The sequence below is a fragment of the Cricetulus griseus genome, chromosome 6 (genome assembly GCF_003668045.3).
Source record: "Cricetulus griseus strain 17A/GY chromosome 6, alternate assembly CriGri-PICRH-1.0, whole genome shotgun sequence".
Taxonomy (NCBI): domain Eukaryota; kingdom Metazoa; phylum Chordata; class Mammalia; order Rodentia; family Cricetidae; genus Cricetulus; species Cricetulus griseus.
The window spans coordinates 84240821-84295376 of NC_048599.1; the positions used below are offsets into that span (position 1 = coordinate 84240821).

The 54556-nt window shown below is 47.3% G+C and overlaps 1 protein-coding gene and 1 long non-coding RNA gene across 2 annotated transcripts; one reads left to right on the plus strand and one right to left on the minus strand.

Moving 5' to 3' along the window:
• Positions 1 to 24328: 24328 nt before the first annotated feature.
• Positions 24329 to 25180, minus strand: LOC118238330. Its single transcript, XR_004770489.1, has 2 exons — positions 25046 to 25180; positions 24329 to 24555 (listed from the first exon to the last, which is right to left on the minus strand). It is a non-coding gene; the product is annotated as an uncharacterized LOC118238330 (long non-coding RNA).
• A 12105-nt stretch (positions 25181 to 37285) lies between these two features.
• Positions 37286 to 41179, plus strand: Slc35c1 (solute carrier family 35 member C1). The gene is given in 2 exon segments (NM_001246808.1): positions 37286 to 37823; positions 40620 to 41179. Coding segments are annotated over 2 exon segments (1098 nt in total).
• Positions 41180 to 54556: the final 13377 nt, after the last annotated feature.

Sequence of the window (54556 nt, forward strand, 5' to 3'; positions counted from 1 at the left end):
AGCGAGCAATGTTCCCAGGGCTGGGGGTCTTTACTATTTACAGCAGTAAAGGATGAGATAGAACTTTCATGCCAGGCCTGCTAAGTCAGCTCTGTGGGTGAGGATGATTGCTGTGCAAGCATGAGGGCCTGAATTCGAATCCTCAGCACCCAAGTGAAAAGGTTAGGTGTGCTTGGGGGAAGGGGTAGAGACAGGAGGATTGCTGGCTTGCTGGCTGCCAGTCTAGCTCTAGATTCTGTGAGACACTCAAAGGCACAAGACAGAGAATGACAATCTCCACCTCCAATCTCCACACAAAAGAACTCGGAAGCTTAAGCCTACACACATCTGTTGGTGGCGCACACCTTTAATCCCAGCACTCAGGAGGCAGAGGCAGGCAGATGTCTGTGAGTTCGAGACCAGCCTGGTCTACAAGAGCTAGTTCCAGGACAACCTCCAAAGCCACAGAGAAATCCTGTCTTGAAAAACAAACAAACAAGCAAACAAAAAAAGCCTACACACACGTGCATATACTACCCCGAACTCATACAGGGGGAGAGAGGAAAGAGACCAGGTAAACAAACATCAGTGTAACTGAGTACATTAATCAAACAAATGCAAGTGGGCAGAGGAAGGCCAGGTGGCGGCAGACTCCCCAGGAGCCATGGCACTGGCCAATGGAGTCAAGGATGGACATGTGTGTGGTTACTTCTGAACTGTTCAGACAGATCACAGAGTGTTTTTGCACTTAGGATTTAAAACTGGGAGAGAAGTAGGCTAATGGACATAGAGGAGATGTGGGGGTGACATACCAGCCTTAGCTGGTTCTAATATGATGCAGAGGAATTCAGCAGACATGCATGGGCCAGGAGTTCTAAGGGCCCCTAGCCATCCCCCCTCCACTCCCCAGGCAGGGTAAGGCCCTCAAAAGTGGCTCCCCAAAGTCTACCACATCATCCTGGGCCAGGCCTAGGCCCTTCCCCATGTGGGACCTGGACCTTTTTGCAACCCCAACTGAGCTGGAGGCAAAACTGAGGCTGCTGCCTGGAGCCCCTTGGGGAAGAAGAGAGAGGAGAAGAAGAAGGTGCCTTTGATGGCTAGAAAACCAGGACCACTCTCAGAACTCACTGTCTACTTAAGGCAAGCACTCCAGGCTGGGGACAGAACTGGACACTGAGAGAGGTGACTGGGGGTGGCTTGGTCCCCTTCAGAGCTGCTCCAAGAAATAACCTGCCTTTCTGGTGTCTTACACAACCCCAGCTATCCAGGCAGTACTGGGACAGTCAGAGATCCCGGGCACAAGAGCTAGAGCCCTGGTATCTTCCTTTCCTGCAGCTCCACGAGCTGACCTTGAACTTGTTGTGTAGCTGTCAGAGTTCTGTGGATCCAAGAGACCTGGGACACACGGGGGTGTGCTGCTTGGCACAGTGCATCTTCCTACAAAAAAAATAACTGGGGGGTGGGGACATGAGGGCCAGGCTATCCTGTCTGCTGTCTGCATCTATCAGGTAAGTTAGAACTGGGGGATGGGGACATGAGGGACAGGCCATCCTGTCTGCTGACTGTATCTATCAGGTAAGTTAGAACTGGGGGGTGGGGACATGAGGGACAGGCCATCCTGTCTGCTGTCTGCATCTATCTATTGGGTTAGTTAGAACCTGGGGATGGGGAGGTCTGTCTGCATCTATCTGGTAAGTTCAAGGAAGGACATTCAGCTGTGTGGACACTGATCTGAAGGAGATACCTAGTGGGAAAAAGTTATTGGTTAGACCAGCTCTGGGGACCCCTGAAAGTTGTTCTTTCTCCTAGATGAACTACCCTGTCTATTTACGTGTTAGAGGCTCCAAGAAGCCCTGCAGTGCTACTGCTTGCTGCACTTCCCAAACATACAAACACAGCACCCACCCCCTTTCCCGAAAGCTTGTTAACAACCTGCAGAAAGTGGGTTCCATAGAACATACCTTGGCAGGAACTGACCTGATTCATAGGAACAGAGAACTAAGGCTAGGGATTTAGCTAGGTGGTAAAATGTTTACCTGGTACGCACAGAACATAACCCTGGGTTCATGTCTAGCATGGCAGAGGGGAAAGGAAGGGGAGGGGAGGGAGAAGGGAAGGGAAAGAGACAGGATGAAAGGAAGAGGAAGGAATAAAAAAAGAGAAAGGGAGGCAGCCCTTTAAGTGGGCACTCGGACAGTTCACGGCAGAAGCAACTGCTCGCTCCCAGGCCTGGCTCACAGTTAGCTGGTGAGGCTTTTACAGGACTCAGAGCAGCAGCAGCCTCATTGCCAAGCCAAAGCTTGGCTGTGGCAGAGCCTGCTGTGGCTCAGGGACCAAAGGCTTCCAGGTGGGCGGTGGGGTCAGGCATCTGGAGCAGCCGCCACACAGATGTCCCAGCCGCTCTTGGATCCCTGCCTGCCTCCCGCTTTCCCTAATTCCAATATTTGGCTGCTTCTCTTGCCTAATTCATATTCCAATGTCAACACTGCATAATCTCCCCCAAACACTGCAGCCCTGAGGCTGGGAAAGGGGAAGGGGCAGGAAAGCAGGGACACTGAGACTTGAGGAGGGGAGGAAAAGGGGAGGGAGGCACAGGCCAGAGACAGGAAGCCCCATACCCCTAGCAGAAAGTGCTTCCTGTAAGACCCCCTCCCCCCAAGTATCCCCAGAGGGACAGATCTGTGGATCCAAGGACACCAGTCGGTGCCATAGACACACTATGTTCCACAAGGATAACACTCCAACGTATCCAGAAAAGGGGACCCAGAGACTCCCCACAGTGATCAAACTAGGGGCTCAAGTTCTATGATCTACAGGAAAGGTGGTGGGACCCCCAGTCCAGACACCTAGGTCATTGTCTCCAGTTTAGCCTCTAGATGGTTGTGTGGCCTTAGGCAAGTCTCCCAACCTCCCTGGCCTCCAGTTCTTTGACTAAATGACACCACCACCACCATCCCGAGCCACTGGGGAGAAGAAAGAGCAGCCTCCTGGGAAGCAGCCAGGTCCCAGAAGCACTGGTTCCTGGGATCTCAATGGCAGCTAGGCTCAGGGAGGTGGCTACTGGCTACACAGGGAAGCAGAAAGAATGGGGTTCTCCAGGGTGTAAGCTGGGCATGGAAGGGGTGGAGCCACCAGAGTGGCCAGACCCTTGATGTGCCTCATCAAACATAGTCCTTCCAGGAGGGACTGTAATGAAACCCATTTTACAATGCGGAACTGAGGCTCAGGAGTTAGTTACCCCAGGGAATTAGCACAGGACAGAAACAAAGGGAGCCAAGCTGGCCATCCAAGCTACAGGAACAACTAAGGAGTGGCCAGCTCTTACAGCCTGGTGGTGGAGGCAGATAGTGCTGGCCCCTGGTGGCAGGAGGCTCCTACAGGCTCCTGGAGGCCCTCCTGCCTGCACCCACTCTCCTCTCTAATCACCTGCCCTACCTAGTCCTCTCTTCCCACCCCTCAGCATCCCAGGCACCAGTCCTCCCTGGCTGACAATGACCTCCACCCAGACCATCCCCCAGGGCTGCATCTATTCAGACTTCCTGAGGAAAACTGCTAATAAAGCTGTGATTTGCATGTAATTTGCATACATGCCTAAAGACCTGGGAGGCGATTTTAAGTTAAAGCCTTAGCCAAGGCTGCTTATCTCTTGGTCCTTTGTATGCCTTTGAAGCCTCCTGGCCCTGCTCATTGCAGGGAGGAGAAAGACTTTAAAAAGTAATGCCATTTCTTGAATACCTACTGTGTGCCAGGCCCTGCACAGTAACTACCAAAGGGGTGACTGTTTGAATGGAACTAGGACAAGGTACCTTTCTTTCTAGCTCAGGGGAGAGATTGAATGGGGTTCACAGGGATGAATTTTCCATTTTAAATATATTACTGATGAGACTCTTGGGGTCTGTAGTTCCTGATCCTGAATCCTAGAAACCCATCTCCAGGCTGCTGGATACCCTGTCCCAATCCAGCCTCACCTAGTAGAGGCAGGGCCTCAGCTGCTAATATCAGGTCCAGAGATACATGAGGAGTGGGTATGAATGCAGCTCAGAGAGTTCTCACCATCTGCTCACAAGGCCATGGCTTTCTGGCCTTGGGCTATGACTCCAGGTGTGGTACATATGGAGGAGTAGCTTAGCCCTAGGCTTGCCAGCTGCATGCCACCCTGGGCCCTGGGAAATGGCAGGCCAAGAGTGCCTGTTAGCTCGGCAGTGGTGCTGCATACCTTTAATCCCAGCCCTCAGGAGGCAGAGGGAGGCGGCTCTTTGAGTTCAAGACCAGCCTAGTCTACAGAGTAAATTCCAGGACATCCAGGGCTACACAGAGAAACCCTGTCTGTGGGAGGAGGTGGGGGAGGAATAGTGTGCCTGTAATAGATGTTTCCCCCTAGGTGGAAGGACATCCCAGGGATAGGTGATATGTGGCCCTTGTTATGCCCAGTTCACAGGACCCCAAAAAGACCACCACCAAGGAGGCAACTCAACAAATGCAAAAACAAAGGTTTCCTTTATTAGCAAGCTGCAGCAATGATTTCACCCACTTGGGAGCAAACAGAATATGGCTTACAGCTAAGGGGGGTAAAGGGAAAGATCATAAGGCTAAAGGCCTTGAGAATACAAATTTCCATGGTTACATAAAGTAAAGCAATAACCATATATTTAAGTAAGACACAATTGAGCAGAATATGGCAGGGGATATAGGTTTGTTAATTATCTCTGGTGCCAGGGATCTTTACAACTGTGAGTTGATGGTTATCTGGTTTTCTTTAGGACAAAGGAATGCTGACACGGCTGAGGGTGTGTTATCTGGTCTTAGGCCTCTAGTCACATAGACCTTTGTTTAGCCTTATCTGTTGGGCTGCCTTTGGGAGCTCAGAGGGGCTTAAAATTTTTCTTTTTCCTATATGGGCTTTGTAGTCTAAGTTTTTAGACTTTTATTAATTTTTCCTATTTCAGCCTCTATTTCACAGGGATCACCTGACTCCTCTAAGTCCATAACCACAAAATGCCAGAAGTTGACACTGGAGCCCAGGGCTTCCCCTCTCCAGAAACTGGCTTCCCATCCCCACAGTTACCCTCAACAAGAATTACCCAATCAAGGGAAAGGGACAAAGAGAGTATGTGGATGAGAGGACCTGGGGTAGGGGGGCAGGGGCAGCGTCTCACAGCCAGCCCAGGGATGACCTCAGACCCAGGAGTGTGAAGGACCACACTGTCATGTATCCACACAGCAGAATAGTCTAAGGGATGGAATGAACTGGGGCAAACTGAGCAAGTTCAGTCCCAGCTCAATGTGAGCCTGTCTTGGGTATGTAATGACATATGCCCAGGGCCACCAGATCTGCTGCCCTTTCCAGGATTCCAGAAACCAAATTACCACACAGAATCTCCCTATTTGTACATGTTGGCTCAGTATTTACGAAAAAGGACAAACATTCAGACAAACAGAATGTCACTGCTCCTGGGCTGGCCCCCTGGCCACAGTCACAGCCTCTAACAATCCAATCCCCTCAGCTCACAGAAGCTCACTGGAGTGTGAGCTCCAAAGCTCTAAGACTGACCATGTTTCCATGTCTGGTGGTGCCAGGGCTGGCACAGATGTGTATTGTCAGACTCTGGGAACGTGGGAATGCAAACTGGTTCCCAGACAGCAAGCATAGACCCTGGCTCCCACTTCTGTGTCCCAACCCTGCTCATAATCTTGCTCACTGGTGTCTGGTGCTGTATACAGTTTCCAGGGCTACAGAGATGGGTCAGTAAAATGCTTACTATGCAAGCATGAGGACCTGAGTTCAGATCTCCAGCAACCATGTGTGGTGGCTTGTCCATAAGGCAAGCTGGGTGGTCAGATGGGCCCTGGAGTTCATTGGCCAGCTAACCTAGATGAACAGAGAAAGGGATTCCAGGTTCCATGAGAGAAGCTGCCTCAAAAGAAGAGGTACAATGACTGAGGAAGACACCCTACCTCTACCTCCACATGAGCATATACAGACAATGCAGTTTGCCAATAGGCATGCTCATGTACACAATAATCCCACACCTATAATATGAGGAGGCAGAAACAGGAAGGTGGAGAGTTTATAGCCATCCTGGTCTATCTAGCAAGTTGGAGATTAGGCTAGGCTATAATGTCTCAAAAAAGATGTTTCCTGTACTGCGTGGGTACATTCCATGTACCCATGGAGCCCAAATCCTAGCAGACAGAGATTAGAAACCTGTAGTATTTTTATGTGTATGGATATTTTGCCTGAATATTTGTTCATGTGCATGCATTAGCCACAGAGGCCAGAAGAGGGCATCAGATCCTCTGAGACTGTAATTACAGATGGTTGTGACCTCCACATGGGTAATGGGAACTGAACCCAGGTCCTCTAAAAGAGCAGCCAGTGCTCTTAATCACTAAGCCTTCTCTCCAGCCCCAGAAATCTATACTTTCAGTAATTTTGAAACTCCATGTGTCAGTCCCTTCAGAAGATAAACTTAAAGGGCCTCTAGGAGCCAGAATTATGCAAAATCTATGAGAAATTAAAAGATTTGGTACGTGAAGGGTGACTGACTCAAATGTCCATTGGGTGGTGCATGGAGAAACAGTGTGCCTCAGTCCCCCACTGGATTGTGTGGCTTTTAAAAAGGAATAAGGCAAAGTAATTTGTGTTACCATATAGACAAACCTTGATTTTTAAAGGTTCATACAAGAAAGAAGCCACTCACCCAGGGCATGTGATTCCATTTGGTGGCATTTCCAGAATGAGTGCTTGGAGCACTTACCACTGCCCAGAGAAGGGGACAAGAAAAGATAGATGCTGGGAGGGGTGGAGGTTCTTGTAATAAAAACATTCTGGAACCAAATATGGTGATGGCTGTGCAAGCTTGACATATACTAAATTCTATGTTGTCAACTGTATGTAGAATATATTAAAAATAGACCATTCTCCAGTGTCTTACCAGTGGAGTGTTTCCATGCTAAAGAAGATGAGTCAATAAAGAAAAAGACACCAGAAGGGAAGAGCTAAGAGCAAAGCAGCTGTAGAGTGGCAGAGGTACTTCTTCAGACTGGCAGAGGTACTTCTTCAGGCTGGGGGTCTGCTCTCAGGGACCTGGGGGTCTGCTCTCTGCTGCCCAGGGATCTGCTCTCCAGAGCCTGGGGGTCTGCTCTCAGGGACCTAGGGGTCTGCTCTCTGCTGCCCAGGGATCTGCTCTCCACTACCTGGGGGTCTGAGCTGTGGCAGGTGAGTGGGAGGAATGTGTAGATGCTAATGAATTAATTATAGACTCTGCTGTTGCCTGGGTTATCAGAGGAGAAATCAAATGCTCATATCCATCACCTTGGACTTTTCATTCTGAGGCCCACAGTCTGAAGCATCCTCCCATGACTCTGGAGATTGGCTGAATGGGAAGAGCTCACACAGCTTGTACAGAGTTGTGGGTTCCAGCCTCAACACCACACAAGCAGGTACAGTGGTGGACACCTGTAACCCCAGCACTTTGTGGGTAGAGATAAGAGGGACCCGAGCTGAAGGTCATCCTCAGCTATGTAAAGAGTTCAAGGTCAGCTTGTGATGTGTGAGACCTGATCTAAAAAGAAATTAAAGTAAATAAAATAACCTCCCAGAAGACAGTAGCGGTAAAATGCAGGCACAGTCCTTGCTATGTTGTTTATAATTGGGGGAAAGCAGATAACTAGGAGCCTGGGGAGATGGCTCATGGGGACCTGAGTTCATCATCTATGTAAAAAAAAGGCAGGTGTGGTGATGCATGCCTTTGATCCCAGCAGAAGCAGGCAGATTTGGGGGTTTGTGCCAGCCTGGTCTACATAGTGAATTCCAGACCAGTCAGGGCTACATAACAAAAACCCCATCTCAAAAAGAAAAAAAAAAAAAGCTGAATGTGGCTGTGCACCTGTTACTCCAGTGCTGTGCAAAGGCAGAGGCAGGATTGAGGGGTGATGATGGTTTGAATGAGTTGGCCCCCATGGGCGCACATGTTTGAATGCTTGGCCCATAGGGAGTGGTACTATTAGGATGTGTGGCCTTGTTGGAGTGGGTGTGGCTTTGTTGGAGGAGGTGTGTCACTTTGAGGGTGGGCTCTGAGGTCTCATATATGCTCAAGCTACCCCCAGTACTCAGTCTCCTTCTGCTACCTGCAGATCAAGATGTGGAACTCTCTCAGCTCCTTCTCCAGCACCATGTCTGCCTGCATGCCACCATGTCCAGCCACGATGATAATGGACTGAACCTCTAAAAGTGTAAGTCACCCAATTAACTTTTTTCCTTTATAAGAGTTGTCATGGTCATGGTGTCTCTTCACAGCAGTAGAACCCCTGACTAAGACAGGTGGCTTGCTGCCCATCTAGCTCCAGGCTCAGCGAGACTGTGTCTCAGGGAATAAAAAGGTAGAGAGTTATAGAGCAGGACACATGGCATTGCCTCCATGCACACACATAGACACACACCCACACATACACTGCACACACAGACACACAAAATAAAATCAGATAAATAATAACAATGAAAGTGGCAAGCACATAGCTGCTGAGAAGTTTTATGTCATAGTCATGATATGGCCACAGTGGGGAGCACAGGACAGAGTGAAGTTTCTATACTTAGTGGGGAGTGGGGGAGCTGTAAAGACCACGTGAGGTGTGGGACACTTAGCTTTGTGAGGATAAGACATCCAGCTGACAAAACTGCATCACTGAGAGACCTCCTCTGGTGTAGGGGGCCGTTTCCTGCATGCTCCATTACAATGATGGTGCCTAAAGACACCAAGATGTAAATTACTTCACAGGCGCTGGGTAATCTCCATTCCTTTGATCTCTGCCTATCCCGTGGCTCATTTGGCCTGAGGAGTTGAAGCCATTCATAGGGTAACACGTCCCAGGCGGCTGGCCAGCCTTTATTAGGGATGGGTTTTCTTGGTTCAGTGTCTCCGCTCAGTCTCCGCTCTGGTAAGCTGATGCATTAAAGCTTGTCTGCAGAAGGATCCGAGTGTCCTGCGTGTATTTCTTGCTGGCGAGAAAATACAGCACGCGCGGGACACTCTGGCCCACTCATTCACATGGACTGAGGATGGAACCCCTGACATCTGTATCACTGCAGAGAGAAAGATAGACAAATGACAGTGAGGCCCAGAAGGTGCTTCCCCACCCCAATGGTCAGCATCTCCAAGATGGATCCCACATATCTCACAGAAGCTGTTCCCCTTTGGAGATCAGCATCCATACCTAACACACATGCTCTCAACCTGGTGGTGAAGAAACAGTCGCCAACCCACACAGGAATCCTTCATAAAATAAATCCATCATTAGAATCTCATGATGTTTGAAACCTATGAATTGAATATTTCTAGGATATTTCACTTGGTATTTTTGGATTGCATTTGGCTGTAGATAACTGAAATCTCCAAAAGCAAAGCCATGGGTAAGATGAGCCACTGTAAAACAATTTGGAGTGCTGGAAACAACTGAAGTATATTCTTCCAGTCTGGAAGCCAGAAAAGTAATATCCAGGTGAGGGGCTTCTTTGTTGCAGTTTCCCAGCAGGAACTGGTCAGTGCCTCTCCCTAACATCTGTGGGCTGCTGGAAACACTCAGTGTTTCTTAGTTTATAAACACATCACTTAGATCTCTGTTGACATTGTCTCAGGGGTCTCTGTGTGTGTTCTCAGGTCTTCTTGCAAAGACACCAGTCATCAGGTCCCACTCTATGCAGTCTGACAATACCTGAATTATACCTGAAAAGATCTGCATTCCTTTTCCAGACCCAGTTACAGGCTGAGGTTGCAGAGGGAAAACACTGACTACTCAGTCTCGTACTGGTCAACAGAAGAGCCCAACAGATTGTAAGAATCCCGTATTTAAAAACGCAAAACAAATGTCATAGAATGAGTTGATTTTTCATAGGATCTGTTGATTTAAATAGTTTTAAACACAGAGGAAAGACACTGAGATCCTAGATCAAGACTCACCTGAAACTCTCATCACTTCTGGGATTTTTTGCATTTTCTGCTCCCTGAGACTGAAAGAGCCCTGGCTGACTCAGCTAAAGCTGGATGCACAGAGACAAAGGCCATCAACAGGTTTAGGCTTATCACCATATCTCAGCTCTGTTTCTATGTTGCTTTCACTCTTGGGCAGGCTCTACTTTCCTACCTAGAGATAACACCTGAAAGTCCAAATTCAGCTTAGCCACTTCCATGGGAAGAACACAGTTTTTTACCTGTCAACTTCTGTCACAAGCATTTCCAGAAAGCTCAGTCACTTGCTACAATCTTTTTTCCATACTCATAAATATGGGATTATGCTGGACTCCAGGCTTCAGTTGGGTTCATTGAACTCTCCCTCCTGGAACCCCCAGAGGAAGCTGCCATGGCCAGCTGGGCATATCTTCTCAAAGTGGCAGTCAGGGGCAAACACACCTCAAGCTTCCTTCAGCCTGACTTGAGACTGTTGACTTGTCACTGCTGGACAGCTTCCATAGACAGAAGCAAGACAGGTAGCTGAGCCCATGGTGAACCAGAGAGAAAGACTATTCTCCCACAGCAAGAATGGCAGGGATGACAGGGACCTTTGTCAACAAATAGCTTTGTCTTCCTCAAGAACCTCCTTGAGCTGAGTCCCTCACCTGACTCAGGGTGACTACCCTCCCCATTGTGCCTTGGCCAGGGGCATGGGGTAGGGAGTTTCTTGGGGGCACTGTAACCATCATCAAGGCTACAGGCTAATCAGTCAGTCAATGAGAAGATAAACTGCTTAGACCAGCACTCCATGACTCTCAAAGTATATATCCTTCTCCTGGGAAATTTATGAGAAGCAAGGATTCCCTTTTGATGGGTCCAGGCAGAGCCTGGGAGTCATAGCTACAAGGATCCACTGGATGCCTAAAGATCAACAACAACACTGGAGTGTTGTTGGACTGTTGGAGTCTCAGCCTTCAAATGCTACTTTTGAATTTATGAAATTGCTGTCCCACCTGCCATGCAGACTTACTTGGCAGGGCCCCGAGGTGAGTGTAGTGCATGGCATCCCTATTACCCCTCATTCACCCTAAACAACCCACCTCCCTGCCTCCAGGGAAGAGCTCGGCCTGAAGTCAGAAGCAAGTATCACTGCACTTCCCATTAACTGCCCTAAAATTCCCTGTAATTCCATTGATGCAATCCCCAAGACTCAATTACGGTTATCAGGCAATTAGGCACACCACAGCGAGGTGATTGCAAAATTAATGCTGGCCCCGTCCAATGTCTTTGGATCCTCCCAGGGAGCATGACTCCACTCTCCCACATCTGGGAGACAAATAGCAGCTGATCTTCCCTGGGGCTCTAAAAAAAAATGTTCTTAGGAGAGGACCCTGGGGCCACTGGGGAGGGGACAGCTGATTCAGTATCTGCAGAGAGCTCTGAGCAGTCTGTAGCCTGCAGAGCAGGTGCAAAGTCAGGTAAAGTCACGCAGAAAAATGTAAAAGAAAATCACATCTTGGCTACCCTGACAGCTGGGCAGTGGTCAGTGCTGCTAAAGGCTGATATCATCGCCTTTTAAAGAGAAACAAACCCTCCCTACCTTCAGATTGTTAAGGAGATAAGGAGTTTGTGCATTGCTTCACTGGGTCCCCATGGGCTCCTGTCTGAGGCACTATGTCCCCAGCTATAAAACAGGGGTAGTAACTCATGCCTAGCCTATGGACTGGACAAGAGGACAGTATGGAAGTGATTTTGGAGCCTCCTGTGGACAATGCCATTGCTAGTGACATGTGCCTCTTTTCTGCTGCACCCTCAGGAGGACTTTTGCACAAGTCCCAGGTCTCCATGCTTGGGAGACCATTATACAAAGGGCAGAGGATGTTAGCCCATTCACAAGAGAGAAGTTTGCCATTATCTAGATGTGGAGAAAGAAGGGTCAATTTCTGAATGTGATCTTTGGCTTTTAAATGAGCTTTTACCCATACCATTATAATGAAGTGGCACAGTGGGGACCCCAGGAAACACAGATGGGTGGTGGTGAGGGACAAAGGAAGTCAGCTTCCAGAGGAATGGGGGAGCCTTGGTGACTGGGCGTCTCACTCATGGTCTTGCCATCTGTTTCTGTAGCACACATCCACCTGGACATGTGCACTTCATTCTCACACAGACCTGCATTAGAAGACACAGTCAAAGGCACAGTCCCACAGCAACACATATGAGCACATGCCTAGAAGCTAGAGAAAGTAGCGTGCAGGGAAAGACACAGACCAAGAGCAATATGCACCTCCAATAGAAGTACACACAGATATATACAGAGATACCCACTCACGGAGACAAAGACACATGAGCAGATGCATGTATGCATGCACAAACAAATAAAGCATACACTCATACAAATATGATCACTCCTGACACCTTAAATCCAATGCCCTGGCCTCCAGGCTCAGCCCCACAGCATCCTTTGTAGTTGAGCCTGTAACTCCACAACTGTCCACTAGACGGCGCTCCTGCTCTAGAAGTCCCGAGGCCCTAGCGCATTGATATTCAGAACAGGAAGCCAAGGCTTGGTTGTCAAGACTCCCTGCCCTTTCCAAAGTGAGAAAACGTGGCTGTGGAGGGAAGGGGGAGTGTTCTAGCTTCTACGTGGTGACCCCTGCCCTATTTCTTACCGGGGGGATTATGGTCTGAAACGGGGAATCCAGGAGAACCTTTAGTCACCATCCTGTTTAGAGGGAAAAGATAAAAGAAGCCACGGTTATGAAAAAGGGAGTTCTCAGGTTTGTCAGCACAGTCCCTAAGTCACTGACTCTGTGACCATGGGTGAATTATTTGGCTTGCTCTTCCTCTGCTTCCTCATGACAGGCCTTCCCAGTTCCTATGCAAACCCACTTCCGCAATCACATGTGTCTATATATTCAGATCACTGACTGTTCTCCCAAACCAGGTCTCATCTCAGCAGCACTACGCGCACACACACACACGCACGCACGCACGCACGCACGCACGCACACACACACAGGTCTCATCTCAGCAGCACCACACACACACACACACACACACACACACACACACACACGCACGCACACACACACAGGTCTCATCTCAGCAGCACTACACACACACACACACACACACGCACGCACGCACGCACGCACGCACACGTGCGCGCACACACACACATGCACACACACACACACTGTTCTCCCAATCCAGGTCTCATCTCAGAGGCACTACACACACTCACGCACGCACATGCTCACACACACTCACACCCATACACATACAACAAAGCCTCCCTGACCCTCTCGGCTAATACTTCTTGCAGCTTGAAACTTCGACATTGTTTCAAAGTTGTTTAGTCTCCTTCTGGCTGATGTTCCCTTGAAAGCAAGACCTCATCCTTATAGGGCCGCAAGCATAATGCCTTGTGGGACCCAAGGCCCAGGCAACCTCTCGGGACGCCGGCGGCCTCAGCTCTGTGCTGGTGCTGCCCTCCAGTGGCGCTGGGATCATAACGGCTGCTTTTTCTGGTGCTCAGCTCCTCTAGGGTCCACCATCCACCACCCGGCAGCCCCTATGACACATTTCTGTGGGGCGTGGTGGAGAAGAAAGGACCTTGTCTTCCAATGATCTTCCCACCTAGGTTTGAATAACCAGCCCCTGCGAAAAATAAGCTTAATATCAGAAGACAGCGGACGTGATATGGTGTCTGTCTCCACAAAGTTCTGGCTAGGGACAAGCCAGTCTGACTCTGTTTTATTCATGTGACCGCTAAGACTCAGCTGCACGAATGGTAAAATTGTCTGGCCTGGAACTAGAGAGATAGCCCAGCGGTGAAGAGCGCTTGCTGATTTTGCAAAGGACCCAAATTCGGTTCTCATCAGGACCCAACTCCCTCTCCTGGCCTCTACAAACACTCACACACACGGTATACACAGAAATTAAAAAAAAAAAAATCAATTGCCTGACCTAAGGTACCTGAAAACCCACCCCTCCATCCCCTATTTTGCCTGAGCACAAGGCAGCCGCACCTTGCAAAATGCGCGCTTGCAAGTGGAAAACCGCGCCGCATAAACCCGCTCGCTCTTGGTGTGGTATGTTTCTGCCCTGAGGCCACATTTTCTTTTCCTGACATTGTCGCTAATATTTCACTGATGCTCTGCTGGAAATCAGCATCTCTGTTCCCTGCGCCAGGGGGGCAGTCTTCATCATGTCTGGTAGCATCTCGATTCCTTCCGGGAGTTACTGATTTTTGGGGGCTCCTGCTTCAGCACCACTACTTACAGAGCTCTCGAATGACATCGTTATGAAACAGATAAGAGTGACAGTGAACAGTGGTAAACTGGTGGCCGGGTTCGCTCACAGGATTTACAAACTGCAACATGCGTAAACGAGAACGCATGCACTGAAGAAGGCACTTGTCCAGGTTTAAAGATCCTCGGCCACTGTGCCTGTGGCGGGTTTGCAGTCACAAACTAATAACCCACTTAGTGCCTCCAACTCCAGGAACTTGGGTAATGCTTGGGAGGCTGTTTTCGATGGTTTTGTTTTAACATGGTGGTTTGGGGGGGGGGGTCGCATTGTGATCAACCTCACACAAACAACTGAGACCTTGCCAAAGCCAGGTAGAGTAGCATCGATTCTCGGGAAGGTCTTCCTGGTTGTGCGTTTACCACCAATAACCGGAGAAGGTGGGTTATGGGAGCACACTCAGCAACAGAAGAGGAACCTGGCGAATTCCAGCCGATGCCAGGCCATGTGGAGGTTGGCTGCTACTGAAGTCCCTTGCATATAATTTGGCTGGCCTAGCTCTGCCAGGACAGCTGCTGCTGCTGCTGCTGCAAACTGAAGAAGGGGGTCCACCATCCTGCTGTTGAGCCAGAAGGGGCGTTAGATACGTGTTGGGTGGGGGAGGATAGAAAGAGGCCATACACAGGATTAGGTACCGTCTGAGTTTGAAGTATGTGAAAGGTTATCTACATTTCCACATTGCCAAAAGGTGCTTCTCAGCCCAGCAGCCCGGGCCGCTTCTCCCTTTGACCTTCCAGGCCTACTATTGCCCCACCTGAGGAAAGAGAGGGGAGGAGCAGCTAGGCTGAGCTCTAAACCAACTTGTTTTGCTTGCATATAACCTCGAGCAAATCCCTCTGGTTTCCCTGAGCCTCAGTTTCTACCTCTAGAGAATAATGTCCGGTGAATCACAAGGACCGCCCTACTGAGGGAGGGCAGGACTTTTCATCCTCTGGCTCTGAGCTGGGTCTTGCCTGAAGGGGAGGTGGACCAGCTCAGGAGGCCTCTTCACTCCCAGCTGCCCCAATCAAGCCTGCTGCTCCCTGCTGCCCGGCTCCCAATACAACAGCGGATAAACCAGATAAGCCGGTGCACTGGGTGAGTACAGAAGGCTAGGTGATGGCCAGGCACTATAATCCCAGTGCTGGGATTATGTCTTTAATCCCAGCACTCTGGATGCAGAGGCAGGTGGATCTCTGTGAGTTCAAGGCCAGCCTGGTCTACAGAGGGAGTTCCAAGACAGCCTCCAAAGCTACAGAGAAACCCTGTCTCAAAAAACGGAGGAAGAGGAGGAGGAGGAGGAGGAGGAGGAGGAGGAGGAGGAGGAGGTAGGGGACGCTGAGGGCCACACTTGTCTAGTCCCTCATTAATGAACTAGGAGTTTCTGCCTCGAGGAGAGGGGCCTTACTTCCCTTCCAAACCCCAGCTCCCCAGAGCTTTAAGATTACAGTGTGGCAAGCCCTGTTCTCTAGACCCCATCTTGCCTGCTGACAAATGGGTGTCTTCATGCTCCTGTCTCCTGTGGAGAAGGGTCCCGAGGGCAGGGTTGCTTGCATCACAATCCCCCTCCCCAGCACCTGTTTCCTGACTGAAAAGGTGTAGGCTCAAGCAGTGTGCAGGAGCCACTGACACAGACTTCCCAGCTGCTGATTAGGTCCAGTTTGGAAGGAAGGTTTTCTGAGAAATGACTGCCTTAAAGGCTCTGTCTGCCCATCCCCTCCTCCCTGGACCGCCAAGCTTGTATCCATACTTGACCTGAAAAACCAGCAATTTTTCACTCAGCCTGAGGAGCAGGGGCTTTGGGCTAGAAGAACAGAAGGAAGTGGCAATCCCGCCATGGTGGTCAGGGTTCCAGGAAGTATCTAAAAGCCCTGTGGAGGACTGGAGAGATGGCTCAGTGGTTAAGAGCATTGACTCTTCTTGCAGAAGATCCAGGTTCAATTCCCAACAACCACGTGGTGGCTCATAACAATTTGTAACTCCAGACCCAGGGTGCTCTACACCCTTTTCTGCCCTCCAAAAGCACGAAGTGTGTGTGCAGTGCACAGACATACATGCAGGCAAAATCTCCATACATATAAAATATTTTTTTAAAAAAATAAGCAAAAATCATGGGAGTTTCTCCACAGTGAAATTCACATACCTGTGTGATTTCACATGAGTATCTGACAAGGGTCCATGTCCTTCCCGTGTTGAGTTGAATTTCTGAAGACTTTCATCACTAGAGGTTGGAGGACACATTAGGTTCTGAAAAGGAGTCCATGGGGAAGACAAGTACCCAGAAAAGAGAAACAAACACTGCCCCAGTAACTGAGAAAAGTTCAGATACTGGAATCCCATATTCCAACACCAGCCCAAGCCCTCTGAGAAAGTCAAGCATAGGGAATAACTTAGCCACCTGGGACTCTGCTTGGCTTAGGCTATGGACACACCCCTGTAACATGAACAGTAAAAACCCAGAGAGAAGCCGGGCATTGGTGGCACACACCTTTAATCCCAGCACTCGGGAGGCAAAGGCAAGCGGATCTCTGTGAGTTCGAGGCCAGCCTGGTCTCCAGAGCAAATGCCAGGATAGGCTCCAAAGCTACACAGAGAAACCCTGTCTTGAAAAACAATAAAAAAACAAAAACAAAAACAAAAGCAAAAAAAACAGAGAGATATTGGTATTCAAGCTAAAGATCAGAAAAGTGAAATAGCCAAGCCAGTAGCTCTTACCTCTACCAAGCTGAAATGGCAATCCACAAATCCTCAGAGGCAAATGCCCCGAGTTCCTGTCTCCTCCTGCCTTACTCCTTTCTCTGCCCAGTCACATCACTCTTGTCCCCACCTCCCTAGTGCTGGGATTAAAGGCATGAGCTCTGTTACTCTTTTGGACTGATTTACTCTTGTGTAGCTCAGGGTGGTCCATCTGTGTTTCTCTTGAGTTCTGGGATTAAACATATGTACCACCAGTGCCTGGCCTCTATGGTTTGTGACTGGCTTTGCATCCTGAACCCTCAAGCAAGCTTTATCAAATCATAAATAATATACCACCACACACCTGTCTCTGAACAATGTGCCCAGCAACCTATTGGCAACCTCAGACCCCCACCTGCATCAAGCTGCAGGTGCACTGCTTCAAACAATGGAAATAGATTGTTCCCCCTTGGCCACACCTTGCTAACACCTGTTCCAATTAGTTATACTCTGCAACACAATCTGGGAACTAAGAATAATGGGCCAATCCAGGCTGCACTGGTTTGGGGTGTGTGGTGGTTTGAATGAGAATGGCCTACACAGGCTCATATATTTGAATTATTGGTCACCAGTCATGGAGCTTTTTGAGAAGAGCTAGAGGATGTGGACTTGTTGGAAGAGGTGTGTCACTGGGGTGAGCTTTGAGGTTTCAAAAGTCCATGCCAGGCCGCCTTGCCCTCTCTCTGCCTGTTACTTGGGGATCAGATGTGAGCTCTTAGTACTACTCCAATGCCATACCTGCCTGCTGCCATCCTCTCCATTGTGATATTCATGGACCAGTCCTCTAAAACAGTAAGCAAGCCTCCAACTTAATGATTTATTTTATAAGGTGCCTAGTTTGTGGTATCTTCTCACAGCAATAGAACAGTAACTAAGACAGGGTACGTGCCCAGTAAGGGAAAACCATGCGGATCTCTGTGAGTTCGAGGCCAGCCTGGTCTCCAGAGCAAATGCCAGGATAGGCTCCAAAGCTACACAGAGAAACCCTGTCTTGAAAAACAATAATGAAAAAACAACAATGTGAACTTTTAAGGAGAATTCCCTATTTACATAGACTATATCTATGCACAGTTGAACAGACATAGGCTTAAATTCAGATGCATTATGGGAAGGGACATGAGCAGTAAGGAAAGGCTCATGTAATTCAAGCCTGTCAATCAGAATAGAGAACCACTCAAACCACAGCCCTAGTAGCCAAATTCTTCCTCTTGCAGCCATAAATGGAAATCCTAAACAATTACTGTTGTCCTTGAGTGTCCTCAATCATGCAGCTTGTTGTCAATCTCGGCAGTTTGTTTCTTTCTAAATCTGTAACCATGACTTCACTTTGGATAGTTTCCCTGCTGCTTTACAATCTGTGTGAGACTTTCAGTTCATGAGTAAGAGTTCAAGATCTTGGAAACATTCATCCCATAGTCAGACCACAGGCAAAGCCTCCTCCTCCAGGAAGCCCTTCTGGCCTAGGAGAGAAACCCTATGTGACCTAACGCAGCCTTAGAGACTTCCCAGAGTCTCCCAAACAGTCCTTCCTTCATTGAGGTGATGCCCATGTGTCAGTCCAAACCAAGTACATCATTTCTCTGGGGAAATTGACCACCTCTGAAAGGCCCCCAAGTACCCCCTACCTTGGGCTATGGCCACAGGTGCTGGAGATGATTGCTCAACCAAGGGGTGGATAGCATTGCCAGCCCTGACTATGCCCGATTGTCTTCTGGGTTGCATGCAGCCTCTGGGCCTCCTCTTCAACCATGTATACACATATGCCCTGAGGCTACATAGGCCAACCCCCTGCCTACTCTGCCATACCTTCCATGGGTCAGTGAGCACAGCCCTAGACTTATTCACAAGACATTGAAGAACTGGCCAAATGGATGAAATCAGAGCCCAGACACCAAGATCTAAAAATGAGCCAGGCTTGATGTCATAGGCCTATGATCCCAACAGTCAGGAGGATCATGAGTTGAGGCCTATCAAACAAGATTCTTTACCCAACAAACAGGTTTAAAGTCTCCTAGAAGCTATGTTCTGAGCCTCCTCAGCCCAGCTACCACTCATTCTATTTCATACAACACCACCTTAACAACCACTCCCAACCACCATTCCCCAGCACAGACTGGGAGGAAAAAAAAATATATATATATATATATATATATATATATATATATATATGCAAAAATATCTCAGGGCCTAGAAGGGTGGCTTCTCAGTTAGGATCAGTTTCGGCTCAACCTGAAGACCCGAGTTCAAATCCCAGAACCCACACAGTTGCTCACAACTATCTTTAATTCTAGTTGCAGGAGATCTGATGGCCTCTTCTGGCCTCTGTGGGCACCTGAGCAGGTATGGGCATATACCACACACACACATAAAAATAAATATTTTTTAAAGTTCCTGATACTTTTTGTTCTGTGTAATAATTATATACCAGGGAGGTGGGAATAAGGTAGAAGCATAATTAATAATGATAAATTTTTAAAACTGAATGCTAACAAAAATAGCATCTAACCTATTTCTTAAGCACTTGACACAGGCATGTTCCTGGACTCTGGGACTCTGTACATACAACCTCATTTAACCCCTGTGATAACCAGTGAGGTAGACATTTCTATCCTCAGCCCCTCTTCAGGCCTGGAAATGTGGGTTAAAGCAGTTTAATTTGTCTGTGAGGGTGGTACATTCCTGTAATGTCAGTGCTCAGGAGGTGGAGGCAAAAATTCAAGGCTTTCACTGTGGAAATCAGTATGGCAACTCCTCAAGAAAATGGGAATGAGTCTACCACAAGATCCAGCAATTCCACTCCTAGGCATATACCCAAAAGAAGCACATTCATACAACAAGGACATCTGTTCAACTATGTTCATAGCAGCACTATCTGTAATAGCCAGAAACTGGAAGCAGCCTAGGTGCTCCCTCAAGAATGGATGGAGAAAATGTGGTACATTTACACAATGGAGTACTACTCAGCAGAATGGAATCTTGAAATTTGCAGGAAAATGGATGGAACTCGAAGAAACCATTCTGAGAGAGGTAACCCAGTCACAAAAAGACAAACATGATATGTCCTCACTCACATATGGATTTTAAACAAAGAGTAAGAGATTACCAGCCTACAATCCATGCTGCCAGAGAAGGCCCTAAAAGAGACAAACTTTGTCCCCTGGAGAAGGGGAAAGGGTCACCATCCCCTGAGCAAATTTAGAACATGGGGAGAGAGGGGAGGAAGCTACAAGAGTGAGAAGGGAAGAAAAGGAAGGATGCAGAGGTCATGAGGAAACAGAAAGGTTGAGTCAGGTGTGGATTAGAAGAAAGGACATATGATAGGATTTTAGTTGGGGGGTAGCTTTCCTCAGCTACAAAGTGATTTGGGGGCTAGCCTGGACTACCTAACATGTGTCTCAAAACAACCAAAGTGGGATTGAACCTGAATTTTCTAGGGCCACATAGTGACATGGTGACAGAATCTGGGAGCTTTTATGAGTCTATTCTGCATGTATTTGTGCTGTAATTTTTTGAATGGTCTTTTCTCTGGCTCTGGGTTTTTTTGCTGTTTTGATTGAATGACCTAATCTCTTTTTCTGTCTATCCTGCCGCTCTGTTTGTTTGCCAAGGCTGGGAACTGTCAATTTTCTCTTCCCTTTAAGAGAGTAGAAATAAATATCGGTGGAGTTTGTGAAAACATAGCTAAATAGGTAGAGTGGACATGGATGACTGAAAATGAATTTTTAAAATGAAACAACCGAGAAAGCAGACAAAATTGCTTTCAAAATGCAAGGGAAATGGGCAACTCTCCCCAGGGCGCACCGACCTTATCAAGCCTTGGACTGATGGCTGTAAACATGCATTTCCAGTCAGATTCCTTTCTGCTGATGTTTGTGGAATGTAGAGAAGCTTGGAACAACTTTGCCTGGTAAATGCATAATTGCTGGGAAACTGTTTCTAAATTAAAAGTCTGACTGGAAGGCAGTAAGTAGAGAAAGAAGTAAAACCTAAAATAACGCAGGCTGCGTTGATGGTTCACAGGTTAATAGTGATATGTAAAGAAAAGAGGGCTGCTTCTCTGATAATGAGATTGATGACTACCTAGTGCCTTCAGCCAGCAGTTGATGGAAACAGAAGCAGACACCCACAGCTAACTAAACACTGATCTGAACCCTGGAACCCAGTTGCAGAGAGTGAGGAGTGATGAGCAAAGGGGTCAAGACCAGGCTGGAGAAACCCACAGAAACAGCTGACCTGAACAAGGGGTTGCTCATGGACCCCAGACTGATAGCTGGGAAATCAGCATAGGACTGTTCCAGACCCCCTGAAAGAGGATGTCAGTTTGGAGGTCTGGTTAATCTATGGGGCCTCTGTTAGTGGATCAGTATTTATCCCTAGTACATGAATGGACTTTGGGAACCCATTCCACATAGAGGGATACTCTCTCAGCCTAGATACATAGGAGAGGGCCTAGGCCCTGCTCCAAATGAGACTTTGAAGATTCCCCCCCATGGAAGGCCTCACCTTCCCTGGGGAGCAGAAAGGGGATGGGATAGGGGTTGGTGGTGGGCAGGGGAGGAGGGGAGGGTGAGGGAACTGGGATTGACATGTAAATGAAGCTTGTTTCTAATTTAAATTAAAAAAGAAAAAAGAAAAGGGGGCTGAAATTCTGTTTGAACATTGTGTGTGCACTCACACATATGTGTATTGTGTCTCAAGTGTGCATGTGTGTGCACACACGTGTGAGAGAGAGCACTCTAGCATGTATGTGTGTACATATATGAGAGAGATCACTCTAGCATATATGTGTGTGCATATATCTGGGAGGCCAAAGGTCAATGTTATGGCTTCCTCAGGAACCTTCTGCCTTGTGTTTTAAAAACAGGATCCCTCACTGGCCTGGAACTCAACAAGGCTAGGCCAGCCGACCAGTGAGAAGCAGTGTGTCTCCAGGACTGGGATTACAAGCATGCACAGCTCTTCGACATGGGTTCTAGGGATCAGACTTGAGCCTTCATTCTTGCAGGAGAACTACTTTGCCAACTGAGCCATCTCCCTGGTCCCCAACCAACATTTTTTTAAAGAAGTACTTAATTTTTAAATATATGTATGTGTGTGTATCTGTGTGGGGATATGTGTGGTGATATATTGTTTACAATTTATTAAAGCTTGCCTGAGGATTAAGAAAACAAAGCCAGCCTCAAGCTATAGAGATCAGTCAGTGGTGGTACACACCTTTAATCCCAGGACTCAGGAAAAAGGCAGATGGATCTCTGAGTCCAAGAACCCCCTGGGCTACCAGAGAGTGAATCAGAGCTCATGCCTTTAATCTCAGGATTTGAGACGTATAAAAGGTAGAGGCATTCAGTCTGAGAGTTAGTCTCTAGCCACATTGAGGAGACCTTACCAGTCTGAGTGAATCTCTGGAGCAGTGAAGTTGGGAGCAATTTGAGGATAACCCCTTTGGTCTGAGCTGAGGTAGACAGAGTTAAGAGCTAGTGGTTGGCTGCTTTGCTTTTCTGATCTTCATCTTGAAGCTTGAACCTCACTATCTGTCTCTGGGCCTTTTATTTTTTGTGCTGCAAGTATGCGCACATGAGTGCGGGTACCCTAGAAGGCCTGAGAGATAGATTCCCCTGAGCTGCAGTTACAGGTAAGCTGTTCCACTTAGGCGCTGGAAACTAAACTCTGGCCCTATGGAAGAGCAGGACCAGCCTTCACCACCGAGCCATTTCTTCACCTCCTTTCTGAAGTTCCAGCTTTACTGAAACGTAACTACATAAAGGTTCATAACTGCAGAATTGAAGTTCTGAAATTTTATTTACCCATGCAATAGCAACACAACCAAGAAGGTGACTGACATGGAAAGTGGTAAGATAGTAAACATTTTATAGTTCCAGAAAGTTCCATGGTACTTTTTGGAAATCAGCCTCAGCTACCAAAGCCAACCCAAGGTTGTATTTATCTATTCTATAATTTTGTATAAATATGTACTTTTTGGTATCTTGTTTCCTTTCCCTCGGTAAAATGTTTTGTTGTATTTTATGTGTGGATGTTTTGCCTGTATGCGTGTCTACAACACATGCATGCAGTGCCCTCTGTCCTCTTGAAGAGCAACCAGTGCTCTTAACCACTGAGGCATCTCTCCAGGCCCAGTGAGATATTTTTGAGTTCTACCCACCTCTCTATTTGAAGGAACAGTATTTCTGGTTTATTCACTGGTGTGCCTGTCAGATTATCAAACAGTGTTCAGCTGCAGGAATGTCCTGGTTATAGCACCAATGGCACTCCATCATAGGAACACACACACCACAGTGTGCTGGCCCATCTGCTTCTGCTGGGTACCAGGATTATCTCCATATTTTCTATTTGGAACAAAACACTAGGTGGTCAGCTGACAGGTCTGGGAGGCCGTCACCACTATAGTGGTAGGTGTTCACTTCTTTATGTGGTGCAGATGGAGGGGCTACACACTTGCCTTAGTCTGGGTGTCTCATAAGTTCTTGAGCTTCATTTTCTTGATATGATTTTAATATGCCCACTAGGTCTGATGTACTTGATAGGTTGATATCATCCACTTCCACTTTTAGGGATAAACTGGTTATCCATCTGTGCCACAAGGTGGTGCTAGACCAACTGTGCCTTTGATAATGCCCATCCAAGTGCACAGCCATCCTTTATCCCCAAAATGGAGTTGAATGGAGTCTCACTAAAGAGGTGTAGGGCTGAACAACAATGAGAGAGTCCAGGTGTGGCTGTTTGAATGAGAATGGCCCCCATGTACTCATATATTTGAATGCTTGGGCCACAGTTGGTGGAACTGTCTGGGAAAGATTAGGAGGTGTGGCTTTGTTGGAGGAGGTTTGGGGGTGGGCCATGTCATTTGTTATCACCCCTCCCCCTTATACTTGTTGACCAGTTGTGAGATCTCAGCTACTGCACCAGCACCATGCCTACCTGCTGCCATGCTCCTCACCATGGTCAGGAACTGTGAGCCCTAAATTAAATGCTTCCTTTTCTAAGTTGCCTTGGTCATGGTGCTTTGTCACAGCAATTTAAAAGTAACTAAGATACCAGGACACGTTAGAATGGATTAGTCCAAAAACCTGGCAACACCAAATGCTAGTGAAGACCGAAGCAGCGGGAACTCTTGGATTTTCCAGACAGGATTTCTCTGTGTAGCCCTAGCTGTCCTGAACTCACTCTGTAGACCAGACTGGCCTTGATCTCACAGAGATCTGCCTGCCTCTGCCTCCCAAGGGCTAGGATTAAAGGCATGCACCACCACTGCCCAGCTGCATGAGGAACTCTTATTCATGTGAATGAGCATGCAAAATGCAAAATAGAGAGTCCATTCAGAAAACAGATAAACACAAGATTACCATACAAGCCAGAAATCACACTCCTAAGTATTTATACCGAAATGACTTGAAAACACATTCACAGGAGGAAATGTTTACAATAGCTTGATTCTCAGTTGCTCCAAACTGGAAGCCATCAAGATGTCCTTCAAAAGATGAGTGAATTGATGAAGTGTGGAATGTCCTATCCAAGAATGGATTACTGGATTGTGCCTCTCCATACCAATCCACATGCTTAAATCTGAATCCCTCTCTTCATGTGACTGTGTAAAGATGAAGACAAAGTTATAAACATATATGTACCTAACAACAAAGCTTTAAGAGATATAAAGCAAAACTGACAGAATTCAGAGAGATCAGTTATATTCATCCATGTATTAAACTGAGGAGGCTGGAATCTTTACCATTTACAATCTTTTTATCCATGAACATCTTATGTTTATTTAGATCTTTGTCTCATTGAAAGAGACAAAGTTCAGCAATACATCTTGCACATACTTTTGTTAGCATTATCCATAACCTTTCAGGGTGGTTTTTTTTTTCCTGGTGTTTTGTTGCTTTTCATTGTTGTTTGCTATTTTAAGTGGTACATTTTAAAATCCTCAATTTTCACTTGTTTATTTCTACTTATAAAAATACAATTGATTTTTGTATTGATCATATATCCTGCAGCCTTGCTTAACTCACTTATAAATTCTCAGGACTTTTAAAAACAGCATTATTAAGATATAAATCACACAACATATCACCTACCCACTTAAAGTCCACTGTTTGTTGATTTTTAGTGTACTCCAGGCTCCAAGCACATCACCACAATGGTTTTGGGATGTTTTCGTCATCTCTGCAAAAAGCCTTCATATACCATCTGCCCATTTAGAGTATTCGAGTATATTTTCAGACATCTGCAAACATCAGCCACTTTAGAATATTTCACCACCCAGTAAAAGACCTTCATCTCCATCCCTTAGGTCATTTCTCATTTCCCCCAGCCTAGTTCTGAGGCTAAAGCTTGTGAGCCTTCTGTTTGCATAGATTGCTCTGTTCTAGATGCTATGGTAGGTTGTTGGATTAGTGATGTTCTCATGGGACCCTCATTTCCTTGAGAATGACTTGCTATAAGAGCAGCAATATTGAGTTCAATTCCCAGCACATACATGGTGGCTCCCAATTGTCTATTATGGGATCTGATGCCCTCCTCTGGTGAGCAGATGTACATGAAACAAACAAAACAAACATAAAAACATAAATAAACCTTAAAAAAAAAAAAGCCGTACAGTGGTTGTGCATGCCTTTAATCCCAGCACTTGCAGGCAGATCTCTGTAAGTTGGAGGCCAGCCTGGTCTACAGAGAGAGAGAGAGAAGATTGAACTTTAAAAAAAAATAATTTAAAAAGAAGAGGATCAATCCTTGCCCCTTCCTCATCTCTGAAGCCATTTCTTCATGCCTTCCCTTGTTCCTTCATGTTCTCACACACCACTCTGATGCCAGCAGGTGTGGCACCGGCACCAGGTGCTACACCTTGCTCCTGAGGAGTTTCCCAGGCAGTTTTGAAAACAGGACTATGGTTTCTTTCCCATTTGTGGCTGTGAGTGTCCCTCTAAGCAGAGCTCTTCTTGCATCCTATGTTTTGGCATGTCATCATTTCCTTTTAATTTACTTCAAGTATTCTACATTCACATATCATTTCTTCTTTGTCCCTTTGCTTGATCCCCAAATACTTGTGGGATTTCCAGCCTTCTTTCTGTTGTTAATTTGTAGTTTCGTTGTATTTGGGTTGGAGAATATATTCCTGTGGCCTAACACATGCTCCTTTGTGAGGTTCCCTGTTTATGTGAGAAACATGTCTATTTTGAGTTGCTGGGTGACGGTTTCCATGTAAGTCAGCCATGTGTAGTTAGTATATGGTGTTAACATATTCTGTGTCCTATGCATTTCTGAAAGCGAGATATTGAAGTCTCCAGCCATCACTGTAGGACTAATGTCACAGACTGAATCCCCGTGTTGAAGTCAACCTTACTTTCTCTTCCTATTGCTGAGGTAAATTGACCTAGACAACAGCGCCATTCCCTGCTTTGGGGGCCCCCGGCGGCACAACAGCAGAGAAAGCTAGCTAAGCACTGAGCATGCGCACATTCATTTCCCTTCCCTTGATGGCGGCTGTAGCCAGCCGTTTCAAGCTCCTGCCTCAACTTCCTTACAATGGTGGAAGAACCTGGAATCATGAGCTAAAATAACCCTCTACTCTAAGTTGCTGCTTATCAGGGTATTTTCTAACATCGACAGAAACAAAACTAGGGTTCTTTTCTTACATTCTTATTTTTTTTTTAAAGATTTATTTATTATGTATACAGTGCATGCCAGAAGAGGGCACCAGATCATATTACAGATGGTTGTGAGCCACCATGTGGTTGCTGGGAATTGAACTGAGAACCTCTGGAAGAACAGTAAGTGATCTTAAACCCTGAGCCATCTCTCCAGCCCCCTTTTCTTACATTCTTTATCATGGCTGACTGGGATTTAATTTCCCATGGATCCCATTCTATTTTAATAATCAGAATTTTTCTTCCTTATAAAAATCTTGGTGGCAAAGCAGACATTTTACTTTTAGTTAATACCACAAAATATGAATAATTCGCAAATAGACACTTTCTTGAGTGACTAGAGATCTAAATGGAATTAAATTCTCTTGTTTAATGTTAAAATACTATTCTGCCAAACAATTCTGCAAAGACAGGAAATATGAAAAGTAATTGGATCTCAATTATCTGGCCTAGTCGTCTTATTTTATATAAACATTTGCTGTTTCTAAAGAGTGAAATGTTCCTTCTAAAGTTATCTGGCTAACACACATTTTTAGTATTCACATGAACGGTCTGTCCATTTTCCCATTTATTTAAATAGTTGAAAGGTAACTATTATTTTCACACAGAAAGTAACAGCTTTCAATTACCATTAATTATTGAGCCATTTTATTCCAGCATGATAAGCGTTAGTGTGTCCACCAACCAATGGGGATAATTGCTTCAAATGAAGCACAAAAGAAAATTTCTACGCTTTTCTATGTTTAAAAAACAAATGATCAGCTATTAAGATACTTCCAAATGACCAGTTTGTATTCCTGGTGTAATTAGATTGTTCAAATAGGGTCTCCTAATTGGGCATGGTAGTGCATCTCTGTCCCACCAGCACTGGGGAGCCTGGGGCAGAAGAATCCCTGTGAGTTTGAGACCATTTGGGCTACATAGTGAGGCACTATCTTTTAAAAAAAAAAAGCAAAAACAAACAAACAAAGCAGGGCTGGCAAGATGACTCGATGAGTAAAGACAACTGCCATCAATCCTTGACTGTCCAAATTTTATCCCTAAGACCCATATGGTGGAAGGCTAGCACCAACTCCCATAAGTTGTCCTCTGGCCTTCACAGGCCCCCTACCCTCATATGTACACAAAACCAACAAGTTACATGCTATAAACCTACGTAAAAAGCAACTAAGGCTGAGTGTGGTGATGTAGACCAGCAACCTTAGTGCTCAAGGGGATCAGTCAGGATGATTATCCTGAGTTTGAAGATAGCCAATGCAACACTGAGTTCTGGGCAAGCCTGAGATGTACAGAGAGAGAGCTCCTATGTCAAAAGTGTGTGTGTGTGTGTGTGTGTGTGTGTGTGTGTGTGTGTGTGTGTGTGTGTGTTGTGTGTGTGTGTGTGTGTGTATGCATGTGTGTGTATCTGAGGTTGTATATGTATGTATAAGTGAGTATGCATTTGTGTGTATATGTGTATGTATATGTATGTGTATATACATGAGTGTGCATCTGTGTGCATATGTGAGTGTGTCTCTGTGTGTATGTGTATGTATATGTGTGTGAGAGGTTGTGTATGTGTGTATATATGAGTGTGCACCTGTGTGTGTGTGTGTGTTATGTTCCTTTCATGATCACAGGACCATTGACTGTTCCCAGTTTCAGGTATTTCACAAATGACACCACTATAGGCATTCAACTATCTGATCTCCCAATGGCTGAAACTTAGGTGCTGTGATTTGAATATGACTTGTGTTCCCAGAGTCCATTGAAATTAAACCCTGGATCCTAGGGGTGGTGCTGATGGGAGGTGGTGGATTTGTGGACATAGTAGGTCCTTAGAGCACTATAAGCCAGATGTCATTTCTGTGAAGTGCCTTGAGTTCTTGAAAGAGAATTCTTACAAAAGAAATGTTAGCCTGACCTGTTGGCACACACTTCTCCTAGCACTAAACAGGCAGAGAGAGGCATGTGGGTCACTATGAATTCCAGATCGACTTAATCTACATAAAGACCAGGGTTACATAGTGAAACCTTTCTCAAGCAAGCAAGCAAGCCTAACCCTGCTCACACCATCTCTCTGCTCCCATTTCAGGGCTACTCCTAGGATGCACCCCCACCTTGCCACTTGTTCAGTCAGCCACTAAGCCTCCATTGAACACCTTAAGGCAGACTCTATGCTAGGTACTGGGGACCCTGTGGCAAACAAACAGAGTCTCATTCCACTCTAGAACATGGAACACATCTGACTGCATGATTAACCAACCTGTGCCCATACTCTCCACCTTATAACTGTACCATCCTCCCATTTAGACTCTCGATCACCTTCAGGAATTGCTCTGGCCAGCAGAATAAGAAGCATAAGGAGGCCCAAAGCGTTAGGGAGTTTAAAAGCATACTTAGGCTCTGGGAAGCATCTAAGAGCCATGAGGGGTATATGGGAGGTTTGAAAGGAGGAAAGGGAAGGGGGTAATTACATTATAGTCTCAAAAATAAAATAAATATAATTTAAAAGACAGAATGAAAGAAAAAGGAACATTTACAGCACCTCTCTGGGTCAGAACTCAGAGAGGCAAGCAGACCCCATGGAACTTCATGGTGCCACAGCTGGCAGGGACTGCACTTGGGGGAAGAGTTTCTGGAAAAGAAAGGCGCATGATCTTAAAGTGAACCTGCCTCCCTGAGGGTACTCATCTAGCCAGTACCTTGGACTGTGCCACTGGGTTAACCCTTAAAGGAAAAAGGCAAGAAAGTGTCTACATCTAGAGATGGATTCAATTCCTCATAGCCACAGATACTACAAGAAGTAAACTACTTGGTGCAAACCTCCAGTGGAGGCCCAGGAACTGGGGAAGACAAGGGCATGCTGGGATGAGTCAGCAGGCAGGTCACTCCGGAGAACCCCAGCTGCAGGAGCAGATTGCCTTGGTGGGTGGTACTGTTGTAGTCGTTATAAAGATATGAAACTGAGTCTCAGGCAACCTGCTGCAATTTCAATTGCTTAGAAACAGAAATAGAGACAGTTTATTAAGTGGGGTATTTAAGGTTTTTATTTTTAAGTGTGGGGAGGTGCACATGAATACAGGTGCCCACATAGGCCAGAAGCTCCCTGGGTGCTGGAGTTGCAGTCTGTTGTAAACCACCAGACATGGGTGCTGGGAACCCAACTCAGGTCTTCTGCAAGAGCAGTATATGCCTGACCTGCTGAGTCCCTGGAGTTCGTTAACTTGTAGGTGGATCCCTTACACTTATCATCTACCTCCACTCTTGGGTGTCCTCTGGCATGAGTGTCACCTCTGTACCTTTGTCTCCAAACCTGCAGCACCTTATAAGGACACCAGTCATGAGATTTAGGGCCTGCCTTGAACTGGCATGTGTTCCTTTTAATTCAGTCAGCCACAGCTGTAGAAAGCCTATTTCTGCTCCCATTCCAAGGTGTGGGTAGGAATCCAGGGTTAGGTGTTATTCAGCCCTGTACACCTATGCTGTGCTAAGCAAGCTACATGCTGTAAGAGATACCAAAGCTGTGTCAGTCTGAAAATGGCATGTCTAATAGCCTTAGTATCAGTCTCACACTCATTCCAAGCACACTTACTGTGGGCCTACTGTGTACCTGGCACCGTGATAAGTGCCAAAGAACAGCAGGCTCCTGGAACTCAGCCTCATGCTCTTGGAGCAAAGGCTGGGATGCTGGCAGGACTGGGAGCAGTTGAGTAACTGAGCTCAATCTTTGTAGAAATTGCTCCTGAGAAATTCACTCATTTTGAACCCTTGCCCTTCTCTTCTTAGGGACATAGACCATCCCCAAGGTCCTGTGAAGCTCTGATGTTCCGAGAGCTTTTCCAATATGTAAAATGTTTTTTCTGGACCTGGTGATATAGGTACAATCCCAGCTGCTAGGAGGCAGAGGCAGAATGATCACAAGTTCAAAGCCATCTATGCTACAGAGCGAGTTCTCAAAATTTAAGAGGAAAAATGGGGTGTGGGTGCTATAGAGATAATGGTAGAGAACCTGCCTAACTTGCATGGGGCCCAGGGTTCAATCTCCAGCACAAAAAGAAGGATGGAAGAGAAGAAGGGAGGGGGAGGGAGAAAGGGAAGGAGAGAAGGGTGGGAGGGTAGAAGGGAAGGGGGAAATGCTGTGAAGTGCACAATGCTATACACTAGGGGAGGTGGAAGAACATTAACCATGTAGCTAGTGAATCACTGCCCAGGTTCAAACCCCAGCCCCGCCTTTTACAACCTCTCATGACTCTAGGCAGGTCATAGGTTACTTTACCTTACCTCTCTGAACCTCAGTTTCTTCTTCTTCCTCCTCCCCTCCTCCTCCTCCTCCTCTTCCTCTTCCTCTTCCTCCTCCTCTCTCCTCTCTCTCTCTCTCTCTCTCTCTCTCTCTCTCTATATATATATATATATATATATATATATATATATATATATATATTTCTCTCTCTCTTGTCTTGTGTAACCAACCCAGGCTGGCCTGGACTTGCTAAATAGCTGAAGATCTTATTCTCCTAGCTCCCCTTCACATATGCTCTGATTAGTGGTGTATATCTCTATGCCCTGTTTTATGCAGGACTGAGGATGAAATCCAGGGCCTTGCACATACAAGGCAAACTCTCTTCCAACTGAGCCACACCCCTAGTCCCTTGGTTTACCTTCTAGAAAATGAGGCAAATGAGAGTTGTTGTGTATAGTGCTGAGGCCACAGGGTAGCCTGTGAGAGTAACTGTTAGTCATCACTATCTCAGCACACTCTCTATCACCAGGGAGCTCACAGATTTGGTGGGAGATAAAACCAGTGGATGATGAAGCAGGAGGAAAAGACCGGGCAGTGGATCAGGTGTAGAGCTACCAAGTTGCCCGTAGCAGGTACCCTAAGGATTGGGACAATTGGAGCCCAGGCATATCCTTCAGTAGTAGGACAAGCAGCAGCAATGCCAGACCTGGCATGTTAATTCTTAGTTGTGATTATGAACTAAATGCCTGGTGCAGCTGCTAATAAACCTAACAAATTTCTTCACCTCACAGCTTGGTGGTTCACGGGTGTGGCACCTGTGCCTGTTGAGTTCTAGAGAGGACACTCCAGTAGGTGACATAACATGAAGAGGCCATAGCAAGAAGCACATATGGGATCATGAAGACTTTCCTGTTCCCTGCATGGAGCAGCAAGCAAGAGAGCTGAGTGGGGCCAAGCTCAAGCTTCTCTCACAAAGCACTCAGAATAACTTCCAAGGTTGGGGGGTAGGGATGAGAGCTCCAGGAAAACCACCTTAATCCCTTCTAAGGGCCCAAGAATGTCCCTTCAGGCTCCACTTCTCCAAGGCTCCACCACTTCCCATATTTTATGTCTTCTTTTTTTCTTTCCATTTGTTTGTTTGTTTTACAAGACAGAGTTTTTCTGTGTAGCCCTGTCCTCAAACTCACAGAGATCCTCCTGCTTCTGCCTCCTGAGTGCCAGGATTAAAGGTGTGCGCCACCACCCAGCTCCATATTTTCATACTAGGAAACAAATATCCAGTGCACAGACTCCTGGGGACAAAAAACATCCAAACCACAGCATCCAGTGACCTAAGAGACTAAGCAGAAAACTGAGGGTGAGAACTGGCTCCTTTCTCATCTCTATATCTTTCCAAGTCTTGCCTGAAAGATATGCTATTTGAGCTGGTACTCCTTCTGTTAACAGGCCCTCTTAACCCCAGCTCTCCTGCCCCTGACCTTGAACATCAGCCCTGCCTCTGGAGTCCTCTACCTACTTGCATCTCTGAGGATTTGGTTCATCTTTGATAACTAAACAGTCTGCATTGTTGCCCCAGGCCCAACAACCATCCAATCCTATGCCTTTCTGGGGCTTCAACATGAGTGGTTAGCAGCACAGATACACAGGAGAACTGTTTCCATAAGACCTCTGTTTGGCTAAAGAAAAGCAAAGACTAACAGCCCCACAGTGGCTTTAACTGATAGTTATTTATCTCCTACAATAAACTGAAGGCAGCTCAGAGCAAAGGAGATTTTAGGGAAAATCTGAGGGCCCCTGATTTCCCCCTACTCTGATCTGTCATTCTTGACTCTCCTCCTAATGCTATCCTTTGACTAGTGGTCACAGGAGGTGCTTTCCTTCCAGACCTCAGTTCTGAATGTAGGCAGAAAAAAAGAGCAACAAAGACAACAGTACTACTCATTATCCAAAAGGATAACACATGGTCACCTCTAGCTGCAAAAGAATCTGGAAGTATTTTAGATGGGCACACTGGATTACAAAATATGGGTAATATTAGTAAAGAAGAAAAATAAGATAATATAGGAAGAAAATTATAGCCTATGAGTCAAAGTTGGTGCACTATTTGCTTTTATAAATAAAGTTTTATTGAAATGCAGCTGTACCCATTTGTTTACAAAAGTAAAATTGTTGAGTGTTTACTAATACTAAAATTGAGTGTTTACTCAATACTCAGTGTTGAGCCAAGTAAGAGACTATCTGGTATCCAGAGGTTAAAATGTTTGCTCTCTGATCCTTTACAGAAAACTTGCAAACCCTCTTGGAGTAGAAAAGTAGTAGTATCTGACACAAGTATCAGCAAAATGCAAACTTCTCCCCATCCCCAGAAAACCATTATAAAAACCCCCATATCTTATGCCCAACTGTAGTGATATATTATTTATGATTTATTAAAACTTGCTTAAGGATTCAGAAAGCAAAGTCAGCCTTAAGCTATAGAGACCAGGCAGTCAGTGGTGGTACACACCTTTAATCCCAGGACTCAGGATTAAGAAGTAGACGGACCTCTGTTAGTTCAAGTCTACCATTACCTACACAAGAGTGAAGAGTAACCGATCTCATGCCTTTGATCCCAGCAGCTGGGATCATGTGCATTCAATCCCAGCATTCGGGAGTTATATAAGACAGGAGCAAGGTCTCAGAGCTGGCATTCATTCTCCAGCCACATTGAGGATAGGAAAACATTGAAGTGTCAGGATGCTGAGGAGAGGCAGCAGTTTGAGGTTTGGTAGAACCAGGATCACCTTTTGGTCTGAGGTAGAGTAAGAACTGTGGCTGGCTGCTTTGCTTTTCTGATCTTCAGCTTGAAGCTTGAACTCCAATATTTGTCTCTGGGTCTATTATTATCATGTTACACCTAACTTTAAAGCTGATTTACGCAAGACAGTTGTAGGTGGACCTTTCTTTCCTGCCCACCAGTTCCCAAATAACTGACACGGAGACTCAATATTAATTATAAATGATTGGTTAATAGCTCAGTCTTGTTACTGGCTAACTCTTACATTTTAAATTAACTCATTTCCATCCCTTTACTTGCTGCCATGTGGTTCATGGCTTGTTCAAGTCCTGCTTCTTCTGTCTCTGGCTGGTGATGCCTCTGGTTCTGCCCTTTATCCCAGAATTCTCCTAGTCTGGCTCTCCTGCCCAGCTATAGGCCAGTCAGCTGTTTATTAACCAATGAGAATAATACATATTTATAGTGTACAAAGATTGCTCCTCAACACCCAATTTTTTATGTGCAACCTGAGAATCTGGACTCATTGCCCTCATGCTTGCAGAGGCGGCACCCTTACCCACTAAGCCACCTTTCTAGCCCTGTTGCTTTTGTTTTTTGAGACAGGTTCCACTATGTAGCCCAGGCTGGCCTCAAACTGACCATTCTCCTGCCTAAACCTCCCGAACACTGGAATTATAGTCAAGGCCTACCTGCCCTGGCATTTTCACACTTTTATTTCCTGGCTGAGTCCATTGACTTTACATTCATCAAGGTTGAACCAGTTGGAGTTTAATTACAGTGCCAATCGCACTGAATCCCACATAATCAAACAACTTCAAGGAAGCAAAAAACCAGTTTTTCCTGAAGATCAATGTCAGCTTGCCTGATTCAGAATAGACCCCCGAAAAAAGGCAAATGCTTGATAACCAATTTCTTCTTATTGTTCAATCCCCTGCTGCTGTGTGTAAGCTCCTGAGAAAGGACAGTAAGGGGACATTCATGATCAGAGAAAGAGCCCCAACTCCCCCCCCAGCCCCACCCCCACCCTGTCCACAGTCTGTTGGTTTGGTTTCCCCCTGGCTGACACCCAGAAATCACAACATAATCACCTAGGTCACTGTAACAAGTTCCTTTCTGGAAAATGCTACAAATGATATTGGTAACATGAGTAATGAATAATGCCTGGAGTCCAACTCCCTTGTGACCCAGCAATGTTTTCCATGGGTGCTCCCTTCCCCAGCTGCAGGCCTGACATGTACCTTAAAAAGCCTCCCCTGGAGGACAGAATTTTGTGGGTACTATAGTGTTCTCACAAATACTTCCCCTAATACCCTTACTTAGTTACCATAAATAACATGCAGCCCCTGGTGAGGCACACAGGGCTCCAATGTACAGCTTCTCAGACACTGCAGGAACCTTCCTCTCCTAATGCAGCACTGGTCTCTTCAGGCTGGACAGCAGGAACCCATACCACTCCAATCCTAGTGTGGAGTAGAGCTGTCTACGAAAACCAGCAGATCTATAGCTAAATGTGTTTCAATTTTATGCTTTGACAAATTGTACTGACCCCACCCCCACCCCTTCCCCCTTGCTGTGCTGGGAATTGAACCCAGGACCTTGTGCATGCCAGGCAAGTACTCTAACACTGAGCTATAGCCCCAATCTTTCATCCAAGTCTCTATGTGTGCCCACACTCGCTTTTTATTTTGAGACAAAAGGTTCTTATTTTGAGATAAGGTCTCACTATGTTGCCTTGACTTTTTTTTTTTTTTTTTTTTTTTTTTTGAACTTTTGACCTTCCTACCTCAGCTGAGACTACAAGTCTTTTACCATCAGGCCCGGCTGATGGTAAAATAACAGTATTTGAAATAGTTTAAACACATCATCTTAATGGTCAACCACACAATCAAGTTCCGAAATGTTGCTGGCTCAGTCTGGGGCAAACCTGTCCGCCCCAACATTGGTGCTAGGAAGAAAGCACAGACAAGTAGCCCTCCCAGCTCAAGAGTAAAAGACCTGAAGGGGGTGGCCCACTTCGGTCAAGTTCACGGGATGGGGAGGGATACCCTCCTCCAGTAGTGGTGGTATTTGGCGGTTCCTCCACCGACGCCCTCTGGAAGCACCTGCTTGGACCCGCAAAGCCAGGAATGCAGCTTCCTCAAGGGACTCGCCAGCGACGGTAACAGGACAGAGGCGTCCCAAGAGGGCTGGGGCGGAAGGGGGAAGACAGGGTCGGCCTTAGATAGGGCAAAGGGCCTTCTGGCTGTGTTCCCGGGGTAACCGCCCCACCACGCCTGGAGCCCGACGTGGCGAGCGATGGGGACAGCGAGCAGGAAGTCGTACTGGGGAGGGCCGCGTAGCAGATGCAGCCGAGGGCGGCGCTGCCAGGTACACCCGAGGGCACCGCGGGGGTGAGCGCCAGGTCCCTGAACCAGCCAGGCCTCCAGAGCCGAGTCCGGCGGACCGACGGTACGTTCTGGAATGGGAAGGGATCCGGGACACCGAATTGCTGCATTGAGGGGCTCAGAGGTTCTGATGTGGGAGTCCAGAAAGGGTTTTATCTACCGGAGGTGATGTGACTTCCGGCCTCTGGAAGTGCTGTTGGAGTCTCTGGGACCTTGGGTCCTCTCGACTAGGTTTGGAAGGGGTGAAATAGGGGTAGGGAGAAAGGAGAGGACTGCAGCAATGTCTTCCCGAACGACCTGGGTTCGGGAGGGGTCGAAGGACAAGGGGCTGTTGTGGGGGGTCTTCAGACGCGGAGGGGTGGTATTCTATTTTCTGGGAAGATGGTGTCGATGCACTTGACCAAGTCTAGTCGATCTGAAGAGGCTAGGGGAACAGACAGTGAGAGAGGATGGTGGAGGGAGTGGCAGAACCCTTCCAGAAACTGGGAGAGGCTCTAGCACCTGCAACCCCTTCCCTGGCCTCCGGGGAGTCCCAGAAGAGGGCAGGACCATGGACACAGGTGCATTCGTGCCGGCGCGCTCCGGCCTGGCGAAGGTGCGCGCTCTTGGAGGCCGCGGGAGGGCCAGACGCGCGCCCGGAGAGCTGGCCCTTTAAGGCTACCCGGAGGCGTGTCAGGAAATGCGCCCTGAGCCCGCCCCTCCCGGAACGCGGCCCGAGACCTGGCAAGCTGAGACGGAACTCGGAACTAGCACTCGGCTCGCGGCCTCGGTGAGGCCTTGCGCCCGCCATGCCTCTGTCATTGCCCCTCGGGCCGCCTCCCTGAACCTCCGTGACCGCCCTGCAGTCCTCCCTCCCCCCCTTCGACTCGGCGGGCGCTTCCGGGCGCTCCCGCAGCCCGCCCTCCACGTAGCCCACACCTCCCTCTCGGCGCTCCGCTTCCCACGCGGTCCCCGACCTGTTCTTTCCTCCTCCACCCTGCCCTTCTGTCCCTCTCCCTTCCTTTCTCCCCTCGACTCGTCCCTATTAGGCAACAGCCCCTGTGGTCCAGCCGGCCATGGCTGTCAAGGCTCACACCCTTAGCTAGGCCCCTTCTCCCTTCCCTGGGTCTTGTCTCATGACCCCCTGCCCCGCCCGGGAGCGAGCGCGATGTGGAGCAGTGCCTCTGGCAAGCAGAACTTCACCCAAGCCATGTGACAATTGAAGGCTGTACCCCCAGACCCTAACATCTTGGAGCCCTGTAGACCAGGGAGTGCTTCTGGCCGTGGGGTGACCTAGCTCTTCTACCACCATGAACAGGGCCCCTCTGAAGCGGTCCAGGATCCTGCGCATGGCGCTGACTGGAGGCTCCACTGCCTCTGAGGAGGCAGATGAAGACAGCAGGAACAAGCCGTTTCTGCTGCGGGCGCTGCAGATCGCGCTGGTCGTCTCTCTCTACTGGGTCACCTCCATCTCCATGGTATTCCTCAACAAGTACCTGCTGGACAGCCCCTCCCTGCAGCTGGACACCCCTATCTTCGTCACTTTCTACCAATGCCTGGTGACCTCTCTGCTGTGCAAGGGCCTCAGCACTCTGGCCACCTGCTGCCCTGGCACCGTTGACTTCCCCACCCTGAACCTGGACCTTAAGGTGGCCCGCAGCGTGCTGCCACTGTCGGTAGTCTTCATCGGCATGATAAGTTTCAATAACCTCTGCCTCAAGTACGTAGGGGTGGCCTTCTACAACGTGGGGCGCTCGCTCACCACCGTGTTCAATGTGCTTCTGTCCTACCTGCTGCTCAAACAGACCACTTCCTTCTATGCCCTGCTCACATGTGGCATCATCATTGGTGAGTGGGGCCCGGGGGCTGTGGGAGCAGGATGGGCATCGAACTGAAGCCCTAAAGGTCAACACTGTAGGTACCTTTACTTACTGTCCCAGGTCCCTTGCATCAGCAGTTACAGGAAGAGCCCTGTAGAAAACAAATAACTTCCTTATGGTCATTCAACAAGTTAGGGACCCAGCCAGGGTGAAAATAATGTTAGCAGCAACTACAGCAAAGATGGCTCTCGCCACTTGCATGATTAAAATGTGCCAGGTACTCAGATCTAAGCATTGGATCCACATTAACTCAACTAATCCCTATTACAAGGTAAAATATATCCGAATTTTACAGAGGGAAAACCAAGGCACAGAGAGGCTAAGTAGCTTGACCAGGATCACACAGCTAATAATCACTGACATAGCTGGGATTTAAACATAAGCAGTTACCTCCATAGATCACACTATGACCACCATGCCACTGTTCCTTCTCAAGAGTTCCAGGATCCTGTCTGTCCAGTTCTCTTTAAAGAGGACAACACATCTGACATTGCTACCTTGAGGTAACATTTGAAATAGTGGGTAGACATATGTTTTAAGTTTTATTCTTACTTTTTATGTGTGTGTGTTTGGGGGGCCACCACAGTGTATGGGTGGAGATAAGGGGACAACTTAAGAATTGGTCCTTTCTCCCACCACATGGGTGCTGAGGTCTGAACTCAGGTCATCAGGATTGGCACAAATCCCTTTACCCACTGAGCCATTTCACTGGTCCAATATATGTGTGCTTTCAAGAGGCTTTAACTATTTTCCCAGATGTGAATGTCCTGCTGATCATTATCCCCTTTTACCCGGAAGCCCTCTGGGAGGTGCCATCCCTGTGGTCGTCTGCATACAAATGGGGAAACTGCAACTCAGAGAAACAAGGCTACTTGCCAGGGCCCCACAAGTAAGATAGGCTGGGATGCCATCCCAGACTGGCCACACTCCCTGGCCTGTGCTTCAAGCCAGTTTACTTTGTTCCTGCCCATTGGAAGTTAGCATGTTGCAGTCAAACACAATAACTACAGGCCAAAAGTGCTTTTAAATTAAAGTCAGATGAACTTTTAAACATCCAGAGCTCCTCAACTGCAGGAGTTACAACCTGATTCTGCAACCATCTTTGCAGTGCCCGGTAGTCATATGTAGCTAGAGGCTCTTGGCTAGGACAGCATGTGTTAGGAAACATATCTGGCCCTGAGATCATTGAATTGAGTGACTGCTGGGTGACAAAGACCAAGGCATCCGTTCCCTGAGAGTCCTGGGCAAGCAGCAATGTGACCTTCATTTGTACCTACTCAGGTTCTTTATCTGTCCTGTTTGACCTACTTAGTCTCCTCTGGTGTCTCAGAGGCCCAGGCTGGGTACTCTGGATGTCAGGATCAGGCCAATGCGCACATCTGCCCTAGAAATGTCCCCCTGGTTGAGCAGCTCCTGAATCCATCGGTAAAGGGTCTGGACCAGGGAGGAGTCAGATAAAAAGCTGACAGCACTGGGGGACTCCATGGGGAACTCCCACCTGCCCCCACACATCCACCCTAAGAGAACTGGTATTCCTTGTTTCCTCTTTGTCCTACAAGGCACCCTGGGATCCCACTTCAGTCTCCCAGCCTTGCCAGGGTTAGAGGGCATGAGCCTCCTTGTGGGGAATTTAGATGCAAGAAGGTACAGTCACTAGAGAACCTGAGCTCAGATCCCCAAAGTAACCAGTACCTGATAGTGAGGCAGCTGAGAACCGCAGCAGCCTGCCTGAGTGGCTGAACTCTGCGGCCTCCGGAACTGGCCCCAACTGTTGGGTCTCCTCTTCCTTCCTCCTGTGAGGGAGGGCCCATCTCTGATAAGTGCTGTGGGGACTCTAGAGTAGGGAGAAGGAGGAGCAATCTAAGCAGGCCTTACTGAGAAGTCCTTGCTGGCATGTGGCTGCCTGAGGAGTACAGACTGGGAACACCCATTTGAATGAGTAAGGTTTTTCCTGAAGGCCATGGGGAGCCACGGAGGAAAATCATTTTAGTTACAAGACAAAGAGTAGATTGGTTAACATGGGAGCAAGGACATGGCCCCAATTTTCATAGATGAAGGAAATTGGAACTCAGAGAGGTTAAGTAACTTCTCCCAAATAGCTCAGCTTCAAAATCACAGAACAGTCAGAGTCTAGATCTCTCTGATGCCTGTGATGGTCCTGCCATTCCATGTTGCTGATCCCTGTGGCATCAGTAAGCCTCTACCTTGTGGGAATGCAGGATCTAAATGAAGAGAGGAAGTGCTGGCCCCATGCTGTGGTCTGGAAAGCTATGCAGGCTCTTTGAGCAGAGAGTGACCCACAAGTGAATAGAGTCCTATGAGACTCAAAGCAACATCCACCCTTAAGCAGCTCTAACCAAATGCTCACTCTGAGGGAGCCAAAGCCAAGTTAGAGTCCTGTGCTTGCCCAAGGTCACTTTGCCTGGCCCTCCTCCTATAGCACCCGTGTTATCTTATAGCCCTCATTACAGTGATTACAATTATAATTAGAGAGGTAACAGGGCCACACTGTCCTTACACATTCCCCTGCTAGATTGTAGCTGGGAGAGGGGGAGATGTAGGTGGCTGGGGGAGTGGGAGGGGAGACACAGATTTTCATTCTGGGCTCTACTCCCTCAGCCATTTTTTGGTGTGGGAGTTAGACTTTGGATATGTTGATGATGAGGTAAGGGCCACAGAACAGTCTGAACTGTGGTATCAGAATCCTGTCCCTCTCCCTCTCTCCTCATCCCTCTTCACCTTGTCACTCCTCTGTCTGCTACAGGTGGTTTCTGGCTGGGTATAGACCAAGAGGGAGCTGAGGGCACCCTGTCCCTCATAGGCACCATCTTCGGGGTGCTGGCCAGCCTCTGCGTCTCCCTCAATGCCATCTATACCAAGAAGGTGCTCCCAGCAGTGGACAACAGCATCTGGCGCCTAACCTTCTATAACAATGTCAATGCCTGTGTGCTCTTCTTGCCCCTGATGGTTCTGCTGGGTGAGCTCCGTGCCCTCCTTGACTTTGCTCATCTGTACAGTGCCCACTTCTGGCTCATGATGACGCTGGGTGGCCTCTTCGGCTTTGCCATTGGCTATGTGACAGGACTGCAGATCAAATTCACCAGTCCCCTGACCCACAATGTATCAGGCACAGCCAAGGCCTGTGCGCAGACAGTGCTGGCCGTGCTCTACTATGAAGAGACTAAGAGCTTCCTGTGGTGGACAAGCAACCTGATGGTGCTGGGTGGCTCCTCAGCCTATACCTGGGTCAGGGGCTGGGAGATGCAGAAGACCCAAGAGGACCCCAGCTCCAAAGAGGGTGAGAAGAGTGCTATTGGGGTGTGAGCTTCTTCAGGGACCTGGGACTGAACCCAAGTGGGGCCTACACAGCACTGAAGGCTTCCCATGGAGCTAGCCAGTGTAGCCCTGAGCAATACTGTTTACATCCTCCTTGGAATATGATCTAAGAGGAGCCAGGGTCTTTCCTGGTAATGTCAGAAAGCTGCCAAATCTCCTGTCTGCCCCATCTTGTTTTGGGAAAACCCTACCAGGAATGGCACCCCTACCTGCCTCCTCCTAGAGCCTGTCTACCTCCATATCATCTCTGGGGTTGGGACCAGCTGCAGCCTTAAGGGGCTGGATTGATGAAGTGATGTCTTCTACACAAGGGAGATGGGTTGTGATCCCACTAATTGAAGGGATTTGGGTGACCCCACACCTCTGGGATCCAGGGCAGGTAGAGTAGTAGCTTAGGTGCTATTAACATCAGGAACACCTCAGCCTGCCTTTGAAGGGACGTGGGAGCTTGGCCAAGGGAGGAAATGGCCATTCTGCCCTCTTCAGTGTGGATGAGTATGGCAGACCTGTTCATGGCAGCTGCACCCTGGGGTGGCTGATAAGAAAACATTCACCTCTGCATTTCATATTTGCAGCTCTAGAACGGGGGAGAGCCACACATCTTTTACGGGTTAAGTAGGGTGATGAGCTCCTCCGCAGTCCCTAACCCCAGCTTTACCTGCCTGGCTTCCCTTGGCCCAGCTACCTAGCTGTACTCCCTTTCTGTACTCTTCTCTTCTCCGTCATGGCCTCCCCCAACACCTCCATCTGCAGGCAGGAAGTGGAGTCCACTTGTAACCTCTGTTCCCATGGACAGAGCCCTTTGAATACCTGAACCCCTCATGACAGTAAGAGACATTTATGTTCTCTGGGGCTGGGGCTGAAGGAGCCCACTGGTTCTCACTTAGCCTATCTGGCTCCTGTCACAAAAAAAAAAGAAAAAAAAAGCATAAACCAAGTTACTAAGAACAGAAGTTGGTTTATAACGTTCTGGGGCAGCAAAGCCCAGATGAAGGGACCCATCGACCCTCTCTGTCCATATCCTCATGCTGCAGAAGTACAGGCAAGCTCCTTTAAGCCTCATATAGGAACACTAGCCTCACTCATGAGGGTTTTACTCCATGACCTGTCAACCTCAAAGCCTTCAACATGAGGACTCCAACGTAAATTTGGGGACAGAAGCACTCAGACCATAACCCCAGCACCACACCCTCCTAACCTCAGGGTAGCTGTCATTCTCCTAGTCTCCTCTCTTGGGCCTTTAGAACCCCCATTTCCTTGGGGTAATGTCTGATGTTTTTGTCCCTGTCATAAAAAGATGGAGAGACTGTGTCCAGCCTTTGATTCCTACTTCCTACAATCCCAGGTTCTAATGAAGTTTGTGGGGCCTGATGCCCTGAGTTGTATGTGATTTAATAATAAAAAAGCAAGATACAGCATGTGTGTGGACTGAGTGAGGGCCACAGGGATCTAAAAGCCAAGTGTGAGGGGACCCAGCTACAGCAGGCAGCATCCTGAGCCTGGAATCTCTTCAGGACAAGAATTCTCCATATACCTACCTACTCTGGGGAGTAGGTGGCCAGAGTTCAAGCTTCCCTTAGTACCAACTACCACTGGCTGTGCTCTTACTGAAGGCAGACATGGCACTGAGTGCTGTCCATCTGTCACTCATCTCCACAGCCATTCCTAATGTGTGGGGTGGGAGCCATCACCAAACCCCATTTTCAGATAAGGACACAGGCTCAGAGAGGCTTGTGTGGAGAAAAGTAGCAGCAGAATTCAGAGAGCTGGGTCTCCTGCAGCACCTTGGACTGCCAGCAGCCACAGTGCTTGTCACACAGCACATACTCAAAAGAATGCCAGCCCCCTCAGCCTAGAGTGCCTGGCCTTTCTTTCAGATGAGGAAGAGGGTCAAAGCTGTTAGCTTGCCCACCATATGACCACATACATGACCAACAGCTTGAGGGAGGGAGGATTACTGTGGCTCCCAGCCTGAGAGGTGGGACACCCAAATGTATTAGGTCCTTGAATCAGGGCTGACCTTGTGATTCAGTCACTCCTACCAGAATGCTGGGGAATGGGGATGCCAAAGGCAAAGGAGGCTTTCTAAGGTGTGGTGTAAGATAGGCATTTCTGCTTCCATGTACACCTGTGAGCAGAGTAGGAAGGCCCTGTGGAGAATATACCCCACAAACCAGTAGCCCTTCCTGGCAGTGGGTGAATACTGCCACCCTATACCCCTATGCAAGGCCAGTAGAACCACCCAACCCACAACATCTAGAGAAATTACAGGTCATCTTAAGCCTCTAAATTGTGGAGAAACTCGACATGCGCACGATTCCTAACCTGCTAGCCTAGGGTGCGGGGTGGATAATTTAAGGAAACTGGGGTTTCTTATAGAATCGGAGGCTCCATGAAGTCACCCTGACAAGAGGTCAGCAATAGCCAGCAGCAGTGGCTACTCCTAAGCCTCCAGACAGAGCACCCTGTGAATGTACCTTATTCTCACATCTGGGTGTCTATAGGTGTGACTGGGTCAGATGTCACCCAGGCCATTGCAATGGGCCCTTAGCCCCATGGGGTGTTGGGATAGCAGCCAAGCAGCTCCCATGCTGAGATACTGCCTGCAGTAGACTGATGGATAAGAAAACAAGGCCCAAAATGTTTTCTTTCCAGACTTGATCTTTCTTTGTTCAAAAATGCTGTTTTCCCTTAAACTTGCCCAAACCCATTGTTTTGCAGTTGAGGAAAATAAGGCATAGAAAGATTAAAGGAAGTTTCTGAGGTTACAGAGCAAAGTACTGGCTTCACCTGAAATAGACAGGTGTGCCCTGATCCTGATTTGAGCTCACATAGCTAGCAAGGGAAAGAATTAGGAGTCAAACCCAGGTAGTCCCGCTCTCAGCCATAAACCATGTTGCTTTTTGAATATTAAAAAATATATTATGCCTGGTGATGTGGCACATGCCTTTAGTCCCGGAACTTGGGAGGCAGAGACAGGTGGATCTCTGTGAGTTTGAGACTAGCCTGGTCTACAAACTCTGTGAGTTCCAAAATAGCCAGGGCTTTTAAACAGAGAAACTCTGTCTCAAAAAAATGGAAAAAAAGAGGGGGCGGGGAAGGACAGAGAGAAATGCCTTTTTTTTTTTTTTTTTTTTTTTTTTTTTTTTTTTTTTTTTGGTTTTTCAAGACAGGGTTTCTCTGTGTAGTTTTGGAGCCTATCGTGGCACTCGCTCTGGAGACCAGGCTGGCCTTGAACTCACAGAGATCTGCCTGCCTCTGCTTCCTGAATGCTGGGATTAAAGGCATGTGCCACCAACACCTGGCGAGAAATGTCTTTTTTAAAAAACCAAATATATACACCCCATAAGGTAAGTACAGGTGGGGTCTCTGAAGATGAGAAGAGTCTGTCTTCATATGAAAAGATCCAGGCTCATAGGGGTGAATTTATCCAAGTCACTGGCCTTCTGTGATGGACACCTGCGAGATTAGTAACTCTGGCTGTGTCTCTGAGTGTGTTTCCAGAGGAGACTAAAGGTTGAAGGCCTGCCTGAATGTAGGTGGCACCAACCCTTAGACTGCAGATGAATAAAAGGAGAAAGCCAGTGGTGAGGGCATTTTCTAGTTTGCTGGTCACCTTAGGCTAGCTACTTTGCTCTGGCATGCCCTCCCTGCCATGATGGGTGACTCCACAGAAAAACTTCCTGGGCTGAGGAGGTGGCTCGGTGGGAAAGAGTGTTTGCAGGACATGATGAGGATCTGCATTTAGATACCCAGCACCCAAATAAAAAGGCAGGCATGGCCACACACACACCTGGAGCCCTAACTCTGGTGGGGGGAGACAAGAGATCCCTAGGGCTTGTTGGTCAGCCATTCTAGTTGAAATGGTGGTGTCCAGGTTTACCTTATTGAACTCCGCCTCAAGAAAATAAGATGAGGCATGATAGGGCCACCAGTGCCCTCTGCCCTCTTGAATGGACAAGCATTCTGGTGGGCACACACATATACACATACTCCACACACCACATGCATATACAGTGAAAATAAATAAATCCTTTAACTTGTCGGTATTAGATATTCTCTGTAGGAAGCTTTCTTGTCAGACTTTCTTGGACTGCCAACCCCCAAATAATGACACTGAGACTTATTATTAGTTATGAAAGCTTGGCCTTTAGCTTAGGCTTATTTCCAACTAGCTCTTACAACTTAAATTAACCTGTTTCTATTAATCCACATTCTGCCACGTTGGCTTAGCTACCTCTCCTCTGTACCATATGTCCTACTTTCTCGGTGTCTCTCTGTCTGTCCTACTTTCTCAGGTGTCCCTCTGCCTCTGCTCTTTCCAGAGTCCTCTCTCCCTGAAAGTCCCGCCTACTCTCTCCTGCATAGCTATTAGCTGTTCAGCTCTTTATTAAACCAATCATAGTGACACCTCTTCACACAGTGTAAACAAATATTCTGAAACAGTTTTCTTGTAGTTAATGCAGCCTCTGCAGTAGTGTGAAAGGAAATTTGTTCTGGGTTAAGAGGTTACAGATCACTTAAGGGGTCAGCTTATTTGCAGATGAGAAAATGGAGGCACAAAAGGGTTGTTAATGACAAACCAGTGCAGTGTTGCTTCCTACACACTCTACTGGCTGATTTGAAAGCAGTGTCCCCAGCTTGTGAAACCTTAGTCCCTGTCTTGGTTACTTTCCTATTGCAGTGGCAAAACACCATGACCAAGGCAACTTACAAAACAAAGCATTTAATTTGGGGCTCACAGGTCCAGGGGACCATTATGATGGCCAGCATGGCAACAGACAGGCAGGTATGGTGCCAGAGCAGTAGCTTAGGGCTTACATTTGATCCACAAGCATAGTGGGGGGGGGGAGGGATACATACTAACTGGGAATGGTGTGGACTTTTAAAACCTCAAAGCCCACCGCTAATGACACACCTCCTCCAATAAGGCCACATCTCCTAATTCTTCCCAAAATAGTTCTACCAATTGTGGATTAAGCATTTAAATATATAAGCCTATGGGGGGCATTCTCATTCAAACCACCATAATCTCCATTGCAGCAGTACTGGGAGGTGGAGTGTGCCCATTGATGGAGTCGTCTTTGTTCTTTCTGTATCACCCAGGCTGGCCTGGAGTTTACAGTCCCCCTGCCTTAGCTTCCTAAGATTATGGGATGCTTGATGTTCCAGTTTGCTTTCTGTTGCTGTGATAAGGGTTTGTTTACTCTTACAGCTTACAGTCCATCATGAGGGGAAGTCAGAGCAGGAACTCAAGGCAGAAACCTGGAGGCAGGAACAGAATCAAAGCCATGGAGGAGTTCTGCTTACTGGCTTGCTTGCCAAGGCTGGCTCAGCCTGCTTTCTTATACAGCTCAGGACCACCTTCCCAGAAGTGTCACCCACACCAATCATTAATTAAGAAACGCCCCATAGACATGCCCACAAATCAACCTGATGGAGGCAATTCCTCCACAGAGAATCTGAGGTTTCTCCACAGGACTCAAGTTGACAAAAGGTAACCACATACTGGCAGGAGTAGGTTCCTAGAAAGTGAGTTTACCCTTTTCTTGTCTTCTCTGTCCTTCTGTCTCTGGTTCTCTGCACATCTTTGTCTGACTGTCTGTCTGTCTGTCTCTCTGTTTCCCTCCCTCCTTCTCTCCCTTTCTTTCTTTCACCTCTCACCCCCTGCTATGGATGATACAGCAAGAAAGCCCTCACCAGACACTGCCCCCTTGACCTTGAATCTCTCAGCCTTCAGGTCTGTAAGAAGTAAGTCTCGTCCTTTGGAACCTTCTTGACTCTTCCATTAAAACAGCACAAAGCATACACGGATGCATTACCACCCCACACACCTCAGCTTCTGTGAAAGGGCTAATTTAGGACCTGAAACCAGATGGAAAGGGGACAGAGACATGGTGCCTGCTATATAGGAGCAGTGGTTCAAAAGTGCCAGGAGTTTGGCTGCAAGGGGACAAGGGAAGAGCACAGGCAGACTAAGAATGCCAAACAGAGACCCTGATTTCTCTGGTAACAACAGAATGAGATAACACATGTGGCATGCTTGGCCCGCTGTGGATGAGCAGCAGACATGATCTAGCTCACAGAGGAAGAGTAGTGTGACTTCATACAGGCTTATTCCCTCTGCTGCCCAGACCTGGGGATTCAGCTCGGAGGCCTTCTGGGACAGTTCCTTGTCTGCTGGGAGAGGGCTGACACTGCCGGGGCTGCCCACACCTCCCCAGTGCATCTCTACCCCCTCCCTCCTGCTGCCATCTTGGGAGGATGAACATAATTGGCACAGGCATGAAATCCTAATGAAAACACCAGCATGGAAAACCAGATACATACATGTAAACTGAGTGGGACTGCAGTGAACTGGACAGTTCAGACTGGAGGGCCAGCTACCCAACTCTTGTCATTTTTTTATCATTTGAGCATGTGTCCTTGTCTCAGACCATTTTGTGTTGCTAAATCAAAAACCTACTTCTGGGCAATATATAAAGACAACAGGATCATAATCTCCTCATTCTGATAGTTGAAAGATTTAAACAGCATGACATATGGCAGGAGTGATCCTGATATGTCACATGTTACCTGGTGTCATGGGTGTGCACCAAAGAGTGGCCATGTGAGGGAAGAAGAAAGACTCTGGAAATGGCCAGACTGTTACATCCACCCCCTGTTACAGGAGCCAATCCAGTCCTGAGACCAGCTTTAGTCCCAGTCACCTCCCACTAGGTCCCACCTGTTAAAGATGTCACCCTTTGTCCAAATCTTCCCACTAGGCACCTGTGGGGTAACCATCTCCAAACTATAGCAGACCTAAATTGCTAGAACTTCCCATTTTGCAAAAGAAACCAGAAATCTGAAACTTTATATTCAGTCTCTTGATCTTTAAAGGAAACTGAGGTTGTAAGATACCGTGTGGGCTGTGTGGCCAACATACATGCCAGCTGTAGCCCAGGGCCGTGTGCAGCTTTCTTGGCATTTAAATTATTTGAAATCTTGCCACATGTATGAGAGATTGAGCATCACAAAGGACCCACGGGCAAAGGTGACAGCGGGTCTATGAGTGAGAGGCCACCATGGCCTCACCTAGTTAGCAATGTCCTTCTTTCTCCACCTCCACAAGAGGCAAGCTTCCAGAAAGATCTCTCTGCCTGCTTCCACCATTTTCCTGCAGCACTAAACAATTTTGAACTGTAATGAGCCTTTCTTGTCAGACTTTCTTTGGGATCTCCAGCCCCCAAATAATGACACAGAGACGTATTATTAATTATGAAAGCCTTAGCTTAGGCTTATTCCCAACTAGTTCTTACAACTTAAATTAACCTATTTCTTTTTTGTTGTTGTTGTTTTTGTTTTTTTGTTTTGTTTTGTTTTTTGAGACAGGGTTTCTCTGTGGCTTTGGAGGCTGTCCTGGAACTAGCTCTTGTAGACCAGGCTGGTCTCAAACTCACAGAGATCCACCTGCCTCTGCCTCCAGAGTGCTGGGATTAAAGGCGTGCGCCACCAACGCCCTGCCAAATTAAACTATTTCTATTAATCTACATTCTGCCATGTGGCTTTTTACCCCTCCTCCATTCTGTGTTCCCAACTCCCTCTGTGTCTCGATGGTGTCTCACCATGCACTTCGGATTCTTCTCTCCCCCTGAAATCCTACCTATCCTCTCCTGCCTAGCTATTGGCCTTTTGGCTCTTTATTAAACCAATCAGATGCCTTAGGCAGGCAAGGTAAAACAGTAATACATCTTTACACAGTTTGTTTAAATATCCTGCAACTCTGGACTTTGGGGTGGGGGTGGGGGACTAGGGTGTTCCACAACCTTCTTTACTGTCTTCTTGCTACTTGACAGAACGTCTGAGAGACCTGTTCTGTGGTTGGTGTTGCTACTGTGATAATAACTGTGAATGAGAGACTAGCAGCAAGGCAGGCTGTTATCCTGAAAAATGCTGAGGATGGGGGTGTTCGTGATTTGTTCTGAAAGAGTGAAGTGGTTAATTGTAGCCTACGGATTTGCTCCCCAAATCCCTCAGGTCTCATAATGATAATTTTTTTAATTTGTTATTTTTATTTAAATTAGAAACAAGCTTGTTTTACACGTCAATCCAAGTTCTCTCTCCCTTCCCTCCTTCCCTGCCCCCCTCCACCCCTATCCCATTCCCTTTCTGCTCCCCAGGGAGGGTGAGGCCTTCCATGGGAGATCTGAAAAGTCTGTCATATCATTTGGAGCAGGGCCTAGACCCTCCCCCATGTGTCTAGGCTGAGAGAGTATCCCTCTATGTGGAGTGGACTAGGGATAAGTACTGATCTACTACCAGAGGACCCATCATAATCATGTTAATAGGTAGGAAAGGCACACTCAGTTGGTAACAGCACTGCAATCTACCCATGATTCCCTCTTCCTGCTGAGAAAGTACCTATGACTCCTCCCTGCAGCCAGGTCCTGCCCCAGTCCAGGGGTGAATTGTTGTTGGTCTGGATCACATCAGTAATCCCTTCATATTGGGTAGTGACAAGCATGCAGCTCAGGTCAAAGTGAGCTGAGAGGAGGCATCATGGCCAAGAGGCAGCCTTCATGATTCCCCTCTCCTTTGCAAAAGGAAGGGTTTGATTGGTCATTTTGCTGCTGTAAAGGAGGCAGCTCCATCTGAAAATGAATGTGCGCAGGGGCAGGAGGAAACTGGATGCTTAACTGGTACTTATCTCATTACACACTCTAATCTGCTGGCACCATCCTCGGTGTTCCCACATACCTCAGGACCTTTATCCATGTTGTTCCCTTATCTGCAGTATTTCTCCCTTCTTCATCTACTTAGCACCTACTGTCCTTTCTGATCTCAGATCAGACTGTCAAATAAAAATAAATACAGACTTACTGAGGGAGGGAATTTGGTAGGAAAGACTTCGAAATGGTGACTATAATTAATAATATGACATTGTACACTTGTAATTTGCAAAGAGTAAATCCATACCACTAATAAAAAGGTTACTACCTGAGATGATATGTAGGCTAATTAGTTTGATTACAACAATCATTTTATACCATATTCAGACATCAGAATATTACATTACATGCCTTCAACATATATAATTTTTATTTGCCAATTATAACTCAATAAAGCCACAAAAGTAGAGGAGAGAGGGACAATAGGAAGGCTTCACTGGCTTTAAAATGGAGAAGAGTTTTCTTTGACAGGCAACAGAAAGGCCTGCAGAGGTGAGTGGAGTCTATTCTTGGGTAACCAGACAGGCAGAGGCAAATGCCCACGGGGTCTGACAGAAGGGTCTCCCTGGGGTAGCTGGTAAGATGAAGCAGTGTCTACTCTGCTACAGTTGCTTAGGGTTGGGCAAGTGAATCCAGGATCTGCAGGGAAGACAGCAGAGCCGGGTTTGCTCAAACAAAGCAAAGACTACGAAGGGTACACTGTCCACACTGGTCAGCAGCACACTCTCATAGAAAACCTTTCTCTGTGCAGCTCGGCCTCTGTAGCCAGACTGCCTGGGATAGAATCTCAGTTCTGCCACCTGCCAGCTCTGCGGCCTTGTACAGGATCTCATGGATCCAAGGATGGCCTCAAATTTCCTATGTAGCTAAGCATGACCTTGAACTTCTGACCCTCCTCTCCACCTCCTGAGTGCTGGGATTGCAAGTGTATGTCACCACACCCAATGCATCTCATCACTTAGGCAGTATTGGTTAAGTGGCTAGTGTGTGGAAAGCTCTTAATAGGTGTTTTTTAAAGAATGCAACCACATGAACCACAAACAGCATTCTGGCCTGCTGGAGTTTGCTGAGAGCCTGGGAAAATCCTTGCCCACACATTGAGCCAGTTGGCCAAGGCATAAACAAGTAACATTGTATCAGTCTTCAAATATTGTGCTAAATGAAAATGAAGAGGGCTGGATGTGTGGCTCAATTGGTAAAATGCTTTCCTAGCATGTATGAAACCCCGGGTTTGATACCCAGCATTGCATAAAATGGTGTTGTGGTCCAAATCTCCAGTTGTCACCATCAGGAAATAGAGGCAGGAGGACTAGAGGTTCAAGGCCATCCTGAGATACACAGCAAACTTAATGCCAGCTCAGGCTACATGAGACCCTGTCTCAAAAAAAAAAAAAAAATGACAGCTATGGAAGAGCATAGACATGATATATGATTGTGTTTATGTGAAATGCCTAGAATTGGCAAACCTCTAGAGACAGGAAATAGATGGGTGGCTGCCTCAGGCTGTCACTCACTCCCCCTGAGGTTGGAGAGGAGAGGAGATGCTCTAAAATTAGATGGCAGAGGCGGCTGCACAGCTCCGGCTGTAATAAAAGCATTGACTTGTACATTTAAGTGGGTGCGTTTTTTGACATAGATGCTATGTCTCAATAGAGCTGCCTGGAAAGAAGGGTGCTCATATTCACAGCAGCACTACACACAAAATCCCAAAGTGGACACAGCACAGTGTCTGTTGGCAGATGACCAAGGAAACAAAACACCCTGTATACAGATAGCAGACCACACTCGCTCAGTACTTCATGATAGGAATTCGTTCTAGAAAAGACATTAGACAATCTCATCACTTAAAGAAAGCTGAAGTTACTCCCTCATCAAGGCTTCCTGATGCACCAGCTGTGTGAGGCCAAGACCCCTTCTGTATGGAAGGTAAGTATGCCCCCAAGCCCACGGTACAAAACGTGGTACCGAAGTCACAGAGAGCATCACGCTCCTTCGTCATCGTTATCCCATGTCATACACTATACTTTTGTGACTGTGGCACGGTGGTTTACTTACACCGGCAGCACCACGTGCCTTGTGCTTCTATGTGGTGCACGTTACAGCATCACTGGCCGGCAGCAACTTCATTATAATCTTCTGGGGAGACCACGGTACCCCGTGAGATCTGCCACCGTCCCATCCTTCTTTGTGTGACACGGGGCTATCCATCCGCAGAAGAAAACACATGTCTGAGACTTGGACACATTCTAAGTAAGAGAAACCAGACACAAAGGGACAAATTTTGTCTGCCTCCACTTATGTGACAGGGGGGCTGGGTTTTCAGGAGCTAGCACCAGAGCAGAGGTAACTAAGGCATTGGGAGGAAGGAATGGTGGCCCGCTGTTTGATGGGTACAGGGTTTCTATGGGATGATGTAACATGTTTAAAATGGTTCATTTGTATTGTGCATATTTTACAACAACAAAATAACTCATATGCAAAAACTGGGAAGGGGCTGGGGACATGACTCAGTTGGTAGAGTAACTCGCCTGGCATGCCCAAAGCCCTGGGTTCTACCCAAAACATCAAGTAACAAAACTGGGTGTGTGGTGCACACCTGTAATACCAGCATTAGGGAGGTAGAGGCAGGAGCATCATCCAATGTTTATCGAGTTCAAGGTCAGTCTAGAGACATTGCTCAGCTCTTGCAGACGACCTAGGTTCAGTACCCAGCACCCACATGGCAGCCCACAACTGCCTGCATCTCCAGTTCTGGGGGATCTGACACCCTCCTCTGGCTTCTGTGGGCTCCAACATGCATGTTGGTATACATGGATTTACACAGGCACACACACACACACACACACACACACACACACACACTCACACACACACACACACACTCACACACACACACACACACACACACACAAATAATAGTAAGTGGTTTTTGTTTAAACAAAATGAGTTTGGGCTAGATGAGACTTTCTCAAGAACTCACAAAGCAACAACTAGAAAAAGAGAAGAAGAGAAAATGAGACAGGGTTGGGGACACAAAAAAGTGGCCAACATGCAGAAAGTAAGGTCTTAAGAGCTAACTACATGGAGAAGGAGACCAGCAAAAGAGGGCAAAATGCCATCATTGGCCCTGGGATAGAACCTGCTGTCTCCACACATTCTGTGCTGGCCTGTGACTGAAACTGCTTACTTAGGCCCAGGGTATGGAGTATGTGAACCTCTTCCCAACTCCCAGTCAACCGCCAGTATCCCCCTACTCATGTCGACTCCAGAGAGCCCAGGCACCTGCCCAGAGCCTGCATGTGGTGAACATGTAAGAAATGTTTGGTGAGCAGAAAGAATGAACCAATACCCTGCACTCTATTGTGGAATGCCAGAGTTAACCAAGATTTTGCTTCTTGGTTACTATTTACCTAGATTTGGGGGGTGTCAGATTAGTCCATTGCTATCACATTAACATTTACTATAAAAACACTTTTATTTTCTTATTGGTACTTCATTGGACATCCTAGATTGTCTAAAATGAGTTTAAACACTTTCATATTTATTTTGAAATAAGGTCTCTCATGGCCCAGGCTGGCCTTGAACTGGATATATAGGCAAAAATAGCCTTGAATATCTGATGCTCCTGCCTCTATGTCCCCCACCCCACCCCGTGCTGGGATTAGAGGCACATGCCAGTTTATGCAGTGCAGACGGAACCAGGGCTTTGTGGACACTACACAAGCACTCTATTTACCAACTGAGCTACATCCCAAAGACCTATGCTATTTTATTGACTGGAAGCAAAATCCCATTAAGCAAAGAAACAGGTGACACATGCCTATAATCCCAGCATTTTGGAGCCCGGGGCAAAGGATCTCAGGTTGGAGGCCAGCCTAGGTTCTGAGGTAAGGCCATGCCTCAAAAACAAAACAAACGGAAACACAGACAAACATTAGCTAGTTTTAACAACTAGCCCAAACATCTCTGGGGATTGTCAGCCCAGTGCTCCGGGGTCATTGGTCTCTACCCTCCTGGAGTCCCTCATCCGTTCTGCTCCCTGAGCCCTAGCATGTCCTTTTCCTTGGTTCCCATGTCTGTGGCTGCTCCTTCAGTCTCTCTGGCCTTTACCTTCTAGCTCAGAAGTTCTCATTAAAAGCACTGATTGCCACAACTTGAGGGTAGGGGCAGAAATCCTGCTAAACACAGTGGTCAAAATAGCCCCCAAACGACAAAGAATCACCTGGTCCAAAGGACAGATGTTATGCCAGATGTGGTGGTGTACATCTGTAATCCTAGCCCTAAGGAGGCTGAGGCAGGAGGATTCTGCTACATAGAGAACACATAGAGAGGTGTTCTCTAAAAAATGAATTAATTATGGCTGAAGAGATGGCTCAGCAGTTAAGAGCACTAGCTATTCTTCCAAAAGACCTAGTTCAATTCTTGGGACCCACAGCTGGTGGCTCACAACACCTGTAACTCCAGGTCTAGATGTTTTGGTCTTCCTGGAAGCCAGGCACACACATGGTTTACAGACATACATGCAGGCAAAACACCACACACACAAAATAATAAAGGCATAAAAATAAAATTAATTAATAAAAGAATACCAGTGTTGGGAAAACCACATACCTGAGGTGGCATAATAATCCTAATAACCAATTATCATAATAAT